Below are 72089 nucleotides of genomic sequence, written 5' to 3'. Positions count from 1 at the left end.
AAATTGTTCTAACAATGCACTATTCAGAGGTAATTAGAAAATGCTGCTGATCTAAGGGCCTGAACAGACAGGCCAAAATAAAGCTGCTTTGAGTCACTTGGGAGGTATGCTTGTTAATTGGCACACACATCTTAAGAGGCCAGAAGCTGCACCAAAGCTGCACTCTAGTCCTTAGGACAGGAGCGTGGCTTTGGAGCGGCTTCCAGCCTCTTAGGATGCATGCAGCATTTAAACAGCATACCTCCCAAGTGACCCAAAGCAGCTTTATTTTGGTCTGTCTGTTCAGCCCTATACACACATTTTGTGAGCACCTTAGAATAACTGAATCACAAATCATAGAATCATAGAGTTCAAAGAGAACACAAGGGCCATCCAGTCCAACCCCCTGTCACCTTTGAAATGTGACTTTCCTTACTACTGAGGAAAGTAACTCAGTAGGGTTTCTCCACCTTACTTTTAAGTTATTGCTTTCAAGATCCTGTTCTTCTTGCTCGCATTCTCATAATACATTGTTCTGTATGCAATACCTATGGAAGATACGTGAGTTCTGGAATCCTCTGAGATGAGATGGAAAAGGGACTTAAATGCTCTTTCCTCTTCTTTCTAACTCTCTTTTTTTAATTTGGCTTCTTAAATTACACATTCATACAGAAAAATGATAATAAAATGATAAAAAATATATCTTTGTACTCTTTATGCTGACTTTCTATCCTAGTTTGTAATCTGAGAAAGTGCTTCTTTATGACAGCAGGTGGCACCAACACATAAGATTAATCTTTGGCATTAGAGGTGAAAACTGGTGGGTTGGATTTGGATTCAGTTAAATAAACTGAACTGAAATTATTGTAAAGAGTAAATCATGACTTACATTCAACAATAACCCCTAAGTCCTTTAGCATGTAGTACTGCTGAGCCATGTGTCTCCTATTCTATACCTATATATTTGGTTTATGTGACTTAAATGTAGAATTTTGCAATTAATTTATGCCCAGTTTTCTAGTTTATCTATGCCCTTTTGAATTCTGTTCCTATCTTCCCATGTGTTAACTACCCCTACCAGTATTGTGTCATCTTCAAATTTTATAAGGATTCCCTCCACTTCTCACATCAGCAGTGGCGTCACTAAATTTGGTATCACCTAAATTTGGTATCACACACACACCCCATTGTCCTCCTCCCATACTACACCCATACAGGATTCTTAATGTTTTGTACTAATTTATTCAGAAACCATTATTCCCATATATCACTGAATCTAATGGTAATAATTGTGACATAAATAACTGGCAAAATTAAAATTACCTTTAAATTACAATATCATATAAACAGAATAAACATATGTAAGTATACAGCCGGCCCTTCTTATCCGCGGATTTTTTTATACACGGATTCAAGCATCCATGGTTTGAAAAGGTTCAAAAAAGTATAAATTTCAAATATCAAACCTTGATTTTCTATTTTATATAAGGGACACCATTTTGCTATGTCATTATATTTAATGAGAGTTGAGCATCCACGGATTTTGTTATCCACGGGGGATCTTGGAACCAAACCCCAGCGTATAACAAGTGTCCACTGTACATATTGTCATGTGATTGAAGTGAAAATTTGGTAAAATGTGATGTTTTTAAAGAATTTTTGAAAAATTAAAAATTTAATTATTTTTTAAATTAAATTTTGAAATTTGAAATCTTATTTTATCTTATATATATAAAAAACTGGAGCCTCTTCTTTCTCCTTCCACTGACCATCACATAACTCACACCATCTTTTCAGCATTTTAAAGAGATACTTGCAAATGCCACAGCCTGTTTCTGCCTAAATACAAATGTTTGAGGAGCAGTGGTGTCACCCCCTCCCCCTTTTAGGGTGTCACCTGGTGTGGTCCACATTCCCCTAGCAATGCCACTTCATCTAAGGACTTTAGAACATGAGCAAAAAAGACAGGAGCATAGTGGGGAAATCCAGTCAATAAAAAGTGGCACTAGAATGCCTCTTTATTCATGGAATAATCACACGATAATGATAACATCGTGTGACATCATGTGATAATCTTTGTGTTATTGCACGATATTGACGCTATGCTCCTGCCTTTTTTGTTTGTGTGATAAAGTCCAAAGTCATTTATAAAAACGTTGAAGAGTAATGGCCTCTAGGACAGAACCCCGAGGCATTCCACTGGAGACCTTCCAGTCTGAACCTCAGCCATTGATGATAACTATTTGAACATGGTCATCCAACCAATTATGTATCAAATGTTTTACTGAAATGCAGATAAATGACATTCATAGCATTCCCACCATCTACTAAATTAGTGAAACTAATTTAAACTAGTAAACTAGCAACTAGAAGAGACAGATTCTTACTACAGTAAATTCTCATTAAACCCCCCCCCCCCAAAAAAAAACCCCTCCTACTTATGTTATAGCTCATGGTTCTTTCTGGGCAGTAGCATCCTGTCCCACACATGGTGACACCTGGTGCAGGGGGCGGGCTTCCAGGGGTAGGGCTTCTGGCCACGGATTTCTGCTGGGGTTTCCAGGGCTGGGGGGACACCAAGGAGCTGCCCGCACCAGGCTGAGGAGGCCAAAAAAAAAAAAAAACCCCTGCACTGGTACCAGGAACCTCTGAAAGCCCCCCCCCCCCGCCCCGGTCCCAGGAGGCCTTGAAAAACCCCATGCTGGACCCAGGAGGACCCCAAAGCCCCCATGCTGGGCCCAAGAGGACCTGAAAACCCCTGCCCTGGTCCCAGGAGTGACTCAATGAGCTAAAACACCACTTGTGAGGGACAGGGATCAAAGCTGGTATCGCCCCCCCTTCTTGGGTGTCACCCACCTTCTGGGGTGTCATGCAGTGCAATCTGCGCCCCCTGCGCCCGCCCAGTGATGCTACTACTGCCGAACATAAGCTGTTGCAAATTCTGGTGAGCACTAATTGATTCTCACTTCCCAGGCTGTGGATTGAAAGGCAGTTGTTCTTTGGAAAACCCATTTCTAATGTCTAGGTGCAGTCCATCTCTCTCAAAAAAATATGCGAAACTATATTTTTAAAATGTCTTTTAGGATAAAATGTATTTGGAACGGCTGTTCTTAATTTCCCTCCATTAGTTTCTAGAAAAAGATGCATTTTAAAAATAAAGGATAGTATTATGCTTGAATGCCATCTCTGAATCACCTCTATGGGAAATACGCAGAATAGTGTAGAGTTTTAGGAGAGAAAAATCACTGCTTGATATTTGAAACATCCAATGGGTTTCACTGTTGTGCCTTAGCAGCAAATCAAGAGACGGGCTGTAAAGTGTGCCATTCTATTGCATAGGATACAGAACCACAGGTTGTATAGCAACTATAGTCACCAACAAAGATAATAGCGATTGGTGGTTACTGTTACCCAGCAGTATCGATCACCTGAAGAGGTCATCTCACTCTGACTAGTGTTAGGGCTTGGCCTTCGAATTATCCATCCCTAGACTTTACCAATAATGCTTAGTAAAGTGGGATACGACAGGAAAAGAGAAAGACTACATTACAGATTGATGGATTCAAGCAAGGAAGTCAGGGTCCTGGGTTTTCAAGACCTGAGCAGGACTGTCCATGACTCTGAGGCCTTCTATTTATACGGTCACTTTAAGTGTAAAGCTGACTTGACTGCAAATAACAACGAATTCAGCTAATGTAGGCTGGATTCAGCCTAACTGAATGTAATCACTTTTCCAAGAATGAATCACTGGAGCTGCTATGGTCTCGCTTCCACTCACCAAAGATTCTCATTGAGGAAGGAAACAGCATTCATTGGCTAGAAGTTTGTTGTGAGGGAAAAGCCTTCTTTCTGTGCCTTCCCATTACTTACAAGGAATCAAGCTCTTGTGCCGAAAAGACCACTGTCACCTTTACTTAAAACAAGTATTGTTTGGGTCTCTTATAATCCATCTACAAGCTCACACCCTTTTTACTTGGGACACACACTCCATATGCCATAGTTTGTTACGCCAGAAAACAAATGTTTATTAAGAATTAACCAGGGAATTTTCCATGTATCCCATCGTTCATGAAAATGGCAGGGAAGGGGGACACTACCACACCACCAGCACCACCTTGATAGCAGAACATGTTTAATTTGACAATGGCTCCTAAACATAGGATAGGAGCACAATTACTTGTTTTCTCTCTTACTCTCTGTCTTTTCCACTCACTTCAGGTTCCAGTCCCAGTCTATTCCTTGCTGCCCTTTAATTTTAAGCCTGCTGGGCACTGGGATTTCACATGCGGCATATCTTGGTGTTGATTCGTGGACTGGGTGGGCACGGGCCACAAGGTGGCTGGCAGACTGGGCCACATGGGCCACGTGGACCACATGGGCCATGTGGACCACAGGGAGGGGGTGCAAAGGGTGGGGGCCCACAAGGGGCAAAAACTGGACCACTGGGTTTGATACAAGATGGGGCTAGGTTGGGTTCAACCATGTGCACAGATGGCTTGCAGTCTGGAGGGCAGGTTGGAGTGCAGACTGGCTCTGGGGCACGGACGGGACGGCAAACAGATGAACGGATGGCGGTTGAGCACTCAGCATCACAAGGACGATTGGGAAGCCTGGATAAAGAACAAACATTTTTTTAAAGGTGAGGCTATTGTATCCTTAGGAGAAAGCAGTAGAGCCCTAACTCAAAATAGCAGGGCCTAGGGATAAAGACATTCTCTTATGCACATGGCTCTTCACAAACTGGTGACTTAGTGGTCTGCCAACAGAATGGCTTTGCTGGCAGAAGACACAAAATGGAGCAGAAAAGAAAAGGCCTAAGATATTAATGCAATTTCCCAAGACCCAGTCCTCTTTCAGCTCAGAAACAACATGACAATGTCAGCACAAAGGGGACAGAGGAGAAAGAGAATGCAACAAAATTCCCAACATCCCTATGCTGAGAGGGGTTTGGATTCCATACAACTTCAGCTGATTTAGGCCCTGTCTGTACCACCACGGGGCAGCCCATATTATTGTAGCCCCAGAACTGCCCCAACCCTACTTTACTGTAAAACCCTTCATTCTGAAGCTGGGTGGCTGGTGCATGCATGTCCAGTTGAGCCGTTCAGTTTCTCTGGTGCTGCCACATGTCCCTTCACAATGAGATCAGAACGAGGTGCCCAGTGATGAGCATATGGATGGGTGCCTCATTCTGACCTCAGAGTGAGTGACTGGCAGCAGTGAATGGCTCAGGGGGACATGTTTCAAACAACCACTTCAAAATGGAGGGCTCTGGATCTTCCAGAAAGAGCAAGTGCGGACTTATTAAAAGTAAAAGTGGGAAAACCTGGTTCTGGTGCTGAGCAGGCCATGCATCATCTTGTCTGTTCGCACCACAACCACGCTTTGAGCTATGTGTCATCTGTATGTCTCCCTGCCAAGGGAATGGAGAGAGTCCGTTGTATTTGGCCTGTGCAGACAGGACGTTAATATCAGTTGGCCTTTGCTCATATTGGCCAGTTAGTTTGAGAATATCAGATTATTTTTTGAACGCAGTGCAAGCAAATGTCATGAGTCTAAAGCCAAAGGGTTCACATTCATTTATCAGTTCTCAAAACAATCTTCTGGGGCTTTTTCCTTGGAGTACCTCTGGACATTTCAGCCCTATGCACATTACCTGGAAGACATTTGCTCCAATTGTCCATTAGGGGCAGTGTCAAGTACAGTTTTCTCCACGCCTAGGGTAACCAGGCACTACTTGACTAGAACTCCCAGTATCTCCAGCTAGCATGGCTGATGATCTGTGATGATGGGAGTTATTGTCCCACAAGTTAAGGGTGGGAAAGACTGCATCCTATTAACAGAGAACATCCACCTAGTAAAATGCCAGTTTCTTTTACCTTCTGGGGTGATGGGAAAGATTCCTTAAAAACTTGTACTGTGCTACAGTTTTGCAGATTTCAGCTCCATCCCTTCCAAATGGGTCTGCTTAATGGAGTGAGGCTAACAAGTTAACAAACCTAAAACCAAACACTGTGCATATTATGTTGGCTGTGCCATGCTAGCATCTATGAGTTTGCCTACATACGTGCAGTCTTCCCCTTCCAACATGTTGCGGTAAGTGGCAATCTCACAGTCCAAGCGGGCTTTTTCGTCAAGGAGGGTCTTGTATTCGCAGTTTTGACGCTCAATGTCACAGCGGATTTCAATGAGCTGGGCCTCTACATTGCTGATCATGGACTGGAGCTGGGCCAGCTGGGTGCAGTAGCGCGATTCTGTTTCTTGCAAAGTGTTCTCCAGGGCATTTTTCTAATAGCAAGGAAAGGCAACACATTTTTGTCAAGCAAGGAGGTACTGCTGTCTGTACATATGACAAGTTTAATAGGACTATAAAATTCAGAGACGTGGCCATGTTAGTCTGGAATATCAGTATGCAAAGGGATCTTGTAGCACCTTCAAGACTAGCTGAGCAAAACACATTGTAGCATAATCTTTTGTAGACTTGTCTGTTTTCTCAGATGCTTGGACTGAACTGGTGTCTAAGATATCCCCCCCCCCCCCGCCACCTCTTCCTCCGCCTCCTCCTCATTGCAAGTATTACTATTATTAATCACTCTCTCACTTTCCTGATTTGTACTCCATCCTTCTTCATAATTGTTCAAGGTGGCCAACTAACCATAAAAACACCATCAGAATTAAACATTTAAAATATCTAATATTACAATCAACACAAAACTTACATTACAAATAATAAAACCACAGAGTAAAAATATCTGCTAAAACAGAGTAAAAGAAATACAAACAAAGAGGAAAGACAAACACTAGCTTTTCCTCTTATATGTGTACAAATAGTGAAGAATGATGCAGAGGGCCAGCAGTTGCCCACCTTGATGTTGGTCTTGCACTTGGAATGCAAAAAATCAAGTAACTGATAGGATAGTCCAGTCAATAGGATAGATGTAAAATGCAAAAATAGCAGGTTTTCCCCCCTCCTTCACAGAATGTTTAATTATGTGTCTAACATCAGACACCAAAGCTGTGTAGGAAGTTTATAGAGTTATGTAACATTCCTGGTCCTAATGATCTGCTACTAGATAATCAGTCACAGTCAGTCTGTCAGTTTTACTTTCTCCCACATTCATTTTTTTTAAAAAAATCTTGTTTTTTCTGTTTCATTTATGAATAAATGAATACATTTCCTCATTAAAAGCAAACCAAATGAAATGTTCAGCCATCTGCACTGGTCAAATGCAGTAGGTATCTGTGTTCTTAGAATGGAGAAGACTATGTTGCACCTGCTTACCACATTGCCCTTAAAGATAAGGAACCTGTTAGGAAAGTAAAAGCTGGCAACCTTACTTCAGGACCACAAACATGGCTAAACATGTTAAGACTTAAACACTAAAAACCTTCAGCTTGAATGGACAAACCTGTCAGTTTTCCTTTCACTTACATCTGAATTTCTGAAAACACTGGTCTTGTAATTCCATATATATATATATATATATATATATATATATATTTGGCAAATGTTGGTAAACTAAACCAAATGAAATTCTTACTGTTCATGTCTTTTATACATGCACAGGTTTTTTGCTTGTTTGTTTGTTTGGTATGTGAGCAGTCGTCATAACTCCTAGTTTAGGATATACAATAGGTCTGCCACATCTGATCCATCATTTTGACTGCCTGTAGATCACCATGGCCTATATTATTCAATAGCAGCAATGTAAATACACACAGGCTGAACCATGCATGTTCATGTCACTTCCACTGATTAATATGAGATGCAATGGTCTGTGTTTTTTTGGCATCTGTGGTGGGTGGGGATGGAACCAAACCCACACGAATACAGAGGCCCTACAGGGTAATTTTTCAGTTGATTAGTCTTATCATTCAGAAAGTAGCCCAGCAGTCCAGTTTTTAATATGTTTTTGCAGAAGGTTTATGAATGTTGCAATATTTAGATTTGCTTTTAGCCTGTAGATCTTAGAGCTCTTTTAAGAATACGATGTGCTAAGGAAGCAGTATCTAATTTCTGATTCAATTGATAGGATAGATTGGGATGAGCAAAATGTAGTGTCTGGGCTGCATGTGACTCCCAGGGCCAGGGCTGCCAGAGTAAAAATCTAAGAGTGTTTAATGGTTGTACAGAATTTCAGCTGGTGTTGTTTGTAACCTGGTTGCATGAGAAGTAACACCTATTGACATTCCCCTTCTTGCAGGAGTAGTCTCCAGTTTTAAGTTTGGCAATATTACTCACTACTGCTTTTGTGCGTTCTAAGTATATGCCCATGCCAACAGCTGAGTGTGTGTCTGTGTAATTTTTTTTCACCCCTAAATTACTAATACATGCTCAAGCTTTTGAGAAGGGTGTGTTTGGCTATCCCACCATGTTTTGGGGCATGTTTGACTCCCTCTTTTTTTCCAGCCCATACAGGATTTTTCCCCCTTTGGCCAAAGCAGGAAATTATTAGAGAAGGAAATCTTGTCATTTCCTAGTTTGAAAAAAGACCTGTGTAAGTCAAACAAAAAAAGGTAGGGAGACAGTCTGGATATATTAGAAAGTGTGGTGTGTTTTGAAAAATCTGAGGAGTTTTTACTGACCACTTTGGTGGCAAAAAGCTAATATCCCCTGGCCACAATGTGATTGGTAGGATAGTGGTGTGGGAGGGTGACAATGGGAGAGTGCAGCAGTCTTGGGTCCTGTACTGTGCCACTGTGGCTATCAATCCATAGACGTTGTCCATTTCTGTCCTAGGGTACCAAATGAAGTGTTGACACGTGTTTTCAGGAACATACTCCAATGAAAGGATAACTACAGTGGGCCCTTGGTATCTGCTGAGATTTTATTCCAAGAAAATCCCTTTCCCCCCATGGTTACCAAAATCCATGGACACTCAAGTTCCATTAAATATGCTAGCATATTACAATGGTGTCCATTATATAAAATGGCAAAATCAAGCATTGCTTTTTGGAATTTATATATTTTAAAAACATTTTCAATCTGTGGATGGTTGAATTTGTGGATGAAGAATGTGTGGATATGGAGGATCAACTGTACAGTCTGCTAGACTAGGGAGCTTATCCCATGGGCAAATAAGCTGGTTTACCTCTTCTGGCTTCAATTCTTTATCGAAAATGCCCCTGGATGTTATAATAACTAAATTGCCATTGATCTAGCCGTGATGCCGTCACCCGGATGCATCCCAGGTCGAAGCCTCACTCAGCCCATCCTTTTTCAAAGTCAGGGAACTTCTGACATCAAAAAATGGTTGGCTGAGTGAGGCTTCAACCCAGGATGCATCCAGTTGGCAGCATTGTGGTTAGTTATGATAACATCCGAGGGCTTCCCAAATACCGAATTGAAGCCGGAAGAGGTAAACCAGATTATTTGTCCATGAGATAAGCTCCTAGACTAGACTTGGAGTTTTCTCTCCCTGTGTCTTTTGGAAGAGCTGTTCAGGAGCAAGATAGTGTAAGACAGTATACACACAAAAGCACTTACATATCTCAACCAGTGAATGCTGGGCTCTCCTGAGTCATACTCACCATGCTCTGCTGAGCCTGTAGATCAATCTCAAGGGTCTGAATGCAACGCTTGGTCTCAATTATCTCACTCTGGCAGCACTGCAGCTGTTCTCCACTTGATACTACTTCCTTGTTCAGTTCATCCATCTGGTGAAAGAAGTGTAAATATAAAAGTGGGAAAGAAACAGGTTGCATTATTCTGCTGCAAAAGTTTGTTGACGAGAAACCTATATATGTGTGTGCATGTGCAGGGAATTGAGGGGGAAAGTCCTTGCCCCCCCACCCCCAAGAAGGACATACCTGGGCACAGTACCAGTCTTCCACTTCCTGGCGATTTTTTTCAAGATCAGCCTCATATTGGCATCTCATCTCATCCAGGACCTTGTTGAGGTTACAAGATGGGGCAGCATCCACCTCCACATCGATGCGGTCACCCAGCTGAGAGCGAAGGGCACAGGACTCCTGGAGAAAGAAGGCAAGAATGAAGACAAGGAAAGTTTATGTGAGGATGTCTATACTCACAGAGCATGCTGATCAAAAGATGTTGCTGAATATGCTTCAATCTTTTCATAAATGATGAAGAGATTAAAGTTCTTAATTTATTTGGGACTTAGGCCCTGGTAAAACATTGACCTATGGGCCTTCAGTGGATGGGCCCAGGGTCTGATGGGCATCTCTGGGATTGAATAGGGAGGGAAATATCCTAGAGGATGGTAATTAGTTCAGGCATAGAAAAGTCAGTTTCTGATCTCTGGACTAGTATGTCCAGGAGAGATTCGCCAGCTGGTCCGCAGAAGCCTGTGGCTGATGCCTGTGTCCCTTGCAGGCTTTTCTCACTCTTTCACATAGAAGAGGGCAGATGCATGATAGTTCTTGATTGGGGCCCAAGGCTGAAGCTTTGGCCAGGAGCCTGAGGTGATACTGTGCATCTGCTGTCATCCAGCCCATGGTGGGCTTCAGGGTGGGTAAATTTCCCCCTCCAATTCAGTTGTACTTTCCTATCCCTGCTCTAAGGTTTTTGTGTATAGCCAGCCTAAATACCTTAAATGTACCATAGCCCATCTGATCTTGGAAGCTAAGCAGTGTCAGCAGTGGTTTGTACTTGGATGGGAGACTGCCAATGAATACCAAGTGCTGTAGGTTATATTTCAGAAGAAGGAATTGGCAAACCACCTCTGACTATTCCTTGCCTAAGAAAATCCCTGAAATTCATGGAGTCGTCGTAAGTCAACAGATAATTTGAAGACACATACAAACACATCGCTTCTGTTGGCTACACAATGCTGCCCAAAGCTTTTCCCCCTTTTTGTGCACTACTTCCTCAATGCTCATCTCCTTGTCATCTAGCTGCAGCCTGCAAATCTCTAGGACTACAGCTTTCATTGTCTCATCATTCCCAATGAACACACTGCAGGAAGACAAATGAAAGGGAATGTTGTTTAAGGCATCTGAATGACATCAAGTTGTAGAAGGCCCACCTAGATTGTTGGAACGTATCTGTAGGGAATTGTTGGATTGATAGCACTCCTGACTTTGGGTAGAGATTGGTGTAGAGGTTCTCAGTATAGTGTCAGTTGTTTTAGAATGTGTTCTGACCTTGGTACAAGTTATGTGTTGGCTATACCTCCTCATGATTTTTCTTCAGGCACATCATTTCCTCAGTCAAGGACTCAAGTTGGGCTTCCAGGTCAGCTCTGCACAAAGTGAGGTTATCCAGACATTTACGGAGGCCACCAATGTCACACTCGTCCCGCTGGCGCATATTCAGTTCATACTCATACCTTTAAAGGGATGAATGACAGTTCATTATACCATGGCTGAGAGGTCACAGATCTGGGTTTTAGACTGGAAACACAAAGCGTAATCCCGAACACAGGTGTAGGTGGATAAGAACAGCTTTTGCTGTTGAGTGAGGAGCATTGGTGAATACATGTCAATACTTTATGGGAACTCTGGGATTTTCTGCTCTTCATTTGCCACATTTAGCAGAATACTGTGCCTCAGTTATGGGAGTTTATTGCATGCACTTTTCAGCCCAATCTGGGCAAGGGATGGGATCAGGCCTGAATGGAGGGAAATGGGTTTATTGCATACAAAATTGCTGCTGTGCTGCTATCAGACCATCACCTGTTCCCTAGCCATGCTTCTCCTGGTGATTTTGCTACCACAGAAGCTTTCTGTAGTACAAAAATCAGCCAGCAGAGCATGTCTGAGGAACAGGTGATGGTTGGGAGACAGTGCAGCAGCAATTTCATGTGCATTAAAACCCATTTTCCCCTGTTCCAGCCCGATCTTGTCCTGTGCCCAGATCAGGTTGAAAAGGGCATGCGATAAACTCTTTGGTCTCTCTCAGTTGTCCACTAACAGACATGATCTGTTTTATGACAATGTCACAAAGAGGAATGAGATAAAGAGACTTTGTCACTTGTGTAAAACTTTATGAATAACATCCGGCACAAAATACTTCCATCATAATATGAGTATGAAACATATTTCATCTAAAGAATACACAGAAGCCTTAGTGTGTCATACAGTTTGCCTGAATTTTTACATGCATTTTTTACTTAGAAATAGGTCTCACGAATTCTTTACCCATTTGTATTCTTAGTGTGAACTAGGGATTTAAGAAATAAGCCCATATTTTCCTATGCTTGATACTAAAAAAGTAAAACACTGCAAGACAGTATGTTTGGTCCTTAATGATTTTTTGCCCTCAGAAATTACATAAATACATACATAAATAAATACACAAACACACAACACAATTCAGCGCACAGAGAGATTTCATTTGCACAGAACCCAGTATTTTTGGTGCACTGTTTACGTTTAAACTAGTTTTTTTTTTAAAATGGTACAAAAAGTCAGACATAATAGCCACATGCAGGAAAAAAATATATTTAAATAAGAAGACTGCCACGTGAAATTTTAATTGGCATGCACTTTTAAGAGCCATCTTTTTGTGTGCAATGTGACATCTACTTTTTGACAGTTCCAGATATCTCTCAACAGAATAGCTCACATTTCAGAATGTACTGGAGATTACTAGAACAAATAACAACATTTCCTAAGAGTCGTTTATTTTGGAAATGTTGGGTGACTGGAGGCCAGTACTACCAACATCCAGTTACTATAACACTCCTGCTGGTGAAACCCTGCTCTTAACCTGACAACCACAGAGGAAGTTATCTACAAGATGGAACTGTCTGAAAAATGAGAAAGTTTGCTATACATAAAAACAATCTTACTTAGTAGAGTAGTCATCAGAAGCCATTTTGAGGTTGTCGATATCCAGGCACAATTTTGCATTGTCAGCCTTAGTACAGCAAATCTGAAAAACAAAATATCAAAATCTCATTTTAACCCACACATGTGGATGAAGTTGGAGAAGACACAGATGAAATGGAATGCTATAAATCAGATATCTGATTGCCCATTGAGAGTGTGAACTTTGGAAGCACACTCACACTTTTTAGTTGAATGTATCATCTTCTCCTCTAAGGTACATTTAGTTGAATAGGCTATGCTCAGTACTGATTTGTCAGAACCAACAATGTAATTCTTTCTTTTCTTGCCCCTCAGATACATTTTTAACATTTCAATGTAGCTTTCTGTATCCTCAGAGCAGTTCTTCAAAATTTAAAAATGGGTTCTGCTTGATTATTTTTTGAAGGGGAAAAGCAAATATTTAAATAGGTAAACATGCAGGTAGTATTTCAAAAGGTAAAACAAAGAAACCAGAAACCTTCCCAAACATGGGATGGCCTGCATGAAACATGGGAAGAAGTGCAAGTGTGTGTGTGTGTGTGTGAGAGAGAGAGAGACAGTATATGTGTTTGCTCTTTTTATGGCAATGGAAAGTGAGACCTGGGCTCAGTTTAGAGAAGAATAATGCAGCAAGTTTCATATTTATGAAACCACTGTAGCATTTCTTAGCTTTATACCACCACAAATTGAATATGTGAAAAATATCTTCAACTTATGTGTATATAAGAGAGAGAAGGGGGGGGGGAGTATGGGAGGGAAAGTTGCAATGAATAATGACAAGTTCATTTGTAGTCAATGTTAATTCAGAGGGTTGCAGAACTTTGCAACTTTACTGAAGCCCAATAAAAACATATCCTTTGATTTGCTTTACTATAGACCTGTTCAAATGGCCATTAAAAAGAGTGCAAAGTATAAATAATTTTTTCAGCCTTGTATAAACAGCAGGTACATCACCAAATGAAGGGGGGAAAGCTATTCTCAGTTCCAAATTGCCTTTTCATGTGTGCAATATGATTAAGAATGAAAATACAAAATTGAAAACAAAAATCAAATATTAAAATGCCCAAGGAGTGAAAATGCCATACACTAAGGAGCTTCTTGCTCAGCATTTTAAACCGACTCCAGCCTCCCACGGGATAGGGATGAAGGTGGGGATTATCACACACTAAATTGTCACTGAAGCACCCACTTGCCATCAGCCCAGGTCCAAGCTAGGTCCCAGCCACGCTCCGCCTTCTAAAAAGTGCTGGTGGAGCACGGTTGGCCCCACGCTGATGGCGGCAGGCAATTCAGCAGTGATTTAGTGTACAATAATCCCTGCATCCATCCTGCATCCCAGCTCCAGCCCAGGAGGCTGGAGCCGGTTTAAAATGCTGAGCAATATATGGGATACAAAACATATAGAAACAGATAATAACATTCAAGCACTACCCTCTTTTAGGCATTTAGAACCTTATGTCACAAATGCACATTTGGGACAGACACCTGGAACCTTACTTTACAGAATCATGGTTTTGTTTTTTCCTAGGGATTTAATATTACACCATTTTTATGAATCTTTATGTAAAAAACCTTTAAACAAAATGACCTTGAATAATTTTTTGTCTAACCACCATACTAATTATTATATTAGTATATATGATATGAACCCAAGGCTATGCCTTGGAAGACTCAGTTCAATAACAATCTGAATAAATATTCTTCATTTTTTCTTGTATTTCCCAAAACTCCCCTCTTTTCCTTCCTCATCTGGACAAATAACAAAAAAACTCAGAATTTTTCCATGTTTTTGTTGGACATGCAGATTATGGAAGATCACATAAGAACATCCAGTTATGTTGGATCTGACTGATGGCCACTCTAGTCTAGCATCTTCTTCCCACAATGTCCAAGATATCTGAGGGAAGGTCACAGACAGGGTGTGGATTCAGTAGCACTATTCCACCCATCGTCCCTTGCAACTAGTGTTCACAAGAAGCATTCCTCTTAAACAGGAGATGACATATAGGTGAAATGACTAGTAGCTCCTTGATTTTTTTTCTAATTCCCATTTAAAACCATCCAACTTGGTGGTCATCACCACATCCTGGCCACAGTTTAAATGTGGTATACATCCTCTTGCTTGTGCTAAATCCCCCATTTTTCATCTTTAGGAGAAATTGTTTATCTTAATGAGAGATGGAGGAGAGTGTCTCTCTATCAGCTTTGTCTAGATCACAACTCATTAATTACCTGCTGCTGGAGCTCATCGATGGTGCAGTAGAATGGCTTGAAGTCAGTGCATACGTAAGAATTCTCACACTCATACCATTCTCGGATCTTGGCATCCAGCTCAGCATTCTCCTGTTCCAGGCAGCGCACTCTGTCCAGGTAGTTGCTCAAGCGGTTGTTCAGGAACCCCATGGTTTCTTTTTCATTGCAGTTGAGGATCCCTTCCTCATGGCCTCCAGCAAAGCAGTGCAGAGGGCGGGCTGGAGGTGGGATGCAGGGTGGTGGGACACAAGTGGAACCCAAGCTAGGAGAAGGAAGGCATGTAGAAGGCATATATCCCCCATTTCTGCAGCTGTTGGGGTGTGATGAGGTGGTATGACCCAGGGCAGGTAGGCAAATGCTAGAGCGACGAGGAAGGGTGCTTCCGGGTCGGCTGTTGGCAGAAATAGTGCTGTTGGGACGGCAGGTGGAAGCAGCCCTGTAAGAGCCCCTGAGAGACCCACAAGTGCGAGAAGAAGTAGCAGCCATAGTGGAAAGGAAAAGCTAGATTGCAGAACAAGCCCGAAAACCAAAAGCACCCAAGTCTGAAAGATGATCTCCTTCCTGGTGCTTTTTTTATACCAGGAGTGTTGGGTGTTAGCTCCTTTACAAGGCTTGATCCTTGTGACATTTCATCTCTCTGTTGCTCATTAGCCTGTTCATAACTCACTTAGAAAGCATTTCTTGGCTTATAAAATATCTTTTTGCTTCATACTTCACTTGCAAGTTCAGGACTCTTCTTGATGGCTGTCCCTGGAGTAATTGTTTTATGGGACAACATCAAAGGAACATGTCATCTTCAAACACCAGGCTTCAATAACAGGGTGTGGGTCATTTGAGCAACATTATGAGCTTGATGCTTCCCAGTGGGATTGCCCCCTCCCTCTCTCCCTCTCCTTGCACTACCTTGACCATCCAAAATATGAGAGAGGCCAACAAGTTATATTTCTTGTGTTTGTTTCCAATGTGTGAAGGAGGTTGGATCCAGGGGACTGAACTTTTCCTAAGTGCTCCAGTTTCAATTAAACTTATAAAAAAGAAAAGGAGAAAGAAAGAAAGAAATATCTGATTATTCAGGCCATAGTTGGGAAAGTTTCTTCCAGAATCCTCTGTACTAGATAGGGGCTGGAAGCTATATTTCCTGCCCCCCTCCAAAACCCTCTTCCAACTTCTAGTTCAGGTTATGGTTCACTTGAATCAAAAATTTTCCTTGGGCATCATGGGGATAAAATGGGCATATTCCCCCTCTTACTACTTTGGAAAGATTTTGTGTTGGTTTTTGATTTGCACTTAGGATGTATCTGATTGCCATGTTTGAGGAAAGGACCTGTCTTTCTCTTAGTGTTTTGCTCCATCGATACTTCTGATGACGGTTAATCCTGTCCCTGTGGCCTTCCTTCTGGGAGTTGTAGTTTAGAAACTTCTGAGCTACAAACAATATCTTCAGTTGCTCCTTGCCTGTCTCTGCCCTTTCTGTGCAGGATGCTTTTGCCCCAGTTAACTTTCTCTCAGGACTAGGCCAACAGCTGTTGGGAATGGCTCAGAATTTCATGGCCTCCATGATAGCCACAGGTCTGTCCCATAGTGCTGGGCACACTCTGGACCTTGTTTTCTGTGCTGGGTGTGGTGGTGATGATCTTGGTGTGGAGGAACTTCTACAATTCCGGCTTCAAGGGCAGATCATTAACTCGTCAGATTTAGATGCACTGGGACACATAACCTCTTCAGGGGTATGATTAGGATAGTCTGTTCCAGGAGGCTGATGGATTTGAATGAATTCCTGATGATTCTTGAAAATTTTCCTTTGCAAGTGATTCTGTTAAAGCTCTGACTGACCTTTGGAAATGGGAAATGAAGGTGCTGTGGGACTCAACAGTTCAAACCCTCAGGGCTCTATTGTGTCCCCTGTGTTATTTAAAGTATTCATGAAACTGCTGGGAGAGGTCATCTGCCGTTTTGGGGTGTAGTGCCATTAATATACAGATTTTCATTTCCTAAATGAAACTGAGAATTACCCAAAATTACCATTCCTGTCCACTTTAGCTTGCTCATTCCAGATATTCCAAAGTTCATAAGGTTCATTTCTTCATCCTTATTTACAACATCTAGCTTCCCCTGATTCATGCTTCACACATTCCATGTTCCTATAATATATGTTGTGCAGCTTTGGACTTTTCTTTCACCCCTGAGCACATCAAAAGTTGAATGTCCTTTTGGCTTGGGTCCAGTTATATCATTAGCCACAGCGCTACTCATAGTTGACTTCTGCTCTACCCCAGTAACTTGTTGAGTGCCATCTGACCTGGGAGTTTTAAGGTCTGGTACTATCTCTTGTTCCACTTTGGATTGTCTCATTATAGGGTTTTTGTGGTAAAAGACATTCAAAAGAGGTTTACTATGCCTTCTTCTGTACAGTAGTAGCAAATGTTAACTATGGTGCCAGATCCTCTGCCTGTGTCACCCCCCACTACTTCTGCTGCCCACTAGCAGTTTGGCACATTTAGTCTGGATTCTAAACAAATGCGCGTCTGACATGGGGGACCCTACCAAGAGCAGTGCTGCCATCAGCATAGGCTCTTGCCTCATGAGATCATGCAGTTCCACAATAGCAGAAAGGTAATTTCATTGGTGGATGCATAATGATTAGGTGCCTCCATTTCCTTCGCTTGTTGGGCATCAGCATACAGCAGAACAGATTCTGTGAATAGTTTCTGGACAAAGTACTCTGTTTCCAAACATTTACTACTTTTTTCCTCTCTTTACCGACTCATTTTTGACCCCTCTGCTTTTTCTGGGTCAAAAATGTCAGGGTGGTGGTTCTATCCCACAGCTACCAAAAAGACTGCAAATTATGTCAGACTTTGAGATGTGATGGTAACAAATCTCCATTGAATATAGGAAGTGCTTTTCAACTAGAGAAGTGTAGTGGTTTGTGTATTGGACTACAACTCTGGACATCAGGGTTCTAATCCTGGCTCAGCCACAGAAACCCACTAGGTGACCTTGGGCATGTCTGTGGCCCATTACAAACGGGCCATATAGTACACGCGGAGCGCGTACTAGGGTTAGGAAGGGGCAGTGCTTCCGCACTCCCCTAACCCTAGTACGCACTCTGTGCGCACAAAATGGCGGCGGCCGTTCCACATGGCCGCCGCCATCAATACGTCACGACCGCGCTGCCTCCAAATGAGGCAGCGCGGTTGTGACGTATTGGGGCCGTGCCAGGGTGCCTATGGCACCCTTTGCACGACCCTGGAAGGAGCTCTGTTTCAGAGCTCCTTCCTGCTTTGCGTCGCTGGGTGCAGCCTTCAGACAGCTGCGCCCAGCAACGCAAGGGAGAAAGGGGCCAAGCGGCCCCTTTCTCCTCCTCCCTGCCGTTGCCGGGTGTCCTTGGGGCTTGAAGCCCCAAGGACACCCCTTTCCAGGCTGCGGGGAAGCGGCCTTTTGCCGCTTCCCCGCAGCCTGCAAATTGGCGGATCGGGGCCTCGGAGGCTGCCGGTCTGGCAGCTGAGGCCCCGATACACCGGGAAAGGGGCGGGTGGAGGCTGCCCCAAACAGGCGGTCTGTAACCCACCATAGTCTCTCAGCCTCAAAGGATGACAAAGGCAAGCACGCTCTGAAGAAATGTATTGCCAAGAAAACCCCATGATATGAGTCTTTATAAGTCAGAAACGACTTGGAGGCACACAACAGCAAATAATGTTACAAGTAAAGTAATCTATTATCCCCACCAACTCCGTTATTATTTAAGTAGATTATAAACTTTAGGTCATAAAGCAGGTAGAACAGTTGTTTCATTTTGGAAAGAAAATCTGGTGCCCTTTATCATCAATTAAGATGACACCAGATTTTCTGGATGACTATACACTGTCTATAATACTCCAGGCTACTCCCAGAGTATTCTGGCCTTAAGCTGCCTTGAATTCCTCCTGTTACCTGGACACTCCTGAGTGATGCTGGGAAACTGTCTACACACATGTTCTTGCTGTGCTGTCTGGTGCCGCCACCACTGTCATATGTTGCTCTTTCTAAGGTCAGAAACAAGGTTTCCAGTATTGATCTGATGGCTGGGTGCCTCATTTTGACCTCAGAGGGCCCCCTCATACCAGTGGCCAGGAACGTAGCCAGGATTTTACGAAGGAGGTGTTCAGACTAAGTGCCACCATTATAATGGGGTTTGGGCACGGTGGCACAGCAGCACACACCATTCATTGAATCTAAAGGAAGGGGGGTCTGGACCCCACAGACACCCCCTTGGCTACATCCCTGCAGTGGCACCAGTGCTTGGCAGCACAGCAGGATATGCATATAAACAGCTGCGTGGCATCCCTCCTGAGTGCTCTGGATTTTCCTGGAAATTCTGGATTAAGTGGTGCGTTTTCCAAAGCCGCTTTAAGGGAGGGATTGCCTGGATTTGATGTGGAACTGGCCTTCCCTCGTGAAGATAGTACACAGTAGAAACTGGGATTTTGGCTCTGCATCATGTGGGCAGTGTGATATGAGGGTGGAAGGAAACCAGTAGTAATGGCTCATGTAGATGTGCCCCCCTCATTCTGTAACAGCTTGCTACAGAAATAAATATATTTACCAATCCTCCCAAAAATAGAAGTCCAGACTCAGCAAGTCTCTAATAAAAGATGCAGATCATGTATAGCAGTGTAGAGGTAGGTAATGAGATTAAAGTAAAATTGGAAATGACAACATGAAAGTGAAATTTGATTGAACTGCTTCTTAGGAACTCAGGATTAAGTAAGATCAAGTAAGGTCGAGAAGAAGCATCAGAATGGAAATCAATACTCAACAAAACTCAGCACTTTAGTATGCAGTGCAAGTATGCTTTACAGTTAGAAAGAGAACCTGCAATACAGTTTTTCCTAACCCAGCAACTTTTAAATGTGCTGGACTACAGCCCCCATTATCACCAGCCCATATGAATGCTGTCTGCGATGAGCAGTGTAGTCCAACGTACTTGGAGAATTATGGGTTGGGAAAAACTGTTGTAAACAATAAAATATTAATTATTTTCTCTTCTATTCCCCCCCCCCCCCACTGAAATAGCTAAATGGCAATTTTGAATGACAGGCCATCTGTTGGAGATGTGCATTAGGAAAATGCAACATTTGATTTTAAAATGAAGATGTAATTTTGAGCAGCACTTGGAAAAAAATTAGGTTTTCCAAGTACTGCTCTTAATCACACCTCCATTTTTGAATTACAGCTTGCAGAATCCTGAAGCTGTAGTTCAAAATGTAACTTGTTTTCCAATCTCATCAAATGTCCCATGCACTGGGCTGGACTAAATCTATATTGCAAGCATATGCTCAGATTTAATTATTTAACACTGAGGAAAAAAAGACATGTGCATGGGCTGAAATGCATTTCTTTCCTTGTTATCATCTCACATGTTGTTACAAATCTGGAGGTGGGCTGGGAAGGCAAAAACAGATGATGAAGAGAAGCGCTTAAGGTAGCAGTTGTTCTGTGTAACACTGTGGGAAACATGCCAGAACAGGTTCAGACTTGGTTTTCCCTATTCAGTGGTCACCTGCGAGTCAGGAGTCTGAGGACCAATAGTTATACAGGGATTTTGCTTGACTTCTTTACAATCATCATCAGTCTTACTCTCAGGAGAGTGTATGCAGGTTTAAAGCCTGAAACTGTAATATTGCAAATAACATTCCTTCCTCAAGCTATGATTGTGGAAGATTTGCAATTGGCTTTCTAGGGGTCTTTTCACACAACACAGTTATAACATTGTGATTCCACTTTAACTGCCATGGCTGCATCCTACATAATCCTGGGACTGGTAGTTTGGTGAGGCACTAGGCCCCTCTGGCGGAGACATCTAAATACCCCCCCCCCCACCAAAAAAACCTACAAATCTCAAGATTCCAATAGATGAAGCCATGACAGTTAAAGTGGTAACCAAGTGCTATAACTGTTGGTGTGAAAGAAACTGACAATGGAGATTATCGCACTGCTCTTTAATAGCAGGATACAAGCACGATGTTTACTTTAATGGCAGGATCCTACTGCATTGCAGGAACTGCACAGCCCCAGGGCTGGACAATAGCTATCCTGTATCCATGCTTCTGCTGCAACTTTTAATGAATGAGAAAATCCTGTGAATAGCACCCTTGGCACCCTGTTAGACAATTATGTCACAAAATAGATTTACAACCTTATAACTGTTTCATTTTCACATTTATGATTGTGGCACCATTGCCATGTTTACTGAACAAAGGGGTTCTGTGGTGCTGGTTTGCAGGGGTGCTGAAGGATGACATGCCCAGCTCCTTCCCAAAAGTGAGCATTGTGCAATGGAGAATGGCAACAAGACTCTGCAGGGGTCCCTACTTTCGCTTATCACACTGTAGCTGACTGGCAGGAAAGGTCTGGGTATGCCAGCGCCACAACTGCCTGGCTTTTAAGATAGGTTTTCAGTGGTTGGATTGGGAGACAAAACACAGCTACAACATTGAAGGTACGTGTTTCATACAGGATTGTGGCCTTCATCTTTATCTAATCCCTGGTAAGTAGTTGATTACACCCATTGAAGAAATAAGAAGTGTGTGCCACCATCATAAGGCATCCATGCAAGGTAGTCCATTTGGTGCCCAGCTAGGCAGTATTTTCCATTTTGTGAAAACCTTAATACTGCATAGGCTGAGCTTCCAAAGTAGCTTTCAAAACTAATGAATTTCAGCATGTCATTATATTCATTCATCTTAAAAGTAACTTTCCAAGCTCTGGATGGTTTAACTGCTGTTCTGGGGGAGAGGCAGTGAAGTTATAAGCATTGCCAAGGGAGGAGATAGTTTAATAGTGCTACCCAGGGTGACTGAAGATTCCCCCACTTTTTCCTCTGTTTGCAACATGCTTGATTACAGCCACCATTCCAGCCAATTTTATGGTAGGTGGCAACTGGAAGGTTTCATGCCAATGAGACAGTGAACCCATTCTGAGTTTTATTCCAGGTGCTATTTGAGGAATAACTCCCTAACTTTGAATGTTGGAAACCGCTGTGATCTATATTGGAATAGCGGTATACAACTAAAAAAATTATTTTATTTATTATTTATTAAAGTTCAGACTAAAATCTAGGCATATTCACCACCTCACTTTCATGGAAGCCATGACTTCCCACTGCCTGTGGCTGGGCCAGAAATCCATGTAAGACCTTGTAGCCATTTGTTCATCTGAACCCTCAGGAAATATATCTCTATGCTGGAAAGAGCCATCATGACATGTAGTCTTCATGTGCCTTTTTAACAAACTGAAAGTGGTGGAAAGGTAAGAACAAAGTAAGCCTACCTCAACGCTTGCTGAAAATTGTTTGACTATATTTATACTCCACCTTTCTCCTGAGATGGGAGCTAAGATCTATTGGAACATCACTGCTAACATTTGGGAATTTCTCCCACCATTTCTCTCCCCCTTTCCCCAATGGCCACATCTAGGTTGAAAGATTTGGCCCACCTTTAATTTGGTGCTGTAGTTTGCAAGAATGCTCCTGTTGCTGGTGGTTGTTTTTATGTGTCTTCACATCAATGTTGATTTATGGCATCCCTATCTGAGGGTTTTCTTGGGAATATTTGTTCAGAGAAGGTTTGCCACTGCTTTCTTCTAAAGCTGAGAGAGTATGACTAGTCCAAATTCACCCAGTGGGTTTCTATGGTTGAGTGGGAATTCAGACCCTGGTCTCCTGGAGTTGTTGTCCAACATACAAACCACTATCACAATGGCTGAGTTAAAAAACAGAACAAAACACCAGTGGCAGGGGATTTTGAAGTTAGAAATGATGAAATGAACCACAGCAAAATTCAATGCTCCATGCAGTAGAAGGAAAACCAAGCCAAGCATTTATTCAGGATGCTGACATTTCATCCCAGAGGCTAAGAATAACTACTGAAAGGAAGCCACGCTGTTTTATTTGAAAAGGTTAGTATTTATGTATCAAAGTATGGAAGAATTAAATCAATCAGAAGGAAAGAGAATATTAGCAGCCAAGCTCCATTTATATTTGCCACTGCGTGATTGAATGCGGAGTTCTTCTTTATGCCATGCTGGATCAGTTTCATATGGATATCTTGCTGTTCTAGAGCGCTACGTGTTGGACTTGTTCTCGAGAAGATATAACCTTCCCATCCTTAATCTCCTCTGTAATAGTACGGATTTTTTTAGTGATGTGAGGAGCAGGAGCAGGGACTGGTGGGGGACACTCTGGCATACTTGGACCTCTGGAAAACCTGAAAGTAAAGAAGATGTGGGTGATTAGTGGCCAAGAGGAAAAGAAACACAGTGAAATATGTTTTTAACGTGGATTAGTCTGCCAAAGTTGGTTCTTGCTTCCTCTCTTGAAGATGACTTTCTTGTTTTTCAGAACAGTGGCAAATGTGCAATGTACAAACTGGTGACTAAGACAGGAGCCATCTTGAGATGTCTCTCTGCTGCATAACATTTTATTTACCATTTTATGAGGCTACTGAGAAAGGCTATCATAAATCATGACATACAAACAGGCCCCAAGACTTTGGCCAGGTGACCCTGGCAAGCCAGAAACCATATTTTGGCTTATATGTATGTATATAGACATACATTCAAAAAGTACTGTAATTTGAATAGCAACATCATATCTCTCACCATGGTAATGAACATTCTGACCAAGGGACCTGTGTGCTAGAGATGTAAATCTACATACATTTCAATTTCATAGGCAATAAGAGGTAATTTCAGCACTTTTCTACATGTAAAAAACAACAACAACCCTGTATTGTTTTCTATTCACTTATTTTGGTCAAAGAAATGCACTTTGTAATATTTTATCTACAGAAAATGTGTTTTCTATGGCAATTTCTGCACCAACTGTCCCCTCTGCTATACTCTTTCCCTCCCTACTGCATGCCTTCTGACTCTGCTGAGAAAAATCCTTATTTTGGACTACAGCTCCCAGAATCCTCTAGCCAGAACAGCCACTGATCAATGGTGGCTGCTGGCTTCCACATCAGTGGATTGATTAATCCAGGTTTTAGTCTGATATTTAAAGAAAGGAGGCCAACATATTTTATGGTTAAGGTTCAGCACAGTAGTTCAGGCTAAAATCCAACAGTGATACACCACTCCACTGACATGGCAGCAAGCAGCTCTTGCTTTTGGTGCTGGCCATGATGGCTTGCAATTTCTAGGAATCATAATCCAAAGAAGGAATTTTTCTAAGCTCTGCCCCTCAGTGAGAATTCAGCAAATGTTCACAACCTGTAAGCTCAACTCTGTGTCCTTTACACTTTAGCTATACGTACTTGTGGTCTTCTCCCTCCAACAGACGCCGATATGTTGAAATCTCTGCTTCCAGGCGAGTCTTGAGATCCAGGAGAATCTTGTACTCATGGCTTTGCCGTTCCATATCACACCGGAGGTCACCCAATTGACCTTCTATGGTGCTGATCACACCCTGGAGCTGCGCTAGTTGGGTGCTGTAGCGCGCTTCAGTTTCATGCAGGGTGCATTCAAGAGCATTTTTCTGAGAGGGAAAGAAAAGAGAACTGAACAGTTTCCAGAATGGGAGCGAAATGTCAGTGTGTCACAGAAGAGGAAAAAAACCCCATAGTGCCTCAAAGTGAAATAGCTGGAATTCAATTCATTGAGAACTTCACTCTTATAACTTTCAGGCAGAGGCCCATTCACGCTACACAATTATAGCAGTATTATTCCACCTTAAGTCCCATGGTTCCATTCTATGGAATCCTGGGAGCTGTAATTTGGGGAGGGACATTTAGAATTCTCAACCAGAAATCTCTAGTGCCTCACCAGACTACAAGCTAAAGGTTAAAAGGTTTTTTTTTTTTTGGATACACAGAACTGGAATAGGTGTATCTTGTTTAATCCTATAAAACAATTCTTAATTCTTATCATATGTTGCTATGGAGTAGACTAAAGCAGTTTGCAGGCATCGTGTAGCTTTGGGCATGCTTGTGAAACCCATTTGTCACCATACCAGGCAGGGAGCAGAAATGGGTGGGAACTATGGGCAGGATACCATGGGGTTGGTCTATGTTATCTTGCCTATGTGTATAGGCCATTATTATGTACATATGTAACTATGTAGCTGATGTGGAACATTATTAATTGTTTTTATACAGTGTTTCAGTGTGTCAAGACACTCTTTGGAGGGAAAAAAAAAAGACAAATTCTCTTTATACCCATATCTGCACCTACAAATTACTCTGTTGACCTACCATATTCTGTTGGGCATCCAGATCAATCTCAAGAGTTTGGATGGTGTGTCTCAGCTCAATTATTTCCGACTGGCAACTCTGCAACTCTTCACCACTGGAGGCCACCTGCTGGTTCAACTCTTCCATCTAAATTCAAAACCAAAAAAACCCAAAAAACATTGCTTTCCTCCAACATCTGCTTAGAGAACTCCTTTCAAGAAAGAGCCAGTGTGTAGTAGTCATGGTGTTGGACTGGGACTTGGAAGGCCCAGGTTGTACCATACCCTGCAGCATTTTTCAGATGAAAACTGGGCCAAATAACATCAGCAAGTGAGTGGTCAAATTGGCAAAACTTAATAAGGAAGAAAGCACCAGCTAGGAATGGCTGCAGCCATTTGTTTTTTCTGTCTGGGTCTACACAAAAGAGCAAGGTTCTGCACCTTCTCCTCTTTCTCCATTGCGTTAATTGAGTTCATCCTACTGTTGCATTTGAACTCAGTCTGCAGCAATTGAAGTAAGTTGAAGACAAAATTAAAGTGTGAGAGACAAACCAGAACATTTTAAAAGCAACTGAAAAAGAGGCAGGACGGTGGACTGACAAAGTATTAATTGCAATTGTCCTTGCCAAACTTGCCAAATTCTTGGGAAACCTTGGGCCAGTCACTCTCAGTCTGTCCTACTTCACAGGGCTTTTGTGAGGAGGCACACATGCTCCTTTGAGTTCATTGGAGGAAACATAGAATATAAATATAATTTTAAAAGAATAAGGAAATAGAACGGAAGAGAAATGAAAAATCCCACCTTGGAAGAGAACCAAGTCTCAACATCCCTGCGGTTTTTTTCAGCCAGGCATTCATACTGATTCCTTATTTCATCCAGCATCTTGTTCAGGTCACATGATGGCGCAGCATCCACCTCCACATTAACTCTGGCCCCAAGTTTTGAACGCAGGGCATTAGCTTCCTGCAGGAAGGAAAAACCTGCATCACATCACCCATTATGTAGTGAATATGGTTTGGTTTCAGTTAGACATAGATCTCTCTCCTAAGGGCTGAGTACAGATCCCCATAACACAGGGCTTGATTTGAGCCATGGCAGTATAGAAGCTACTCCAAAACTGACTGTGCTGGAAGCAAATTTTGGGAAGTAGTCCAAAAGGTCACAGTTGCTTTTCTCCAACAACCACCTTGGTCCTGCTGGTTTTCCTGTATTGATGTGATTAAGTTGAAATGATAAATTCAGACTGGGAGCATCATGGCAGCATCCAGTGCAGCTCTCCTTGTAACTTATTATACTATTTTGAAAAAGGGTCCCAGTTTTGTTAAAACCAGACATACAAGTTTACCACACGGAAGTACACAAATCCCATGCAGAAAAGAGATTTAAAACCCAGAAAAAACCCATGAGATTTTCTGAAAGTGAAAAGCAGTGCTTTTTGTCACCTTTCTGTCTGGGTTAATATTGTGTTAATGCTTATTAACCTTGATGTCATCTGAAAAACAACCCACTTTTGTGGGGGTTTTCCACTTTCTGTCCTGTTTAATATCAGATGTCTGAAAATCAATCTGCCTTTGCAGGTTTTTTCTAGTTTAAATCCTGTTTTTGCACGGGATCCTGCCCGTGTGATAAACTCCATAGGGGGAAATGTGTATTCCTTGTAACCAACACATTACATAATTCAACAACAAGACCTGAAAATCATGCCTGTGTTTCCCTTCCAATGACTATCCACAAAACAAACCACAAAAATGCAGATGAAGAAAATCACATTGCCTTGAGGGAACTCCACTTCTGAGTTCATGTTAAGCATATATTTGATGTTATCTCATGTCTACTTTGAGCCTAGGTCAAATGGAGTTTCATAAACATCGAGCACCTGAGAGTATCTCTCCAAATGCCCTTATGGTTCAGGTTTGGTAAACTGTTGTTATTACAGTGGTATAATCAGAGGATATTCAACATCATTATGAAGGAGAGTGCCCCCAGAACATGGGACAACCCTGTCCTCACATAAGATGTTTCAGTTGCAAACTTATTTCCCATTATGCTTTACTGTTAATTAATCAATAGCATAATACAGTTGGCTCTTCCCTTACACAGGGATCTGTTCCAGACCCCACCACATAAGGGAAATACCGTGTAAAGTCAAGCCCCATTAGAAACAATGAGGCTTGTTCCTGCGGTGCGCACCCAGCGTGCCCCATTGTTTTTTGGGGGGCACAAGAGAAGCCTTTCCAGTGTGGCTCCCAGTGTATGCTGGAAGCTGCGTATAGCGCCCACTGTAATAGCATATTAATAATTAACTAACAATAAAGCACAATTGGAAAAAGGTTGCAACTAATAATTCTATTAACAAACTAACTGATTAATTTAGCAAAACATATTAATCCTGCCTTTCTCTGAAGACAGGTGGCTACTTCTCTTACCTCCTCATGGTTCTTCTTGAGACAAAGGTGTTCCTCCCTGAGAGATTCAAGCTGAGCTTCCAGGTCAGCCCGGCACAAGGTCATTTCATCCAGAATTTTGCGCAGTCCATGGATGTCTGACTCAACACACTGGCGAAGAGCCACTTCAGTCTCATACCTTTTGAACAGGAAAAGATAAAACAAAACAAACTCAACATTTCTCTGTGTTCCTTATTAAAACACGAAATCACCTTCTGTAGGAAGGGAGGTTGTTAGCGGAGGACTTTTAATACTGAAGCCCCCTCTCGAGAGGCAGTTCTTCCTCTGAATAAGATTAACTTACTTGGTCCTGAAGTCATCAGCAGCTAGGCGAGCGTTGTCAATTTCCAAAATCAGCCTGGCATTGTCATTCTTGGCACACAGGATCTACACAAATAAAGCTGGACTGTGAATTTTTCTTAATATTTTAGAGAAAGCATGAGAGCACAGTGATAGAGAGCTACATTATTGTTTCAGAGGGTCATCTGGAAAGGTGTAAAGCAGTTAGATTCATACAATTGGGAATAGATTGATGGAAGTATTGTGGATGCTGTAAGAATTATTCTCCAAATTAAGGGATAACTCTTGGTCTTAGCAGACCATACTGCTTAACTTGTCAAAGGACACTCAGTAGATTTAATGATGAGACAGGAGAAAACTGCTCTGTGGGCTGAATATGGATCCCAAGGTTGTTTTTCAATCCCCAAAGGCCCCTCACTTCTCCTTTTTTGAATTTCGATTTCCTTTTTTAAAACCCCCCTCAATATATCCCCACAATCACTATAAGAGGTACTAAAGGCAATTTCTCCATGTTTTTGTTCCCCACCCAAGTTGCTTTAGAGCTAGCTTTTATAAGCAGGATGTAAATTAGAAGTGACATCTGGTTTATTTCTTGGTTGAAAAAGGGCCCCTTCTAGGCTTAAAATAGCCTTGGGTGTGTGTGGATGCAGTGAAATTGTTGACTACAGGGGACATTTGCAGTAATCTTTCAAAAAGTGTTTATAAAATAAAAAAAAATCCAGGGGATGGTGTGGCAGGGAGCATGTGGTGTTCTGAGGTTCAGTGAGGGCTGGATCTAGTCTCCGGACCTCAGGTAGTTGCCTACCTCTAGTTAACGTAGTGATATATTCATGGAAAGCTCTGAGGAAGGAAGCCAAAGATGCCCTTCAGGCAAATGAGCAGGAAAACTTCTAAATAGTACAGCAGGGCTGCCTCGCCACCTTGAAATACGGTATATACTCATCTATAAGTCTAAAAATGTATGCCCCAAAATTGACCCCAAATTCCCAGATCGACTTATTTAAGGGTCAGTATGGTAATGTGATAGCAGCTCTTTCAGATTTTCCCATGCAGTTGGAGGAGCAGTTTATTTCTCTCTTGTACAAAACAGAAAGAGTCATGAGTGATTAATTGCTGTTAAACAAACAGAGTCCCTCTCTTATCCCCACTGGCTGCCACTATCTGGGTGAAGACTGAAACCAAAGTTGAAACGCTGAAGCAAAAAGCCTCAATTAGAGTCTCTCTTGCTGTATGCACACATACACACACTGAAGGAGCCTCCAAGTTTTACTCTCAACTTATCCACGGGTCATGGCAATATCCATAATTTTGGCCCCAAAACCTGCCTTCGACTTATACAAGTGTTGACTTATAGTCGAGTGTATATGTTAAGTCAAGCACTTACCTTACTTGTACAGTACAGTACAGTATGTGCCTTCAAGATATTTGTTAATTTACTGTGACCCAATGAATTTCATAGGGTTTTTTTAGGCAAGGAATACTCAGAGGTGGGTTTGCCAGTTCCTTCCTCTGAAATATAGCCCACAGCACCTGATAGTCATTGGCAGTCTCTATCCAAGTACTAAGCAAGGCTAACCCTGCTTAGCTTCCAAGTTCAAACAGGATCTGGTGCCTTTAGGGTATTTAGACCTTATGTACAATAGCTCTAAAGAGACTTCCCCTGCCAATAAGTCCAGAATCTAAAAGTCTAGAGTCTAAACATGCCCAGCTGAGCTACTGAGTGCATCTGTCGGGGATGCTTTGATTTGGATTTCCTGCATGGCAGGGGGTTGGACTGGATGGCCCATGTGGTCTCTTCCAACTCTATGATTCTATGATTATATAGCTCAATAGGTTGTTTAAGCTCCAGTCCAGTACTAAATCAGACCAGGTCAGCAAGGATCTCCCTATATGAAGAGTTATCAGGCCTAAAAATAATTTAGAAAGTGTTGCATGGTTTGGAAGGAAGAGATGACAGTTGATATTATGAATAGAAAAAGGTAACTTGTGCAGAGAGTGTAAGTATATGGCAAAGATAAACACATTACATTTATACAATTAGTCTTTTTCCTTTTTGGGGGGTGGGTGGGAAGTGAGATGATGCAGTGATCAGAATTGGGATCAATTGGGATAATGGGCATTTTTGTTTGTTGTTGTGTGCCTTCAAATAGTTTCTGACTCGTGAAGACCCTATCATGGGGTTTTCTTGGCAAGTTTTTTGAGACAAGGTTTGCCATTGCCATCCTCTGAGACTGAGAGTGTGTGCACAGGAATGGAACAATCAGCTGCTTTCACATTCTTTATTGTAATTTTAAAAAACTTTAACTCATTTATTTCCCAAATATGTGACTAGCAAATGTAGTAAATTCTTCAAATATGAACTAAAAGTCCTTCTCCTTCTGCATCAATAAAATTAACTAGGCAGTTATGCTGTGGCTGCCAGCATATTGGTATTCCAGAAAAAAGAGATGCAAACCAACTCAGGATGAATGGGTAAATATGAAGGGATTCCAACCCCTGATTTTTAAGAGCTATTATTTCAAAAATTGTTCTAAGCAACACTCAAAATGTCTTTCAATTAATATAAAAATCATAAACAGTAAAACAATATGAATGCAATGTGAGACATGATATAATACATTATAGGGATAATCAATTGGCATAATGATGAAAGGACCATTACCTGGTGCTTGAGTTCCTCAATAATCTTGTAATATGAATGAAAATCAGTGCTTTCATAGGGGGCTTGACTTTCATGCCATTCCTTGATCTTGCATTCCAGATGAGCATTTTCCTGCTCCAAGCATCTTACTCTTTCCAGGTAGCTTGCAAGCCGGTCATTCAAGGATTGCATCAGCTCTTTTTCATTGCAGTTGAGGATTCCTTCATCGTGCCAGCCATAGCTTCCAGAAAAAGACGGGGTGAAAGAAGCATTTGGTGGGCAAATGCTGGGCCCATAGCTACCACATCCCAGCTTCATGGAAGAGGAGGAAGCACTCCTGGTGCCAAAAGCAAGGCTTGGCACTCTGCATGAGCCACCAGAACGGACAGAAGCTACCCGAGTGAGACCCCCACCCTTAACGGAACCAGCAGTGATGGTCTGAGCATAGTACCTAGAAGCCATAATAGTAGTGAATAAATGAAGCTAGGTAGCGTTTGTTAGTTATGTTAGCAGATTTACAGATTAGCTCAAAAGCCCAAGTCACCCAAGAGTGGACCTGTCATACCCCACTGGTGCAATTTTATACTCAACATTTTGGGTGTTGGCAAATTACATAGGCTGTTTCTCTAGGGAAAGTTTGTGCCAGGTTTCCTATGAGCATTGCATGGCCTGTTGCTTTAATTGCCCATCAGAAGCAAGTTTCCTCGTTAAAAAAAATCAGAGTGAATGAGAGAGAGAGAAAAGCAGCTCAGATAAGTCAGCACACATCACTAGTGATTCTTCACTATTTATGATGTTCATTTTATAGCATCATCAAAGAGACCTTTCATCATAACTAGGCAGATGATTTTGTTAGTGGAGCATGGTGATACTACTGGCAACTGGTGCTGGGATTTGAGTTAGATTTTCCAGTTCATGACTTGATCATTACGCTAATAGTGGGATTGTAAGCATGTGTGTTAAGTCCCATTGAACTTAGCTGATTATATCCTAAACTACATTTGTAAATAGAAATTGCAAACTGATTAAATGTAGAATAAATGAACACACCATGGCCCGGTACAGACTGCCAGAAAGCGGCAGTGTGGGGCTGATTTTAGGACTAGGGATTGCGGAGCAACCACATGGTCCCAAGCCCTAGTGCATGGTGGTGGTGCCATCATGGCGGCCTCTGCCATGATGATGCAAGTACCGCACAGCGTCCGTGGCTTGCATCTTCTTTTTTAGTCTCAATTATAGTAGACATATTCAATTAGTGGTTGAATGACGAGTCAACACCAGGGAAATCCCATTGATAGATTCCGGTCACAGAACTAACATAGTCTAGTCCAGTGATGGTGAACCTTTTTGAGGCCAGTGCCCAAACTGCAACCCAAAACCCACTTATTTATTGCAAAGTGCCATGTCCCTCTGGCTTTCTAGTAACAAACTCTGGCAAACTCTGTGCTGGGGCGATGGCACATGTGCCCACAGAGAGGGCTCTGAGTGCCACCTCTGGCACACATGCCATAGGTTCACCACCACTGGTCTAGTCTAATCTAGTCAGACTAATCTAGACAATGCATTTTGCTAAACCTTTTAGGTACTAATAGATTCCCCCCCCCAAAGTCCTGAAATGTGAACAATCATTAACATGCATGGTAGGGAGAGACCTTTTGAATGAAATAAAATTTAAATCTGTAATGCCAGTTCCCAGCATCAAGAAAGTCTGCTTTCAAATGAAGATAGTGGGGAAAGGCAACCAGATGATGCTAGCAAAACTCTGCCTTTATAGAAAAGTTTATATGCGTCTCACATGAAGATTGCAGAAACCTCTTAAATCTTTATAAGCTTCTCTTTTGAAATGCACAGGTGCACATTCATTTCTCAAGTGGCAGTTTGGAAAATCAGTATGCAAACCAATCTTGTAGCACCTTTGAGACTAATTGAAAGAAAGAAGCTGGTAGCATGAGCTTTCCAAGACTCAAGTCTATGAAAATTCATACATCTAGGTTCCCCCCCCCCCCAAAAAAAAAATTAGGGCCAAAACAGACTGCAGATATAATCCAGCTTGAGACCGCTTTAACTACCCTGGCTCAATGCTACGGAATGCTGGGAACTGTAGTTTTGTGAGACATTGAGCCTTCTCTGTCAGAGAGCTGTGGTGCCACAATAAACTACAATTCCCAGGATTCCAAGCACTGAGCCAGGGCGGGTAAAGCGGTTTCAAAATGGATTATTTCTGCAGTCTATCACAGCCCTGTGTCTCAAAGGTGCTACAAGATCCCTTGCATACATTGGTTATAAGTGATATTGAAATTTTAGATGTTCAGATTGGGTAAACTATTGCTTAACCAGCTAAAATCATTCTGTTAATGGACAGGTGGAAGACATCAGCTGGTACAGTGAAGCCTTGAGTTTTACAGAATTACAGAAACATTTTACAAAAACGTCTCCTTTCCCATATGAAATCCTTTAGTCTTAAATCTGCAATACACAATTATAGCATTTTGATACTACAAACTATTATGATTCCATCCTATGAAATGTTGGGATTTGTAGTTTGGTGAGCTACTTAGGATTTTTCTTTCTAAAGAACCCTCATGCTATTGATATGGGAAGAGAATAAGAGCTTACTGGTGAGAAATCTAGGTACATGACCATACTACAAACCCCAGAATGCTTTAGAATGGAGCAATGACAATTCAAGTGATATCACTCTGCCATTATTTTGTAGTGTGTATATACGCTTGATATACTGTTTTAGGCTATGGTAAGCTGACTGACTTTTGGGCCAAGATGTGCAAGGCATCTTGAGTCTCTCCTCCCCCCCTCAATTACAGTTCATAGAACCCCAATAACCAGCATGGTTATTGATTGTGCTGGCTGGGGGATTCTGGGAGATGTAGTCCAATAAAACAGTGTTTCCAAGTTCTGCAAATTACTCTGCTGAGAGCCAAACCACGTATGATGTTAAACATATTAAGGCTATAATTTCTTTCATATTAAATAACACATTTGTAAGAAGACAGGTTTCCAGTAGGACAACAGCATGGGGTTGGGAGCAATGAATCACCTTCCTTGTCAAGTTACTTTTTTATATGGGATGCGAGTGAAAATGGAGAAGGCGTTTAATGATATGCTTAATGTCATGTTTGGGCTCACTCCCAACACCTCTATTTTGGCAGTACTACTACCAGACCTATAGGTCACAATAATATTTTCAAGTAGAGGGTGCTTATTCCATCTACACATCCAGTGTCATGCATTTGTTTACTTCTGAACACTCCCTATCTCTATGTAAGAGAATGAAGGCTCTTATTGTTTATAGAAGGGATGCAACACTATACACAAATTAATGGGGGACAATCCCTGTTCTCATTCTGTGCCTGATATGATACTTGAATGAAACTTTCTAAATGTCTACAAAACTGCATTCATTAATAAACCTGACATTATTTCTCTAACAACCAAGAATTCGGAAATATAGATGGTTCTTTCATAACAAAAAGTACTTGTACCTTGTTTGCTATTGTCCAGTTGTTCCATTATTTATGCTTCCAAAAGTACAGATGATGTCTAGATGATGTGGTTCTTTTCATATCTCCCACTGCTTCTGCCAGAGTGCGTTCTTTGCCTTCTTCATTTTCACTGCATATACTCTAGTTCTTTTTGAAGCTCAGTATATGATATATCTTTGAAACGTTCCAGCGATTGGCATCTGTCAGTGCTGGTCTCCCAGATCTGAAGAACATATTCAGCATGTGGAGGTCTACTCACACAATTTCCTTGTTCAACTATTTGATCACTTTTGTGGTTACTTCTTATTGGGAAGCCTTGTACATTCCATTCAATAGACAATCCAGATGGATATCAATTTGCTCCAGTCCTACAAGCTTCCAAAAATGAAATCTTGGCCACACTGTGATCTGGATCCATTGATCTGATCAGCAAATTGATCTGATCAACCAATATAGAATATCCATGAGAAATTATCCTCCAAAATCACTCTGTGATCATACAAAATGAAAACAAAAACAGCCTAGTGATGGTTCCCAGTGTTCTCTTCCAGTTGTAACCACAGAATAGCCTACCAACATCTTGATGGTATTCCAGATAGTCAAACATGTTCCACATCTGTGAGAGCAGCAGTATCGTCCAGTCAAAAATTTGTTTTCATCTTGGATGTGGCAGCCATTCACAACTTCTTCAAATGTTAATTCAACAAGTTACTTTGTAGGTGAGTTGCCATCACTCATCTTCTCTTGGGTGTAAAGAAAGGCAATTGTATCTACCTTAGAAAAGTGCCTGATCTTATGACACAGGAGGTCAACCCAAACCTACCTTCCATTGGTTGAAGTTCTTCCAGGACATTTTGTTCTTTGGTTATACCATTCTTTACTTTTCTGTTGTTGTTATCCTATAACAGTTACATCTCCATTTTTCTCTGCTTTGCATCTCCTTTCTCAACAATCTCTCTTGTATGAAGAAAATAATATGCATCTCTTCTCCCCTCGTCCTTTTTTTGGCCTCAGTTTTATTCTTCTGCCCCATCTACTGTTAATTATCGTTTGACCTGGTGACTGTATAATTTAGAATAGTAAAATGCTTTATTGCTATAAATGATGCTCCAAACTGGGAAGTGTGTGCTGAGTAGCCAAAAAAAACCCCTCTGATACAGGTAGCATTTAACAAGCTATAAAGATGAACCTCAGCAAGCCCCTCATTTGGTTTTATTTGCGGACCAGAATGCAAAAGAGATGAGAAGTTATCAGGTTTCATTAGCTTCCCAACAGCAATAATGAATATCTGGGGATGTGGCAAAGCTTTGTAATGGGTGTCAATATATGATTTTGTAGTATCTTCTTTTATAAAGTCTGAAGGATGTAAAAACCTAGATTTAGGTGGCTGAGGTCCTGAATCACTCCCCAAAACAGCCGCCTCTAGTTTTTGGTGATGTGTGTGATTTCTCCTTTGGAGGGCTGGCTTGGTGGTGCTGTCAAGCCAAGAGGAGACCGAGCCAGAGCCAGAGCCAACCATATTAGTTCCAAAGGAGGGAATGATTCTGGGCAGAAAAGGTGGTAAACATTATCAAGGGGAATGGGAGAAGGAGAGATCTACAGTTCTTCTCTTGCTGAGAACCTTTTCATGATACAGTACAGTACAAAGAGGTGATGTATTCACACATTAGCAACAGAAACTGTCACTATCCATTTCCTGACAGAATCTTTGGAAAATCGGTGCCATGAACAGAATAATGGTGAAGATTCTCCACAATTTGCACAGTCTTCTGGGGATTTTTTCTATATTGAAATCTGTGTGGCATTTCTGTGCAAAAACCATGTGGGTTTTCTGCACAGAAAATATCCTTTAGATACAAAAACTTCTTTTGGTGCAGAAAAAAAAAATTCCTATGCTTGGGGGACGATGACAGAATTTTGTGCCAAAAAAATACCAAACATATTTCTGTGCAGAATAACTCCTCCAAAGACATCACAAAGTGTGCATCACTCTTGAGAACGGCACAGAAATCATTTCCCCCCTCATGCTGGAGACAATGTTACAGAAACTAGAATGCAACCTCCTAGAAGTATATAAGTGTGTGACACCAGCAGTGTCTGAGAGCCCTGGATGTAATTTCCTCCAATTATATCACTGATAATCCAGCACTGAGGACATGACATCTTATTTCAAATACTCTAGTGGTCAAGAAAATCATTTAAGAAAAAAGAAAGAAAAGATTAGTATTGAAACTAATTTTTGGGTTGTTCCATGCTGCATGTGCAGTGATGAATGTGTGCGAAACATCCTATGCATATTTAAATTCTGAATTTTTCAACCCATGCATACAATTCACTCAGCCATTTTCAAATACCGTATTTTCCGGCATACAAGATGACTTTTTGACCCTCTAAAATGGGGTCAAAAGTTGGGTGCTGTCTTGTACACCGGTAACAAGAGAGCCCCAGGAACCCAGCGCGCTTACCGGGTTATCCTGCCAGCTTCCAAAGCCCTCCGGAGGCCTTTGGAAGCCGGCGCGGAGGTGCATCCCTGGCTGCCGGCTTCCAAAGCCCTCTGGAGGCCTGAGAAGCCAGCACGCACACACGCGCGCCTGACTGCTGGCTTCTCAGGCCACTGGAGGCCTTTTGAAGCCGGCATTTGTGGGCATCAGGCCCCCTAACTTGGCAAAGGCCTGGGGAGCTGGCTTACATAGCAGCTAGCCCCCCCTAGTGTTCAAAAAATAAAAATAATAAACGCATACCAGTAATTAAAAATAAAAATAAAAACAAAAAATAAGATAGAGAGGTAGATAAGTAAAAAATATAAATAAATAAATAAATAAATATAAAATAAAATAAAATAAAATAAAATAAAATAAAATAAGCCAAGCACATCACTTGCTGTGACTGGCTGGTTGTTGTACACTGGGTACCACATACAGTACAGCACCAGTACCTGTACCTGTTCATACAGTACAGCACCAGTACATACAGTACTGTATAGAAATATCCAACAGTCAAAATCCCATCATGGCTTCACCAGCAAGAAGAAAGTAATATGAAGCCAGTTTCAAACTTAAAGTTGTAAACTTTGCCATGGAACATAATAACTGCGCTGCTGCAAGACAATATGGAGTAACAGAAAAGATGGTTCGGGACTGGAAAGCAAATGAAAAAGCATTAAGGAGTATGCCAAGGGGTAAGTGTGCATTACAAAGAAGCACCCCACATTGGCCAGAACTCGAAAAACATGTAGCGGACATGGTGAATGAGCATCGCCAAAATGGTTATGTAGTGACAAGAAATCAAATATGTCTGTTTGCACTTCAGTGGGCCAAATCTAACCCAGATCACAGCAACAATTTTAAGGCCACTGTATCCTGGTGTACTAGATTCATGGAAAGGAATGATATAGTACTGAGGCAAAAGACGAAAACTGCTCAAAAATTACATGCAGATCTTGATAGCAAAGTAATTCGTTTCCATCGATACATAATACAACAGCGCACTAAACATGGCTATGCGTTAAGCAGTATTGGAAATATGGATGAAACTCCAATGAATTTTGATATGGTTGGAAATAAAACTGTCCATCAAAAAGGAGAAAAAAACAATTTTAATTAAAACAACAGGACATGAGAAATCCAGTTTTGCAGTGGTACTAGGATGCACAGCTGATGGCACCAAACTGAGACCAATGATTATTTTTAAAAGAAAAACAATGCCAAAACTCAATTTCCCTGTTGGTTGTTTGTACATGTGAATGAAAAAGGCTAGATGGATGAAGAAGGGGTAAAGCTATGGCTTGATAATGTATGGAGCAGGCGACCAGGTGGACTTATTCAAAAATGTAGTCTACTGGTGTGGGATATGTTCAGGGCTCATTTAACTCCCAGCACCAAGCAAAGGCTTGCAAGACTAAACACAGATGTGGCAGTTATTCCTGCAGGATTGACATCGTTGGTACAGCCACTGGATGTGTGTTAAACAAGCCATTTAAAGATCGCATTCGACAACAATGGAATGAATGGATGGGTAGCGGCGAAAAGTCATTCACAAAAGGAGGAAACATGCGTGCTCCACAGTTGGATGTTTTGTGCAAGTTCGTCATAAAAACCTGGAATGATATTGATGCAGAAACAGTAATCAAGTCTTTCAAGAAGTGTGGCATATCAAATTCATTAGATGGTATGGAGGATGACTATTTGTGGCAAGATGAAGAGGAAGCCGAAGCTGAGACTACACCATCTGATACTGAGTTCGATCCATATGATGACTGCCTTACAAGTGTTTCACAAGATCTCATTGATGTATTTATGGTATCAGATGATGAACAGGAGGATTTTGAAGGCTTTCCTGTAGAAACACCATAGCTTGCAGTTATGATGGGCATTGCTAACTCACCAGGGACTTGCCCAGCACTTGCTCTCTCTCTATTGTTTATTATCTTCCTCCTATCATCATCAGTTCTAGTTTGGTTGACAGCTTAGAAGACAAACAGCATGGCAGTGCTGTTTCTTTTCAGCTTTAGAGTGAATTAGGAAAAGTTTAATCCACTTGCACTGTTCTATGTTTACATGTTTGATGACCAACAGCCTTATGTTTATAAGTGACAGTTTTCCTGTCATAAGCATTAGAATTAAAATTACCATATTGAAAACAAATATGATGTTTTTTAAATTTTTATTTGGTGTGCATTGGAAGAGGGGTGGTCTTATGCGGCGAGTGTATGCCAAACTCTGTATTTTAACTGGAAAAGTTGGGGGTCGTCTTATACGCCCAGTCGTCTTATAGGCCGGAAAATACGGTAACTTTTAGATGTTTTGGTGATAGTGCAATGCTATCTGGATCTCATGTTGATTGTCATCAATAATGCCTGGAGATTCATCCAGTCCTACCCTATATTAGAAGAAACTGTTGCAGCTAATTCATATATTAGGGGAAACTACATTAGAAATGTTCATCCATGTGAAAATGTGCAGAAAATGCATATGGATTTTTGTGAGGATTTTTCTTTTAAAAATGAAAACTATAATGGAAGTGAAACATTGTGAACTTTTCTTTATAAATGGCAACATTTTAGAATGTGCATATATTGATTCACCATTTCCTAATCATAACCTGATATGCTATAAGCTTTGAATCTCTCCCTCTGTCTATCTCTCACGGTTGGGTAACATGCAGCCCAGGGACTGCTTAGATTCCTCCTCATCTATTTTTATGGCCCTATACCTCCAGACTCCCTTCTACTCTCCAACCCAAAATTGCATTTTTCCAGCAAAAAGGACAAATTGCTGCTTCTTGAAAACTTCAGGGGTTGGGATTAATCTCTTAAGTAGGTTGCAGACCCCCTTGTACCATTTTTTTTAAATACCCATTTTCGAAAGCAAATGTGTTGTTTTGTTTTTATTTTCTTGACATCTGTGTATCCATCAGAAATAAACCAAGTTATTCACCTTTAATATTTAATCTGTCAAGACAAAGTATTTCATATCGCTCTGGGGACATACCCTCCAACTATCCTGGTTTGGCAGAGATGCTTCTAATTAATTCTCTCCCATCCCACTTTTCAGATACTTTTAAAACATTCTAGTTTCTCTTTTCACTACTTATTTCCCCCCTTTCTCCTCAATTTACTTCCATTTCTGCAAACAGAGTTCAAAAGGCAAAATTAAGCTATACTCAATTAACTCAGCAGAGGGGTGGGAATCTTGCCCTTTCCAGTAGGTTCAGACAAAAGGAAGCTGCTGCAGCTTCTCCTAGCTTCTCCCTCCTTAATAACTTGATGGCACTCTGATGTTGCTTGGCCACATGTGCCCTTGTTTTCATCTATGAAATGTTGGAAGGTATGTAGGAAACCTAGCCATTAATGAGTGATATCCTCAAGATCTAGGTCTAAATCCAGTTGATAGTCCCAGCAAGCATAGACCCAATGAAACAATGCCATTCACTTAAGTTTTCGTTTACTCTTCAGCAACAGATGCAATGGCTCTAACTGGGACTTGCAAATTGGGGCTTAGGCCTTAGAGTTCAACACTACCATCTAGGGGCTGTTCTGGAATAATGTGTTGGACCATTCTTATATTGGTAAGAGAGGTTGTTGTGCAGACATCTTTCATCTTGCCTAGATTTATTAGCATGGCTGAGCCATAAAAAGACAGCCAAATGACAACCTTGGTGGGTTGTTGGTCTAATGCAGTATTATGCAATATGTGACCATGAAAAAGCTGCCTTGTTGTTGAATGTTTTCATCTATTTGTTCAAACAGACCTCCCATCTTTATTGACATTTGAACAAAGCACTTTCCTCCTTCAGGATAGTTTTATGCACAGTTTTCCTTTTTTATAGAAAACAAATAAGAACTCTCACTTGCCTGCCCTACCTTGCCAGGGGTGTTGGCCTTTATAGCTGGATTCTAGGATCATTGCCAAAGTACCAAGTAATGAAGCTAGTTTTGTTGTTCCTTTATTTTTCCTTTAAGAAAAGATATATTGTGAAGGAAATAGTGCATACCGGAACAGAAGATTCGAGATAGAGCTTGGAAAAGGCAACTTTAAAAAAAGGACTTCCATTGATCTTTATGGTGCTTAAAAAATAAGGCGTTGTTGCTGTTTACAGTGGTGGCTGCTGGCTTTCCATACCCTCCAACTGTCCTGATTTGGCACAAACATTCCCAGTTAATCCCTTGTTGTCCGACTTATTCAGCTGATAAGTGGGGCAAAATTTTTATCTCATTTTCCCAATTTCTCCCTATGTTCTCAGCTTACCTCGGTAAATTGAGCACAAAAGTCACTGACACTTAGTTGAGAGGGGGTAGATGAGAAGAGACGGCAGAATCTTGCCCTTCTCAGTAGGCTCAGGCAAAAGTAAACTACAGTGGATCCTTGATATCTGCTGGGGCTTGGTTCCAGGAACCCCCATGGATAACAAAATCTGTGGATGCTCAAGGCTCATTAAATACAATGACATAATGAAATGATGACCCTTATATAAAATGGAAAACCATGTTTTGTTATTTGGAATTTATACTTTTTTTAAAAAAAATCATTGATGCTTTAATCCATGGATAAAAAAATCCATGGATAAGGAGAGCCAACTGTGCTGCAACCACTCTTTGCTTGTGTGTTCTTCCTCCTTATTAACGGACACTGTCTGGAAGCATACTTGGCTGCTGTCTGGAAGCATACCAGTTTGGCATCATTACTTTTCACATTTGCCCCTGTGATAGCACTTTGTCTATTAAAAGTAATTTTGCTAACTAACTAGGTAGCATTAGTCTGTTTTGATAAAGTAACTTTGTTCATGTTGTATTACTTTTGAAATGCAGCTTTGTTGTGTACTCATTACCATGGAAGCCGAGAGAGAGAGAGAGAGAGAGACTGTTTATTACAGGTAATTAAATTATGTGTAATTTATTACTTTCAACCTGTGATTCTAGAAATTTGAAGGAGATGAAGGAGAAGGCCATGTAGGTTTGAAAATATTTCCTGAGTCATATAGGTTGCGTTCAGTTTCTCAGGGTTCAAATTTGGGCTTGCGGGGAAAAAAGATAGGGGAGAAAGTCAGCCCCACCTAAGGCTCCATTTTGAGTATGTACAAATTTGATACTATTCACACCTCTAGTTATTCATCTTAAGCATCAGGTCTGTACCAAGCTGTGAAACACAACTGTTTTAGACAGCAACACAATAAACCAACCAATATTTATTTGCAAAACCGTGCTGGAAGGCATTTTCTTTATTATCATTGAGAATGTTACAGATAGGTGTGCCTGCTGTGAGGCAAAGCTTGTAAGAAGATGCCATGAAGGGAGAGACCAAGCCGAGGGGTGCTTCTCTTAGCAAGCGTTGGACATCTTAAGGATGCTTTGTGTTTCTCTGGCAGGCAGAAAGCAGAGGAAGGCTCTTCTTGCCGATACATGTAGTTGTCAGAATCAGACCACCACTCCATGAGAGATTCAGTAGTTGCTGGAACGGACTTTGCTGGTGGTGCTGGTGGTGCTGCTGGTCATGCTGCCACTGCCGCCGCCGTAGCTGACGCCACCGCTGCCACTGCCGCTGCCGCCGCCGCTGCCACCACCACCACCACTGCTGCTTCCACCGTAGGTGACAGTGGTGCTACCTCCGCCATAGGATGCTGTGAAAAAGAGAGCAAAAATGTGTAAAGAGAGAACACTGTGAAGTCCATGCTTTACAGTGAAGGCTCACCACAAGAACATACGAGTCTCACATCTGGCATGAGACCAAACATCCTTCAGGAACTAGGTAAGGGATATGCTCCAATAAGACAAAAGGATGTATGCACATTGCTGAGTTATAGTTCCTTGACACCACCCTAACTCCTCTAGCTGATGAAATCCTGAGCTTTGTAGATTGCCGAGATGCTTGGGATTCTCCAGCACACACCCTAAACTACAGCATTAGAGCTTTCTAGCAGAGAATCCTAAGTCCCTCTTGAAACCACATATCCCAGAATTCCACAAGGTGGAGTTATAGTGGGATAAAAATGCTGCCATTCTGCAGTGTGGATACACCCTATAACAGTTCATATTCATATTGAATTTCTAATGCCATAAACAGCATAACATATTGACTTTTCTATTTCACTAAGTAACCATATAGTGCTGAATAACAGTGTGGTCCAATGCATGTCTGGACAGATGTAAGCTCCACTGAGCTCAGAAAAAGTATCTCCCAAGGAAATGTACTGTGTGTGCTGCAATGTTAAGCCTACATTCAATTGCTGGTCCCAAGTAAAACAGACCCATTGAATCAATGGGATTTACATGTGAGTCAACTGATCATATCTACCTTGAACTACAGATTGGATTTGCATCTTGGACCAGGATGGAAATCAAGGCGTATACCCTTCCCAGTAGCCCTACTAGTCAGTATAGCCAGTGGTGAGGACTGCTGGGTGTTGCAATGCAACAACATCTGGAGGGCTGCACATTTCTTATCCTTGCCTTAAACTCTCATTTTTATAGCCATCTCAGCTCTGCAGATCCTTAGGCTAGGTTAAAGTGCCTTCAAAGAAACATCCTGTTGGCACAGCACCCAAGAGTACCTGTTTATTCAGTTGTGCACATGTCTATTTAACTATTATGTGCTTGCCGCTAGAGTGCATTGGCTCTATCTCTGGTTTTCCCTGCCTGGCAATGAACAGACAGTGTTATTAAATTTAATAACAAGCAGTTTGCTGTGATTTAATACTGCATACATTACATGTGACATATCTGGCTGACTCTGGCTGCTGCCACACTGCAGAATTCATGCAGTTTGACACTGCTTTAACTGTCAGGAATCTTGGGATTTGTAGTTTGTTGTGGCACCAGAGCTCTCTGACAGAGAAGGCCAAATATCTCTCAAAACTACATATCCCCAAATTCCATACCACTGAGCCATGGCAGTTAAAGCAGTGCCAAACTGCATTAATTCTGCAGTGCAGATGCATCCTCTGCCTCCTGGTAGGGTTGGCCCTGTAATGCAGCTTGCTACCTGAAACGGCAAATTTGGGACAAAACAGGAGTCCAGTTATACTAGCAGATTAATTGCCAGGGAGGAAAAGGATGGTAAGTCTGTTAATTCGTGTAGCAAAGTTGCCTATATCACCTTTTGCAAGTAGGCTTGATGTCAAGATAAGGACAAACTTCAAAATATGTCACTAAAGTTTCTTTCTGGGGCAAAGAGCACCTTGGAAGGAAGAAAACTTTGTCTCAGGATTTCAGCATGATACTATTGGGAGTAACTCAGGGATATAGCTATAGGGACAATAAATTGAGGGTATTGCCCCCAAACAAAATTGTCCTCCTCCGTATGAAATGTTCTGTCACTTATTAGTATTACAGTAACTTAAAACTTCAGTTAAGTGTTTGAAATACATTTCAGGTATCCCAAAAAGGAGCAGGCAAAGTGATAAAGGAACCAGAATGCAGGGAATGTAAGAGTTCCAGATATGAATGATTTTCAATATTTCACTCTCTTCAATGCTAGAAATTTAAGACTTCCAAAAACAAAAGCCAACTTTGTAACTCATACTTTTGCCATAAAGATCATGGGTTGGACCTATATTTAGTCATACCTAGAACTGGACCTGTTGAAATAAATGGAACTTATGTTATTCATGTGGTCTTATAAATAATTTTTAAAAACTTCAAAAAGTAATTTGATTTCAGTGAACCTGTTCTAAATATTGAAATTAGGATTTAAGATAGCTATGATAAATGACTTAGGTACCCTTCATTTCAACATGTTTAGTCTAAATCCACAAGCACATTTCCCCAACAAATGTCATAGTTAGCAAGGCCCAATTAATGTGTAGTTTGAGAGATCAGCTGAAATCTTTCTTACCATCCTTTGGAGACCATGCCGACAACCTGAAAAGGAGAAAAAAGAAAAAGGAACAATGAGCAATGTTGGGATGGACTAATGTACATAACTGTCCTAGGAAACCTCTGTCATTAGGCATTTGTAGTTTAGAGGATACTTTAAGTTATAGGATACCTTTTAATAGGGCAGCCCATTGGGATAGCTGACCCTATGAAAGAATTTTCAATTCTGTATTTCTATGCAAATGTGTAAAAAATGCTACAGTTTGTCCACATAGGGGTGTGTGAGGGGAAAAGTGTATCCATGTGCACAATAACTTGGACATCTCTAGACTGTTTGCTTAGATCAGCCTAATGTGCACGTCAAAGTCAACCAGACTCATTATTAGAAGTGATTTCTCCACACCTTCTACCATAGTGGGACGGACCTTCAAGCTGTGGTGTTTACATAGTCATGCCAAAACCTTCAGTCTTGCGTGTGAAAATCAATGCACAAAATGAGTTGGTTGTAGGTTGAGGTTTTATAGGTGAATGAAATGTTATTCTGTGTAGCCAGTTATAATGTGAACTGGTTCAGTGGAGTCCCTACAGCTGATGTCACCTGGTGCAAGGGGACCAGTGGGGATTGTAGACTGCCGTGGCCTCCAGAGAGACATTTGGGATATGGCTGGAACCTAAATGGAAGTCACTAACCCCCCTCCCCCAGCAGCCTGGGTCATTTGCAGTTTGGTGCAACTGATGGGCAAGTGAGAAAGGGACACAATTCTTTTTTTCACTTGCCCAGCAGACACTCCAGTCCCGTAGGGTGTATCATCCCACCAGATGTGCACCACCCTCTCGGGTGTCACCCTGTGCAGTCCACACCCCCACATCTCCTAGTGACACCACTCAACTGGCCAAAGAGCCAACGTCAACTCCCTTTTTTTTTTCTACCAAATTATTTTTCTACTGAGAAAATATAATATGGAAGGTGATCCAGGAGGGAACCCAACATGGCCTTTGAAGGCTCCACAATTCCCATCCTCACTTTAGGACAACACTTTTTGTCCTTATGGATGGAAATAATATGAAATTTACATTCATCTAAACTGAGGCTGGGCAAGATGTAGCCCCAGGTTGTTTTTGCTGTTGCTGATCTCTCCTAGCTCTCTCAGGTAACCTTTCTTCTCACCATAAGCAAGACTAAATTGTTACTCTAGAAACAATACACCGGAGGCAGGGCTATGTATGTATATGTACCTTCACATTTCCTGTTGACTTATGGTGATCTCATAAATTTCATGAGTTTTTCTTAGGCAAGGAATACTCAGAGGTGCTTTTGCCAGTTCCTTCCTATCAAATATAGCTTACAGCACCTGAAACTTATTGGCAGTCTCCCATCCAAGTGCACTAATTTCTTTTTTTGTATACAAACTGACAAGTATTCCAGGACCTCTCCTTTCTTTTCTGTTTTTATTTCAATGGCCTAGTTACGTACTTGGAGTCCTGACTGTCCAGCAGGTTGCGATAGGTGGCAATCTCCTGTTCTAGACGTGTCTTGATGTCCATGAGCATTCTGTATTCCTGGTTCTGGCGCTCCATGTCACACCTCAGCTCTGCCAGTTGTTCTTCTACACCTGAAATCAAGTTCTGGATCTGAGCTAGCTGGGCACAATATCGTCCTTCTGTCTCTGCCAAGTTGGTTTCCAAGCCTGCTTTCTAGTGAGAGACCAAAATCAGAGGTCTTAGAATTTGAAAATCTCCTTACATGCGAATGATTAATTGTAATCTCATTCGTAACACAAATAATAATAATAATAATAATAATAATAATAATGTTTGTTTATACATCCTTTTCCACCAAATGATAGAACATCAAGCATATATAAACAAAACAGATGATAAAACACAGACAATAAGAATGCTAAATGCTTAAATATTAACATAATATGCTAATCTACTAAAACAACTCCCTATCAGTCACTACTCATCTTGGCAACCTTAGGCACAATCAGTAACTCAGCAGTCTGGCAAATCAAAGGGGAAGGTCTTCAACCCTTTGCAAAAGCGGGTAAGATCCTCCTCCAGTCAAAGGTGCAAAGGAAGATCCATAAGAACAGCTAAGAATCAATGTTCTAAAAAGAAAGTTGTAAGTCCTTGTGAATGACTGAATCTATCAATCATCTCCCTCCCTCCCTCCCTCCCTCCCTCCCTCCCTCCCATCTATCTATCTATCTATCTATCTATCTATCTATCTATCTATCTTCTATATGAAGTATTGATTTATTACCTTGCAGCCTGCTCTAGCTACTTAAAGAAAATACACAAACATAACCACACCTTAACAATAATTTAAAAACCACAGACACTTAAAGCAGCCCAAGAAACCAACCCTCGTTTTAAAGACTGGAGGTCATGCTAAATAATACAATTGGTAAGCTGGAATGGGGATGGAGCCAGCATGACTTCCCCTTTGGGGGAATTCTATGGTTGGGGTGTTGTTACCAAAAAGCCCTGTTATGTCTACCCAAAAACGCCTGGTGAGTGGGACATGCAACACTCCCAGGGAATTGGAGGGAGAGGACAAATTATTTTCCCCATCCCTTACCATCCAAACATGCTTAAATATGAAGATTTTTAGAAATACATTGTGCACACAGAAGTGGCCTCCGTGTGTTCAGTGGAGTTTATTCCCAAGAAAGTGTGCATAAAATAGATTGTAGACAGCCACAGTTACTCCTGGGAGGGCTCAATGACATGCGTCTTAATATTTGTTAGTGTTGATCATTTAGTGTATTTCTGACTGATAACTCCTGAAGAGGTTCAACAAGGGCCCAATTGTCCCAGGCTCAAACTCCCCCCCCCCCATTCTGAGGTCCAAGACTTCTGGTTGACCATGTTTGGTAGACAAAGATGTTAATTGGTTTTCCCCTCTGGGCTCGTATTTGTATATTAATTATTATGATTTTTCTTCCATTGATCTGATGTATGCAAGGGAATAACAGCATACCATGCTAAGCTGTGACTGCAGCTCAATTTCCAGACTCTGTATTGTGCGCCTGAGTTCTGAAATCTCACTCTTGCTGGTCTGTATCTGTTCCGTGTGGGTGGCAACTTCGCGATTTAGTTCTTCAGTCTGAAAAGAAGGGGATTGAAATACAATATATATATATTGGTAGAAAAATATCACACATCCTCAGCATGGGAGGAAAATAATAATGTCACAGAGATCTCATAGATTATGTATGCACCTAGGAGAAATTGATATACTACAGACTGGGTAACAAACCTTTGTGCAGGTGTTCAAATGTAAAACAAATTGAATTCTCTGTAAACCTAATTGACCAGATCTGGAAAGTAATGTATTAAATTCTATGATTCTACAACCAGATCTAGAAAGTAATGCATTATATGCAACAATGTAATCTGTAACATTATTCATTTGGGGATAATGAGGGCATAATAATGTCTGCTAGCATATTTCCACGTAACAAACAATGGCGGGATACAAACCGCCGCTTTGCGGCATTCCCCCGCCGGCGCCATTTGCTCCACGCGGGAGCTGCAGCAGCCAAACCGCGCGGCTCCCGCGCGGAGCAAAAAAGAAGCTCCATTTCGGAGCTTCTTTTTGCGGCGCCTCTATGATGTCGCGAGGCACCGCTGGCGCATTCGCGATGTCATAGGTGCCGCGACACGTCTGGACGCTATGCGTCCAGTACGTAAAGATGGCGGTGCCCATGTGGAAGGGGCGCCGCCATCTTGTACGTATTGTATACGTACTAGGGTTAGGGGGGTGCGGAAGCACCGCCCCTTCCTAGCCCTAGTACGTATACAATACGTACTATATGGCGGTTTGTATCCAGCCAATATTTACTCATTACTTAGAAGGGTGATATTTTTAGGGCATTTTGCAGGAACCTTTTCACATTTCAGGCCATTTAAATCTATTAATCAATCACTTTTGTTTACACACTGCCTTTCCACAAGACTAGGTAATTTTTCTTATGTTTTGGATTTCCCCCCCTTTTTCCTTGTAAAGGAACCAAAAAAATAACAAGTATCAAACCCATCAATGTAACAAATACTTATCTGTCAAATAGCATTAATAGTAATGAATTCTGTTGAAGAGAGTAATGAGTTACATAACTAAAAATAACTTCCAAGCTCTGAATGAGACTTTTTTCAACCACATTTGATTTATGGGAGAGGTGCTACAGCTTTCTAAAAAAGAATTTTCAGTTCTGATCAAAGAAAATATTCTTGATTCTTTGGAAAGATTCAAGACAATTTAAGTAGTATATACCTCATTATAAAACAGTAGACATGTTTTAAATAGAACGATCACAATCATTAGGGGGGGGAAAGAGTCTACCTTGCTGAAGAACCAGGCCTCAGCATCTCTGCGATTCTTATCAGCCAGATGTTCATATTGTTCTCTCATGTCCGCCAAAACTTTGGTGAGGTCGACTCCAGGTGCAGCATCCATCTCAACACTGACCTTTCCAGTCAACTGAGTGCTGTATTCTTTCATTAGCTTGGTGAGACAAGAATTGAGACAACACAATGAGGATCCACCAAATGGCAACATTTGCATCTTTTCATCATTCTGTAAGCAGTCATGGAATTGTTCAAAGCCTTAATGTTTAGGATGGGCAATCCCATCACTTTCCCATGGATAAGTGATATTGTGCACTAGGGGCCTGAACAGACAGGCCAAAATAAATCTTCTTTGGGTCACTTTGGAGGTATGCTGTTTAAATGACACATACATTTTAAGATGCCAGAAGCTGAGCCAAAGCTGCGCTTCAGTCCTTAGGACTGGAACATGGCTTTGGCGTGGCTTCCGGCCTCTTAGGGCGCATGTGTCATTTAAAAAGCACACTTCCAAAGTGGCCCAAAGCACCTTTATTTTGGCCTGTCTGATCGATCCCTAGGGGAAGGAGGTTTGTCTACAAATTTGTTTGAACATTGTAGTCTGCCATCCTTTCTGGTAGCCAATAAATCTATGATTCTATTATACTGTGAACTGAAGCAGTTGCTGTGCATGTATGTGCGCATGTAGCCACCCTCCCTGATAACACAATGCTGCTGCCTTATCTCATGGTAAGATTCATCCTGGCTCCATTTTGAAAGCGAGATTGTTTCACCAACAACTTTAAAAATGGTTAATGTGATGGAGTGTATTGGAGCATTTATTTGTTGGTAGCCAGAATCCCAGTTTGAGGTTGCCACCAGTGACCTAGCAACAGTTTGTGGACTTCTGGATAGGTATTTAAGAACACACATTATACAAGAGATCATGACAAAAGGAGAATATCTTTTCTTGGACTGTTTGTAAGAGGTAACCCAAAATGACTTTTTAGCTGGGGCTTTCCTCCTTTCCTTTTCCCTTCACTCACCTCTTCGTGGTTTTTCTTGAGGTAGGCCAAATCCTCATTCAGACCTTCAATCTGCATCTCTGAGTCAGATTTGGCCAGAGTGAGTTCATCCAGGACTCTGCGCAGGCCATTGATGTCTGCCTCAACACTTTGGCGGAGGTGCAGCTCATTCTCAAATCTGCGCATGTGTAAGGAAAAAAAAGTCAAGAATTTAGAATAAGTGGGAGAGGAATGGTTTTCCTTACATTCTTCTTCTAGGCATTCAGATGATGTTTTTAACACATCTCCCACCATACTGGTCAAACTTATATTGTCTGCCCCCTACTCTACTCCCTGTTCTACCTTTTCTACCTTCTTGTCCCTACAGAGAGACCTTGGGAAATGGAAGACAAAGGTGAAAAGATACTTACTTCAATCTGAAGTCATCAGCAGCCAGTCTAGCATTGTCAATCTCTAAGATGATCCTAGAATTGTCAATGGTGGTGGCAAAAATCTACGAGAGAGAGAAATAAGATAAGAGTGTCCATGAATATTGACAAAAAGAAGACCCGAGAATGCACTGGTAGAAATCTCACACATTTGGGACATCTCCAAGGAATCAAGGCAATACATTTTTGAAACGATGACTACAAAACTAGAGGGTAATAGATATCCTTCATGATAGATCAGAAAGTAAAATGTACAGTTATCTTAAATTCTCCAGGCTTCTTCTGAAGAGAAATTAGTCCAGCTGATTTCTTTCTGGATCTTGGATAAATTTTAGGATTTCAGGCTTATTCATTCTTTTGTCCTGGCGTGGCACCAAGGAAGCAATGGGAAGCCCCTACTTCCATTTTTGATAAGCCACAGTAGCCCAATAAAGTCTGGCCAATCTTCATGATGATTGCATGTGTGTATGTTTGGAAAGTGCCAACTTCTCTGACGATGGTTTAAAATAGGGTTGTTTCACTATATCAGAGCCAAGGTTGACCATCATTTCTCAGGTCTGCACCACACAGTAACCTAAACTAGAAATGAAAACTTCTATCACTGGAGACAGGGGGCATGGGAGCCTGAGGATCACCTAAGCTAATGCTCATAATATAAAATATAGCTTAGCAGTAAGATACTTTTTTCAGTTTTATTTTCTCCCAGTTTCTCATTTTTCTTGACTCACAGTTTGAGGAAATTTCCTCTCTTAAAATGGGTTTATCCTAAATATTTTCATGAAATATTTATTATATTTGTCTGCAGTCCTCCAGATATATACACAATTGTAAGCAATTTTGCCTGATATACATATTTTTGCAAACAGTTTTTGAATTGTAATGCATTTTTAGGTTGGAATCCTGTCAGCCAAGTACACTGTGCCAGCACAACTGTCTTCTGCACTAGTGGGTGCACTATTGACAAGCTTGTGTAAGAAGGTTTCTGAGACCTTTTCACATAAGCAACTCCCTAGATGGTGCAACTCCCTGCATCGCTCACAATTTAACAGCTCTGACCCACTGGACTAGTTTCCTTCATCCTCTCTCTCCTATGGAGTAGGGCCGGCAGATCTTAAACTTTCAACAATATTCCACTTTTACTGTTATTATCACTACTATATGCTTTTGGGCATGTTTCCCTAATACCTTCATTTCTCAGTGACAGACCTCCCTAGATGGCAGACCTCCCCAGTAACATTCAAGGAAGTATAAATTTTTTGAAGGACAGTGAGTTTTAGTTTGTGTGCTGATCCAAAGGTACACATATGAAGATTTCTGTCTGAAAATGTGAAGCAAATGAGTGTCTTTCCCATCCCTTCTTTAGTAATGTGTATGTTCCATCTGTCCCATTGAGTGGTCTGGTGCTATCCTGAAAAAGTTCAGTGTGATTTGAAATCAATGAGGTCAAGGCATTTAATGTGTATTTTAATTCCTCTGAAGTCAGTATGACTTAGGCACACATCCTTTTGTTCTTCTTGGAAGATGGGTTGCACTCTATACTGTAACTGCCTCAGTTCCCATTTTTATTTGGAAATAAAAAAGTCTACTTTCCATGGATGTTCATGAGGATGAATGAGAACATATGGAGAATAAATAGCAAGAGTCCCTCTTTTTATTTCAGAGTTGAACAGATCTTGGTGAATTTTGTGTGTGTGCCTTCTAGTCACCTGTCAATTTATGGCAACCTCATGAATTTCAGAGTTTTATTAGACAAGTAATAACCATTCTTTGCTTGGAAATATAGCCTACACCACCTGGTATTCATTGGTAGCCTCCCATCCAAGTACTAATCAGGGCTGATCCTGCTTAACTTCCAAGACCAGACAAGATCTGGTGCCTTTAATGTATTTAGGGAGTAAGGTTTGATCCCCAGGATAAGCATAGCGAACAGAAGCTACACTTCTTTGGCCATAAGGGAGAGCAGGTAGTATTAAAAAAGAGTGCCTGGATAGTTTAGTGGTCTATGAGGCCCCTTGCAACTCTATGATTCTATGAAAAACATCACTAATTGATATTTGTAAGGAATGGTTTGTCCATTTTCAGCAAGTCTGAACCAATATCCAAGAATCAAACTACTTAAAGGTGGTCTACTAAACCACATTATTTTAATCATGGATTGGATCTTAATTTATTAGTAATGGAAAACAAAACATTATAATAATGCATTCATTTATTGCTCATAATGGTCTTAATGAGCAATAAGTAATCCAAGGAATCCAATGATAGAGCATATTCTTTGTAGTGTTAAGCTGTTGGGTTTATCTCCTCTCCAGATAGGGAGAGACCACATGCTTGCTACCAGTGAGAGTAGCCCATATTGATCTAAGTGGATCAGATGTCTGGTTTCTCAGACAATGCGACTGAAACAAGTTTACACAATCAAGTTCATTACTACTGACTGACTTGCATGTTTGAAAGATCCATCACAGTTAAACATGGCAGTTTTTTCTTTTTACCTTATACACAACAGTTATACCCAAGTAGAAATGGAAGGCCTCTGAACCTGTACAGAATGCCTGTCTTGATTATGGAATAACCGCAGCCAGCCCCACCCAATCTGGAGCGGAAGCGAAACATTTCCTGGCTGAAGGCTTAATTCAAGGCAAAATATAGACACATAGGTCTAGGAAAGCCAGCATGATGATAGTGGTTTGAGTGTTGGACTAGAAGACTGGGAGGTCAGCCATGATGACCTTGAGCATGTTGCACACTGAGAAAAAGGCATGGGCCAAGCCTCTCTGAACAAATTCACCCCCTTCCTATCATATGTTCACCTTTGGGTTGCCATAAGTCATAAATAAACTGAAAACACACAACATCAATAGGGACACTCTTTCTAATTTATGATCTCGAAAGCTGAATAAGTCTCAGACTATACAGATGCACAGTCATTGCTTGCCTACACTTTTACTGCTACTCCTGTTCTTTTAACATTAACCGACAGACACAACTTAAGGAGATGAAGCTTCCCAGGCCTGAGGAGATGGTTTCCCCAGTACTTAACTTTAGGGTGGGTAAAAAATGGTTGGGCCAAACACAATGAATCAGTATTTGCAAAATTATCTGGGGCTTGTGGGGGGAGATATCTTTTGGACTGCCATTTTTCCTCCCCTTCTAAAGCTTCTCAGCTGTTGCATGAATGTGTAGACAAATGTAGACAGCAAGCATAATTCCCATATTTGAATCAGGAGCCAGAGGAGGTGATAGTGAGGGGTGGAGGCAGAGAGAAGAGCTTCAACCCTTTGACAATGACTGGCTTTAAAAACATTTCACACTTCGTCCTTGTGTGCCTTCAAGTTGTTTCTTACTTATAGTGACCTATCATTGGGTTTTCTTGACAAGAATTTTTTCAGAGGAAGCTTACCATTACCTGCCTTTGAGGCTGAGAAAGTGTGACTTGCGCAAAGTCACCTAGTGGGTTTTCATAGGCAAGTGGATATTAGGCCCTTAATCTCCCAGAGCCACCACTCAAGCAACTATGCCCCACAGGCTCTATTCACAATATTTGCTTTCAAAAAGATGTTTACCTGCCATTTACTTCTTTAAAGCTATTCCCATAACTCCTAACAGCATGCATCCCATCTTATCCAGTTTCTCTCTTAGCAACCCAACCAATTTTATAGCTCTGTTGCAATCAATGAAGCAGCATGCTTCACATTTCTTATTAGTTCGCATTCCTGCACCACAAACTGATTAAAGTTTTGTATTGTTTGTAACCACTCCTGATCACTTCTTGATGCTGGCTTTTGTTATCTCTTAGTGCCATCAGGCTGATATATATATATATATATATATATATATATATATATATATATATATATTCCTTTTTTAAATAGAGAGACAAGTCAAACAAATTTGTTTTCCGCTTGGCTTGATTGAAAAAAGAAAAATCATAGTACTGCAATTGGGATTATATTAGATAAAATTCTCCCCATAGAACAATGGAATAAGACCATCAGATCATAGACATACATCATGTCCCCATTACACTCACAATTTAAAATGATGGAGATGGAGGTTGCAGCAAGCAATCCCCCTCCATCCTATACATATTCCCTTCTAGATGACCCTACCTTGTCACGGAGGTCCTCGATAATCTTGTAATAATTACTGTAGTCCCTGCTTGGGCTAGTGGGTGCCTGCTTCTGATGCCAATCTCGGATCTTGACCTCCAGATCAGAGTTTGCCTCCTCCAGAGCCCGCACCTTCTCCAGGTAATTGGCCAAGCGATCATTCAGATTCTGCATGGTGATCTTCTCATTTCCACTGAGGAGACCTCCATCACCACCGCCAACCGCAAAGTCAAAGCCGCTACCAAAGCCACAGCCTCCGCCGAAGCCACTACCGTAGCCTCCACCGTAACCTCCGCCAGCTCCTCCACCAAAGCCGCTAGCCAAGCCAACACCTCCACCAGACATGAATCCAGCACCATAGCCACCTCCTAAGCTGCCTCCATAACCACCTCCGAGTCCTCCTCCAGAAGAGACATATCTAACAGAAGAAGTGGAGGCACGGCCACCGCCTCCACCCCCGTGGATGCTGGCTGATCCCAGGCGGGAAGAGGACATACGAGTGGAGCCACCGCCACCCCCAAATCCCATACCACCACCATAAGAAGAAGAGGAACTCTGATAGTAGGTAGACATTCTGGAAGTGATGGATGAAGGCTCAGATGCAAGACTGTTACTCGGCTTGGTTGAGCATGAAAGAGCTAGGTTTTCCAACTTTGCCGGGCTCCATTTATAGTTGTCACTGTGGGGCGTGTTCTATTCTACTACCAGAAAGCACACATGCTGCCAAAACACACCCTGATGGGTGAGGCTAGCTCAAAGCATGTGCTTGCATGGAAAAATAGCCACTCATCCCAAAGGGAGCGGTGTTTTCTACATGTATTTTTCTTTAGGTTCAATAAGACAAAAGGTATTGTAAGATAGATTGACATATTTTTCTCCCTGATGCAAGAGACATGTCACAGAGATTGGACTGTTCCTTTCTCAGTTTCTCTCTCTCCATCCTTTCCCCCTCTTTCCTCCCCCTCCTTCCAACATGTGAAAAAAGTGAAGGGAATCCACACTGAAACTCAACTTCATCTCACTTCTGCATTAACAGAGAAGTCATCCATATCAACACCCACTATAGCGTGCAAAAAAAGTTTCTTTCTTTTAAAAATTCCCTTTCATTTAACTTCCCAACATCCCACGCCTCCTCCTCCCCCATATCATTTAGCCACCAATTCATGATTCATTTGTTTTGACATTTTTCTTTCAACTTTCTCCTTCCCAGCTATTAATATCAATCAGGATTTTGAACACACACATATTCTTATTTAGAAATAAAAGCACAGGGTTTTAAGAACATCTCTTTGCATTTCCTTGATTGTTTGTTATATTTCTATCCTACTTTGGGAACAGCAAGCCCAAGGCACATACAAGACTCCTCTTTTCCATATCCTATTCCTATTCCAGCTCTGTGATGTAGGTCAGGCTGAGAGACAATTGGTCCAATGTAACTCAGTTAGTTATGTGGTTCTGTAGGAAGTAGAACATGGAAGTCCCAGACTAACACCATAGCCTCACATAGGCTCTTTCATTAATGAATAGAAACTGTGCAAGATTTCACCATGTGCTATGTTATCACTTTCATTTCAATTCAGGCTTGGGCAAGAGATTTTCCAGGCAGATTAGGTCCTTCATCAGCCCTGTATTTCTTCTTCCAGAAATATAATTCAGTGTTTTACACAAGCCACATGTGAATTTCCATATGAAAAAATGTGAACCATTGCAGATAAAATGTACTCCATACCTGTGGGAAGCAGGTTTTTTTTAAAGGATGGGAATCAGAACACTGTGAGGGTGCATCTACACTGGAAAAATAAAACAGCTGGACACCACTTTAACTACCATGGCTCAATCCTAGAAAATGCTGGGATTTGTAGATTTTCTGAGGTACAAGAACAGTTAGTCGAAGGCTAAAAACCTTGGAATCCCAGGATTCCATATGATGGAGCTACAACGCTTAATGTGGTGTCAAACGGCATTGTTTTTACAGTGTAGATGCATCCTAAGACACTACATGCAGCAGCATTTCTCCAACTTTGGGAGCTTCTCTTTTAACTTATTCTATCTTCACTCCCCTCTAGTACCACACATTGACACACTCTCTCCCATTGGGTGTCTACACAAAGGATCTTATGTGCAATTGGATGCTTGACATTTTATGTTGAGAACCTATAGATCAAGATGAAGATGATGGACACTAAAGTAGCAGAAGATTATTTGCCTCCTTTCCTTTCTCTTTGTCATTGCCATGCTCTTCCCATCTAGCTCTGATTTCACATACATCCCCACCACACCCAAACTAGGACCTAGTGAGCAGACAGGCTGGGACCTTATGTCAAGTGATGATTTAGTTCTCTTCATTTTGAAGGTCTTTTCTTAGCTGTGGTGGCTGGTTTCCATGTCAGTGCAGTAGTCCATCCACTCTAGATTTCAGTCAGACCTTTAAACGCACAATCCAAGGTGCTAATCATATCTGAAAAATAAGGTCAACAATGTGAACAAGGGTCAGAATCCTCTGTCATGATGTATGTTACATAACTCTATAATGCTAAACAACAGAGGCACTAACAAACCCTGTTAGGGGCTGTTTACATGGGCCAAAAGGCCTGTGTCCCCCCCCCCCGCCCCTGTTTGGATGATGTGAGCCATTAACTCCAGGCTAGGATCAGGCTGGGATTGGGCAGACCAGATGTGGATCAGGCCCAATCCCAGGTCAAAGGGGCCTTAGCACAGGTTAAAATAACCTGCCGTTTCCAAAGGAGTTTTGTGTAAACTCTGTGGCAAACCCTGAGCAGTGGAGGAGCCTTGAAGTCGTTCCACATCCTTGCAGGCCACCTAAAATCCTTTAATGGACCACATGCACCCCCGGGCCATATGTTGTGCAGGCCTGCTCTAATAGGAAGACCCCTATCACTGCATCTGACATGGAAACAAGGCAGTTGGCCAGAAGGATGCAGCCAGGCAACCTATTTCCACATCACGTGCAGCAACAGGGGTCTTCTTACTAGTGGCAATGGTGGAGGGCAGTGTGGTCATAGGAGATCCAGGGTGCAGCAGTGGGTGTACCAGCCTGGGGACCAATCTGGGTTGGGACCTGGGCCAGGATAACATGGGGTCAGCCATTACTATCTTAGCCTGTCTGCTCAAGGCCATACTAAATAACAAAGATGCATAAAGAAACACTTGCAAGAATATCCTCATGTGTGCTGATACTTCCTAACTGGTATCCCAATGCATGAAGGGACCAATACACAAGAGGACTGATGTTCATTGGTCTTGATGCACATTGGTCCCTGATGCACATTGATCCTGTTGTTCCTCAGTCCCAATACATGTCAGCAATGGCATCATTAGAGGGTGCAGTGGGTGCCAACCACAACAGGTGACACCCTAAAGGGGGGGGGGTGACACCACTTCTCCTCAAATACCTATCTTTTGTCAGAACTGGGCTGTGGCACTTATCGGCTTCCCTTTAAAATGCTTTAAGAGATGGTGGGAATGGGGTGAAGCTCAGTCAGAGGAGAAAGAAGAGGCCCCAGAATTTCAAAATTTTACATTTTTATAATATATATATATATATATATATATATATATATATATATTATAAAAATGTAAAATTTTTATATATTCTTTTAAATTTTTTAACAAAGCATCACTTTTTAAACAAACCTTCACTATGTATATGTAAATACCCTTAGGTTGTGCATGTGATATTGTAGTTTGAAGGTACAATTATAATTTTGCTGGTTCTTTATGTCAGAACTGTTAGCATTATATTCAGTGGTATACGGGAATTACAATTTATGAGTAACATTAATGCAAAAAAGCATTCCTAAGGATTCTGTATGGTGTGAAATAGGAGGAGGTCAATGGGGTGGGAGTGTCACCATGAGTTACCACACCGAATAACACCAACTCTAGTGACACTACTGTATGTCAGCCACTTTGCAAGCTCTCCTATGTATTAGTAATGTAATAACTGCCCATTACTGGATACATATATTATGAAATTGCCCAATTCTAATTCCCACAGACATAAGTCTATACGTTCAGACAGTATACCAGCAAATATCTGTAAAATCTGGGATAAAACATAGAGCAGATTTATTGCCCCAATGCCACATAAACTACCAGTCACAACTACTTGGCACCAGAGGAAGAAATAACGTGGAAAGAATGGGGATAGGCTCCTACAGCACAAAATGAAAAAGAAAAAGAAAAAACCCTAGCAGTTCCACGTGCAAACTTCTTATTCAAAACTAACACCATGTATTTGTGAAATGAAATAACCAAGTTAGGTAAGCCTTGCATAAGTAAACAAAAACATTCTGACTCCTCTAGAGTCTGCCAAATAATTACAAAAATAACTTTTTTTCTTTCAACAGCCTCCACTTTTTAAAAAATGATTTCCATTTTGGTGGAGAAAATGTTAGATCTCTGCTTTTTCAGTAGCTGATAAAGCAGGCTAGTCTGCTTCCCCCCTTTTTTCTGTTTGCTCTTCATATATACTCAGTAAGTGATTCTGGGAGCAACTGTTTACCTTGCCTGTTGTATGTAAGCACATATCTACAGTAGGATCAGAATAATAGAATCACAGAGTTGGAAGTGACCACAAGGGTCATCCAGTCCAACCTCCTGCCATGCAGTAAAATACAATCAACGCGCTCTTGACAGATGGCCATTCAACCTCTGTTTAAAAACCTCCAAAGAAGGAGACTCCAACATACTCCAAGGCAGCGTATTCCACTGCCAAACTACTATAGGTAAAATCCCATTCTTTCCCAGGTCAAGCTTTATTGCATTGTTTACTGCAGACCCTCTGCTGCAATCCAACAGTCTGTCTTTCTCCATCCCACCTTCACCACCCTCCCAATGCCAATGATACCAAACTACCACCAAACCGAAAACTTCCAGATAGACATGAGACAAGAAAGGGACCAAAGAACTTTGCTGACTTTGGCTTTAATCTTTAAGTGTGCAGCTGAAGTTACACCCCGAAGAAAGAAAAGATGGAACTTTGGTGTGTTTGGTGGTGAAATTTATACAAACTCTCCTCAGTGGTATCACTGGGTGGGCACAGTGGTGCAACCCACACCGGGTGCCACTCCAGAAGACAGGTGACACCTAATCGAGCCATCCTCCCACTGTGTATGTGTGAGTGCACCTGGCCCTGCTTCTTTGTGGCAGTGGTTGCTTATGAGGAGACACCACCATTGTGAAGAAGGACAAGGCTGAGCTCTCCATTACTGTTTACCCATGGTGGTGGTGGTTCCTCATGAGGAGTCACCACCACTGTGAGGAAGGACAAGGCTGAGCACCCCCAGTCCTGTTTCCCATGGCTCTGGTTCCTCATGAGGAACTGTCACCATCATGGAGAAAGACAAGGCTGAGCACCCTCAGCCCTGTTTATCCATGGTGGTGGCGGTTCCTCATGAGGAGCCATCACCATCGTGGGGAAGGACAATGCTGAGCACTCCTAGCCCTGTTTCCCTGTGACTCTGGTTTCTCATGAGGAACTGCCACCATCATGGAGAAGGACTAGTCTGAGCACCCTTAACCCTATTTCCCTGCAGTGGCAGCAGTTCCTCATGAGGAGCCCACCACCATGGGGAAAGGCAAGGTTGAGGCCATCAAGCCCTGCTTTCCCATGGTGGCAGTTGTCTCCTTGTGAGGAGGCCACTACCACCATAGGGAAGAAGAAGGAGTGAGTGTGGCCCTTTGCCCATACCCCTCATCAGCCCTGTCCCCTGACACCAGGTGACACTGGGGCTGGCAATGCTACTGACTCTCCTATTGGATCCACATGTTCAGAATCAGGCACAACCACCACCTCTTAGCACTGAGGGAAACAATTCCTCCTCTCCTCTCTAAAAACTGTATTTCCTGAAGAAGGAGAAGAAGAAAAAACTCAAGAGGAACATGGCTTTCATCCAGGGAGTAACAGCAGACATGTCAAGGAAATGATTGATATTCCCTAACCTCTTGCCACATCTGTATACCATGGAGGATTTGTTACTTTAATCAGCAAGTTTAGGCAAATCCTTGCTAATTATGAAATTTTCCCCCAACATGTATATTTAATAGGAATAAAATTAACCCTTAACTCAGGCTGATTGTTATCTGATTCTTGGAAAAAAATATGACTAGTTTGTTTTTCCCTCCTTGCTGTGGATCAGAGCAAAGGAAGGGAGATTGCTTCTCAGGCAGGCTGATTTGGAGCATTTCCACACTGCAGAAATAAAGCAGTTCAATACTACTTTAACTCTCTTGGCCCCATCCTGTGGAATTTGTAGTTTGGTCAGGGATGTCTGGTTCCTCACCAAATTACAAATCCCAGGATTGTGTGTGATAGAGTCATGCCAGTTAAAATGGTGTCAAACTGCTTTATTTCTGCAGTGTGGACACATCATTGATAACATCTGAATTGAGCAAATGTAGAGGAGAGGCTGCCAAGTAATTGGACTGTGGGCAGCTGAGGAAGGAAGTCTTCAGCTCTGTAGGCTTGGATGCCTATGAGGAAGAACCAAGAAGGCTTTGTGCTTGCTCAGATCAAACTGCACATGCCATGCAGGCATCTTTGCATTAATGGTGCAGATTTTTAAAAGAAATTAAATATGAAAATAATAACTGGCATGGTGGCAGGGGAGAAGGACTGATACATCAGCACATCATACCAGATATGAAAGTATAATTTAGATATTTCTTTCTTCACTGGGATCTGAGCTGGCATTTGAAAAGAAACATTTTTGTTCTCTTAGTCAGCATGGTGTAGTGGTTTGAGCATTAGCCTAGGTCTCTGGAAACTACGGTTCAAATCTATGCACAGCTATGGAAACTCATTTGGTCACCTTGGAAAAGTCGCACTCTCTGAGCCTCAGAGGAAGGCAAAGGGAAACTCCTCTGAACAAACCCTGCCAAGAAAACCCTTTGATAGGTTTGCCTTAGGTTTGCCATAATTTGGAAATGACTTGAAGGTACACAACAACTAAGTGAATACCAGCTCAGAAGAAGAATATTCTTCAGGATCACAGCAGGAAAACAAATAAGGATTCCTTTACTCCCTCCATTTCTGCTGGCCTCCAGAGGTTGAAAAAAAGATTATTATTTTTTGATTGCAGCTCCCAGAATCCTCTAGCCATAACTGCTATGGCTGTGCTAGGTGCAGTATTCACAGAGTTACAGTCCTCTTCTGCTCTGCTCTTGCAAATTATCAATCTTCCTAGCTGATGCAATATGCATTTTGAAAAATACACCCTAAATATACAGATGAGTTTAACATCATGTCTAGTTTTCCTGATTTAAGATAACGGCAGGTAATAATGTTGTGTAAACTGGCATGTCAAAGTTGAAAACAAATGCTGATCCGTTTGGCTGGTTTCTTTTGTATCAGCAATGTATTTAATATTAGTATGCATTAATATTGTTTCTTGGCCCCTAGTGACTATATTAATTGTGCTGAGTACAGTGGCAGCTGGCAACAATGTCAGTACTGTGGTGATTCCACCCTGGGTTTCAGTCAGACAAAGATATAAAATTGAAGAATAAAATTAGGATTGTCCAAGCCATCATATTCCTTATCACTATGTATGGATGCAAGAGCTGGACAGTGAAGAAAGCAGACAGAAAGAAAAGCAACTCATGGTTGGCCAAAAAGACAAATAAATGGGACCTCAAACATATCAAACCTGAACTCTCACTGAAAGTCATGATGACTAAACTGAGGAGGTTGTACTTTGGACTTATCATGCGAATACATGATTCACTAGGAAATACAGTAATGCTTTGAAAGTTGGAGGGTAGTAGAAAAAGAGAAAGACCACATGCTAGATGGATAGACTTAGTGTAGGAGGCCATGGCACTAAGCCTGTAGGATCTCAACAGAATGAATGATGATGGGGGACTTGGAAGTGTCTCATTCACAGGGTCACCGTGAAGGCAATTAGCAACAATTAATATTGTTTTATGGGTCCTAGTGACTATATGAAATGTATAGGCTGAGTACAGTGGCAGATGGCTCCAATGTCAGTGTGGTGATGAATCTGCACTAGGTTCCAATATAAACTTGAAGTGCTCTAGCCAAAGTACTGAATCTAGGTGTGGGACAGGTGACCCAAGACCAGGCTGATCCAAGACCGAAGTAAAAACTAAGATATAACCTAATCCCAATGTCAGAAGACCAGCAGTTAAACCTTTCTGCAAGAGGGGCAACAAGACTATGCCGCTTTCTTGACTTGAGGCAGACAGGTTAGCTTGAGAGCTTAAGGCAGGCCATATGGCAGATGTAACCCTGTCCTCCAACACATCTTGGCATCTGCTAAGTGGAATGACCACTACACTTTATTAATGGGTGGGGAAAGTGGCTAACTGAGTTGCAACTAATAAATCAAACAGTGCAATAACAAGTAGTTCCTTTAAGAATATTTTCCCTCACAGGGAAAAAAAAAAACCCTATGAGAAATTGCTTAGTCAGATGGCAGCATAAATTCTGAGCCAGACCTATGACAAGTTATTAGCTGGCTTTGTCTTGAAACATTTAATTTTGGATAGTAGGGTATGTAAGGTACCTCCCATTAGTGACCTGACATTAGGCAGGGCAAGGCTGTTGCCTCAGGCAGCAAATGCTGTAGGCTCATGGAAAGCTGTAGCAACATCCCTCGTCCTTCATGCCATGGAACCTATTCTGTGACTCCTAACATACTATTTTGCCTTGAGGTACATGTTCCCAGCATAATAGTCAGCTGCTAACCCTGTTCTGTATATGAATGTGGTGAGTGGAATCTTATTTTTTGTTTCAGGCAGCAAATAGCTTGAATCGATCTACTACTGCAGGACTGTCATCCAGTCTGTTTGCATGTGCATCATTCATGTAAACATGTTTCAATGTGGGAAACTATTTTCCATACCTAGGATTCCTGAGATTAGCATTGCCGGTTTGGCAGTATCCCATTTGCATCTCAGGGCCAAAACCTAAAACCAGTGGTTGAGTTGTTATGATATATGGGGGCATGCCAGGAGTGGGATTGGTTAGGATTGGAAGGCGAGCTGAAACTGTTTCGGATTGTGGGATGGGCATGAGGGCTGCTCCCCTTTGGTAGTTGCACTTCTCCAAATTTTTGCAAAGAAGCAAAAACAAACAAACAAACAAAAGCTGGGGGGGGGGTACAGATTAGATGATATTTATTTATTTAATTAAACCTCCCCATCTCCCATTGGTGCTCCCACACCTCGTGCCACCCAATTCAGGAGGTGGGACTTCTGGGGGGTGGCACATGCTCCCTTCCTCCATACTTTCTCATCCTTTTCCTCATGAAGAAAAGGATGGGATGAGGAATGCATACAGGGATGGCATGGGGAGGGTTTTTGGGGCGTCACCTGGTGCATGCTGCACTACTGCACCCCCCCCCCCCCCGTGATAAATTGGAGACAAACATATGCTGAAAGAAATCAATTAGTCTGAAAGGTGTTCCTTGTATTCTTCTCCTCTCCCTTTTCCATTCTTCTAAATTGGACCCAACGCAACTCACAAAAGATGCTTTTAAAGAAGTGCAGTTTTTAAAATACAATTAAAAAACATCACATCAATATAACAAGTTAAAAATACAAAACCACTGAAACCATACAAAAACAAACAAGCCAATGAGAATCCTCCCTGGGCGCAGTTATGTATTAAAAGCCTGCTTGAAAAGAAATGGGTTTGCCTGGTTGTGCAAGGAAAGCAGGGAGAGGGGCCAGCCTCCTGTGGCAGGGAGACCCAGAGAAGACATACAGTATTTCAGATTGTCTAGACCTAAGACATATAGAGCTTTATAACCAGTCCACAGGATACTCTGAACAAAGCCATGATCATGAAATAAATGTTTTAAAAGGCATTATACAAAACAGAAAAATATATAAAGAAGCATCTGTATCATGTCAAAGTTCATATAAACACATACATGTGGCAAAATTCTCAGAGCACTTTCAAAGAACTGCATATATCAAGAGAAATAGATTTTGAAAAGGAAATCATGAAAAGGAAAATGAGTGGGAGAAGGAATCTAATAGCTGAAAGAAATCAATTACTCTTAAAGTTGTTCCTTGTTTCCGTCTCCTCTCCCTTTTTCTTTTCAGGCTGTGACAGACTAAAATGGCTATCTCTTTGAAAACTGTAAAAAAAATCATATTAATTTTTGGTTAGAGTTGTTTTTAAAACTTATTATTGATATGGAAATGGGGGGGGGGGGGGGGATGAACCAAAGGCTAGAAAAACAGAGAAATGGAGAGAAGCCCAAATTGACAGATGTGCCAACCTGTGCCCAGTTAGAGTAGTAAAGATGGAAATCTTCAAAAAGCCCAGAGCAATTGAGGGAAACAGCCCTTGAGAGTTGAATAGGCATTTCCTAAAACGTTGACAACCCTTGCTGAGGTTTGCTAAGCCATTTAACCAGTCCTTTCCTGTGAGTCTTTTCTTAGCATCTTCACAGTTATGCTACATTTCCCCTTTGCCATTACATGTTCGCTTAAATCAAGGAAGGCTGGGACACAGCTATGACCATATTTCTCTGGCATGCCATTCTTCTTGATAGGTGAATGTGCCACAGCATGTTTCCATAGATATGCTTTGCGAAACTTGGCAACAACTTTGTTAATGGGTTTCAATAGAATAGCATTGATTTAGTTTGTTCTCTCCAGCAGCCAGAAGGGATCATTCACGATTTTATTGAGGACACTTGGACCTGTCCAAGTTTTTGTTCAACCAACTTGTATATCCTAAACCATCCTTTCACTGGTAGATTTTTACAAGGAACACACAGCAGTGCTGATTTAACTTGCTGCTGAGTCTTGAAAATTATGTCTCAGTACCAAGGTTCAACCCTGGAATATCATCAACCTGCTTCAATGCATGCAGAAGGCCCCAGGGTCAGCCCCTGGCTTGCCCAGGTAGAAGGCTGAAGCAATGGGTTATTTTTCCTGGATTTGAAAATATCAAATTTTGCCACAACAAGAAAAACTTGAACAAGACAGAGCAATGGACTGCGATTTGTATGAGGCTTTTGCTCCCAACAAGGGTGAAACTCTTTCATTGGACTACCATTGGCAAATTTTATCCATGCAGCAAATTTTATCTATCTGCAATTGAAAATCTAAGTTTTTTCCAGACACAACAGTACAGAGTCTCTTTGAGAAATTGAGTGTTCACTGTCTAAGAAAGAAACAGTTAGTTTCACACAGGACAAGGACAACTGGATCTCACGGGAAGTTACTTTTCTATCGCTAATGGAGTTGATATTTTATTACCTGTGTTTTATTGGCCTTTGACCCTGGCCAAGAACAAGTGGCTTCTGACTGCACTGAAATCCCTCAATAGCATCTTAACTGACAACAGAGTAACATCTGAGACAGAATGTAGGCCTATGACTCTAACATCTTTAGTTTTCCCCTCTTGTGTGATTTTAAATTTATTTACCTAATGAAGAAGCCAGTGAAGCTTTGAAAGCATATGATACATTTTCTCCATTTTGGTTGACCAATAATGGTAGTGCTTTTTTGTGGGTTTTGTTGTATAGAACACACTTGTGTGTCAAAATCGACATTTTTCAGAATGTTGTGATTCTCCTTCCATCTCGAGAAGATATATTCTCTGTTCTGGATCTCCCTGTGGATAGCAAAATCTGAGGATGCTCAAGTCCCATTATCTTCAATGGTGGCATGGCCATTCGGCCACACTGCCATTGGGGACAATGGGACTTTGCTGCCCTCCCCCCTCAAAGCCAGCCTTTCTGCTCTCACTGTAGCAGGTGGCAGGAGGCTGCCTGTTCTTCCCTCCTACTGCTGCAGATGCCACCTCCTTCTTCCTCCTCCTCCTCCTCCCCTTCCTTCCTTCCTTCCTTCCTTCCTTCCTTCCTTCCTTCCTCCCTTCCTTCCTTCCCCTTCCCCTTCTCCTTCTCCTCTTCCCTGCCACCACTGCCGCCACTGCCGCCTCCTTCCTCCTCTTCCTCCTTTTCCTTCCTCCTCCTCCTCTCCCCCACCACCTTCTGCCACTGCCTTCTTCTTCCCCCTCGTCCTCTTCCTTCCTCCCTCTCCTCTTTCTCCTCTGCCCCCCCCCCCCCCAATGTGGGCTTGCTGTCTGCAGATGCTGGAATCTGCAGATGGCAAGTCTGTGGATACAGAGGGACTACTGTATGTGCAAAACAAGCATAGAGTTATATAGGGGAGTGCTTTCCAAACTGCACACACTTGAGAAAATACAGACACTGTAATGTGAATGTGGATTTAAGTGAGCTTGCAGTCAGACAAGGAATAATTGGTGTGCTTTGCAGATTTGCCCATCCCTGCACAGAATGGAAGGGAGAGAGGACGGGTACCCCTTTCTTGCTGTTTCTTTTTTGTTTTTCCCTCTCCTTCTCTTTTGCAATTTCCCTCTCACTCGCTGCAATGGGAGGAAAATTATGTACACCTGGAGGCTCCAAGGAGTTTGTTTATGAGACATCTAACGGTAGCCATGGAGACATGAGTCAGTCAACAAAGCTTCCTTGGGGCCACCAAGGAAGGCTGACTGCTCCTGCTTCAGTTTGTCTGAAGCCTTAGTCTACATGGTCTTCATGGGCCATTTACTCTGAATTCCCCCTGGATTTGCTGCATCCTGTTTACAAAATCCCAAATTGTGCATGCAGTGTCTTCATGATGTCCACACCCACTTTGGCATCTCCTCCCCTTAACCTCAATTTAAAAACATTATCCTTTGCTCTGAGTTTTGGGTTTTCCCTGCAGTGACAATGGGTGGCTACCTTCCTATGAGGCCCCTATGAGCCACCTGGTGTCACCATTGTGACCATGCATCACTCTGAGATGCCCGGCATCAGTAGCATGGCTGGGCACCTCGCTGTGACCTCAGTAGTTGTGCTGAGTGGATCATGTGGCAAGACTGTTGTCACTATGGAGAGACCATGGGTATCAGGGGGAATTTGGGGCCAGAATACACTGGGGCCGTCTGGAGTATTCCAGCCAGTGAATACAAACTCTTAGTTGCCCTATTATGTTTGCAGCCATTCCAGTAACTCATGTAATGCTACTAAATTTGTGTGCTAATTCACTTGATAGTCCCAACTAGAACCAGACCCTTAGAAAAAATTGCTGATAGGCAGATCAAAATGTAAAAAGCCCCACTGATTCAATGGGTATACTTTAGTTCAGGTTGACAACTTGATTTATTTGACAGTCTTTTAAATGGGAGACTTCTTACTCAGTTTATCTGTCTGTACCATGCTGTGAGCTGGGGTGGGGAAGGGGGGCAAATGGGGGCATTGCCCCTCTCCAATAAGAATTCTTTCCCTAAATTCTGCTCCAATTTCTAGCATTGCAGTAATGTGTAACTTCAGCTGTGCATTTCGAATGACATTTTCAGGATCCAAAGAAAAGAAGTATTAAAAATTACCAAGGAGATGGGAACCCAGCAAATGTAAGAGTTCTAGGTTAAAACAATTTTCAGTGTCTCACTCTCTGCACTGTTAGAAATTTTTAGGCACTGAAGGGAAATTTCACTTTGGGGAAGAATTTGTATTTCAAGAGGCAATGCCCCTCTTTCCCCACCTCTGTAGCTATAACTCTGGCTGTCTGCAAGAATTATAGGAGATCTTTAGAGTTCAGTTATTTCAAACTCTTAAGAGAAGAGCAATCCAATTTTTTGTGTCCTGCTAGAAGAGATTCACCTTTAGAGACTTTTATAGTCTTCTTGTTTACTTTTCTTTTAATCTACCGGAAAGGAATTTTCAAATAAGCACTCAACTTAAAGTAGTGGCACTCCGGAAGGTTTGCTGGAAACCAAGTCAGCAGCTTTTAAAAAGTGATACAAAAATCCTCTTTGATTTCATATGTGTGTGTCTCCAGCAATACTGCCAACCCAAAATAAAGGTGCATTGTTTAAAGGAAATCTGCTTCGCTGATGCTGCATTCCTCATCTGCCAGAGTCCCACCCCTCCCTATTCTTAATACTTCTTCAACCATGTCTGGGCAACTCTTTCGAATATTCTTTCCAGACTTATGCTCTGGCTCAGGCGTCACCTCCAAGGTAGAATTCCACAGCAAAAAAAACCCCAACCACTTTGATGAGCTTATCTGTGCTATTGTTCAGTCATGTTTAGACATTGCATCTTTTACACTGATCTCTTAAACAATAGGCTGAACTTCAAGGCCGTTCTTGGAAAAGTTACGGTAAATTTTGTTTTGGGGATTTACATAGAAGGAATGGTTACCATGAATAACTGCTACTTAAAATGTTTTGCTGCCTAAGGGGGAAAACAAGATGGTGCTTCCATTTGCTGTGCCAAAGTCAACTGAATCTGTCAACAATGCTGCTGATGGGAAATTATTTTCTACTACATTTAAGACAATAGGCAAGCTTAACGGACACAGATCATGCTCCAAGCCACACAACCCTTTCCCTCAATGTCCTTTTACTGCCTTCCAACATCTGTCGCCTGATGGTAGGGCTGATCCTGTGAATAGCTATGACTAGATTGTGATTCACCAGATCTTGAAACTCCTTTCAAAAGTGGGGTGAATCATTCCACTGTGATTTGCTATCTTGACAATTTTTTTAAAATTTCAAATGAAAATTTAAGATCAGTCTTGTATTTGGAAGTTTTGTACATGGGTGTGCATATGTGAGGGGGGACTTTGAAGAAAATGTCTCTAGCAAAGGAATAAGCAGCTGAAACCCGGCCACATGCAGAACTGTTTCTAAGGCAGCCATGTTCTCTAGGGTATGTGGTACCTTAACATCCATCACCTCCATCTTCTAAGTACAGACTTACATTGATTTCTGCTTAAAATTATTGCAGAGTATTGGCCATAAATTTGCCATATTGACAACTGGAAATTTCAGTTTTCTACATAACCATTAACAGTAAGGAGCTCTTTCCTGTTTTCACTCTGACAACCCTAACTGGCCACTATCTTGGACCACATGGAATGGGATGCAATGCTTTGTGGATGCATACCTTATCAGGTATTGGGTTCTTGGGCATACGTGCCTACTTGAAAAAAACAGGCACACTCTCTCACACCCATTTAGTGGCTGCAGATGGGGTAATGTGCTACTTTCAGGAACCATCCACCTGCTTTTTGCAGCCTCACAGCTGGAGCGAGTGTGGTGTAGTGGTTAGAGTATTGGGCTAGGACTGCAGGACAGCAGGTGCTAAATCCCTATTCATCCATGGAAAGCCACTGGGTGACCTTGAGTTAGTCCCACTCTCTTAGCCTAAGGGAGAAGACTGATATTGCAATGGCAAACCTCCTCTGAGAAAATCTTGCGAACAAATCCCTACAATAGGGTTGCCATAAGTCAAAATTGATTTGAAGACACATGGCAAGAACAAAGTGAGAGATACACTATATATGTTTGTTCTGAGTATAGCATATGGGACAACCTCAGTGATGAGGAAGCAAGAAACACTTACTGAGTAAGGGCCTGAACAGACAGGCCAAAATAAAGCTGCTTCAGGTCACTTTGGAGGTATGCTGTTTAAATGACACATGCATCTTAAGAGCCCAGAAGCCTTAGGACGTGGCTTCTGGCCTCTTAGGATGCACACATCATTTAAACAGCATACCTCCATAGTGACCCGAAGCAGCTTTATTTTAGCCTGTCTGTTTGGGCCCTAAGTTCACATTTTCTATACTTTTATACAATCTAGTCTGTCTACCATCTACTTATGTTATCCTTGTTACCTTTAGGATTTGTAATTGCTATGGTGAGTTCTTAATTCATGGGAAGTGGATAAGCTTTTGCACACACCTAGTTAATTACAGATCCCTGAACAGTACTCTGAAATTTCTCCCAATAGGATCTTGTGTGACCAGTTTGGCATTTTGAATTCTTGTTTGTATTTGTTTTGTAATCTTGCTCTGAAGTTCCAGTTTTGGAGAAAAGGTGGGACAAGAATGAGATAAATAAACAGATTAATAAATGCCACAGGAATCACCTATTTATTTTTTTGCTTATGAAGGGGGTGTTTCACTATGTCTCAAGAATGAGAGAACTGATGAGCCTTCTTCGTGTCCATATTTGCTGAGACATTCACATCAGTATCATTTGAAAGGCAGCAAGCCTTCCACCACTGCTGAAGTCAGGGAAGGTTGATAATCCTCCTTCAAGATCTTTATTCAAGGTCCATCCTCTGGCTTAACATTGTTGTAGTACTGGGAACATAACTGAATAGTTTGCTGTTTCAACTAAAGAACATGATTGCAGTCCATTCTTTCCATTTACAATTGTTCACGGGACTAGAAATTGTAGAGGATTACTGTAGAAGATTACATAGAAGATTGGAGTTGTGATCCTGGTAGTGAATTATGATAGTCAAAGTTGGGCTTAGGCCATCTCAACTCAAATTTGATTGTTGCAGAAGTAGGAATTCTGTCCCAACCATGCAATGACCTCTGCCGGGAAAACCTTTGTTGTATGTAGTAAAGCTCCCACCCCAGACATGGCCTTTTCTGTCTTGTTGGAGAATGTGAGGGGAACGTTAATGGGAACACATCCAGACACTTTGCTGTAACTAGATGTGCTCCAAGGGTGTCATATGCAGAGACCTCTCAAGGGCTCCTAGAAGATTCTTCACATATCTGTCATATATCCAGCTAAAGAGAAATAGCTGGATTCATCCTCACTCATTTTCCCACCATCCAGCAACACAGAAATGGCCATGATTATGGGGGCAGGTTGTGCTCCTTAGGAGTAGGTTTTCAGATATTTTCCATACATCAGAATGGAGACTTCAGTCAAGAAAGCACAAGAGAACTAGGACTCAGAAGGGCAACTTTTAAGATCCTGAAGTGTAAAGATATATTGTTCAATACTAAAGTTAGAACTGTCCATGGCACCATATTTCCCTTTTATATGTATGGTTGTGAAAGCTGGACAGGAAAAAAAGCAGATAGGAAGAGAATCAACTCATCTGAGATGTAGTTCTGGAGAAGAGTTCTGCAAATACTGTGGACTACTAAAAAGAGAAATAAATGGTCCTGGAGCAAATCAAGCCTGAACTCTCGCTGGAAGCCAAGATGAGTAAGCTGAGGCTGTTGTACTTTGGCCGTATCATGAGAGGACACCTCACTGGAAAAGACAATAGTGCTTGGTAAGGTAGAAGGCAGTAGGAAAAGAGAAGGACCACATTCCAGATGGATAGACTCAAGGAAGCCATGGCCCTGAGCCTGCAAGACCTGAGCACGGAGTTTTCATTCATAGGATCACCATAAGTTGAAGTTAACTTGGCAGCAGTTAACAACAACAAAAACAATGTAATGGTGAGATGTAACTATGAAGCCATAACATGTACATAGCCATGGATATACAGTAGTACATATACAAGTTCTGGTGCAGGATCTCAGCTTATATCCTGGAAAACATGATACATGACTAGGAGATTTTCTTTTTCCTTCATTTGTTTTTTTCATTTTACCATTTCCCACTTTTTATGAGATCACATTCTGCCAGTTCACACACACTCTGAGGTGAAAATGGCTAGCAGATCTTGGTGAATACCAAGAACACAGAATTTCAATTGGAGCAGACCCACAGAATTATGTGGAATTTAGTGAGTCATTATGTCTGTGAATTCTATCAGTTGAATAGGCCTGTTCTTGTTGGGATTTACAGTTGGATTCAGGCCTGACTGAGCATGCTGTGAACATTCCCTCATTAAGTCCCAGCAGTAATTTCAGAAGTGATACATTCATTTGACCTATGGCACACCAGAACACTCCTATCCAACTGTAGGAACATCATGCCATTGTCAACTGTCCCAACGCAGGAGTTAT

At 41.7% G+C, this 72089-nt stretch overlaps 3 protein-coding genes across 4 annotated transcripts; all 3 read right to left on the bottom strand.

Moving 5' to 3' along the window:
- Positions 1-4258: 4258 nt before the first annotated feature.
- Positions 4259-15492, bottom strand: LOC149309144 (keratin, type I cuticular Ha4-like). The gene is made up of 7 exons (XM_089531177.1): positions 14986-15492; positions 12735-12817; positions 11114-11270; positions 9790-9951; positions 9511-9636; positions 6047-6267; positions 4259-4589 (listed from the first exon to the last, which is right to left on the bottom strand). The coding sequence occupies exons 1-7, from the start codon at positions 15490-15492 to the stop codon at positions 4259-4261; spliced, it is 1587 nt and encodes a 528-aa protein (XP_089387303.1).
- A 7609-nt stretch (positions 15493-23101) lies between these two features.
- KRT36 (keratin 36) lies at positions 23102-31064 on the bottom strand. 2 transcript variants are annotated; one of them, XM_089531861.1, is made up of 7 exons: positions 30624-31064; positions 27966-28048; positions 27644-27800; positions 26019-26180; positions 25239-25364; positions 24303-24523; positions 23102-23252 (listed from the first exon to the last, which is right to left on the bottom strand). In XM_089531861.1, the coding sequence occupies exons 1-7, from the start codon at positions 31062-31064 to the stop codon at positions 23102-23104; spliced, it is 1341 nt and encodes a 446-aa protein (XP_089387987.1). The 2 variants fall into 2 exon arrangements, with proteins under 2 accessions (XP_089387987.1, XP_089387988.1); XM_089531862.1 differs by having other exon boundaries at positions 23102-23234.
- Positions 31065-41841: 10777 nt separating this feature from the next.
- On the bottom strand, positions 41842-54917 carry LOC149309142 (keratin, type I cytoskeletal 19-like). Its single transcript, XM_089531856.1, has 8 exons — positions 54306-54917; positions 50176-50258; positions 49787-49943; positions 48760-48921; positions 47398-47523; positions 45886-46106; positions 44431-44456; positions 41842-42217 (listed from the first exon to the last, which is right to left on the bottom strand). The coding sequence occupies exons 1-8, from the start codon at positions 54876-54878 to the stop codon at positions 42039-42041; spliced, it is 1527 nt and encodes a 508-aa protein (XP_089387982.1). The 5' UTR covers positions 54879-54917; the 3' UTR covers positions 41842-42038.
- Between the last annotated feature and the right edge of the window lie 17172 nt (positions 54918-72089).

The sequence above is a fragment of the Sceloporus occidentalis genome, unplaced genomic scaffold, assembly GCF_023333645.1.
Source record: "Sceloporus occidentalis isolate IW3139 unplaced genomic scaffold, rSceOcc1.0.p SCAF_7, whole genome shotgun sequence".
NCBI classification, from domain to species: Eukaryota; Metazoa; Chordata; class Lepidosauria; order Squamata; family Phrynosomatidae; genus Sceloporus; species Sceloporus occidentalis.
The sequence above is the reverse complement of the archived record's forward strand: the minus strand, read 5'-3'. Positions and strand labels throughout refer to the sequence as shown.

Coding starts and splice junctions, on each gene's coding strand:
- LOC149309144 (XM_089531177.1), bottom strand. CDS start 15,492: ATGGCTGCTACTTCTTCTCGCACTTGTGGGTCTCTCAGGGGCTCTTAC. Junction 9,952..11,113: donor TGAAGAAAAATCATGAGGAG/GTATAGCCAACA, acceptor TTCTTTCTCCAG/GAGTCCTGTGCCCTTCGCTC. Junction 9,637..9,789: donor AAGACTGGTACTGTGCCCAG/GTATGTCCTTCT, acceptor TTCTTTCACCAG/ATGGATGAACTGAACAAGGA.
- KRT36 (XM_089531861.1), bottom strand. CDS start 31,064: ATGGCTTCTAGGTACTATGCTCAGACCATCACTGCTGGTTCCGTTAAG. Junction 28,049..30,623: donor TTGAGGAACTCAAGCACCAG/GTAATGGTCCTT, acceptor TTATTTGTGTAG/ATCCTGTGTGCCAAGAATGA. Junction 24,524..25,238: donor TGGATGCCCAACAGAATATG/GTAGGTCAACAG, acceptor TTTCCCTCTCAG/AAAAATGCTCTTGAATGCAC.
- LOC149309142 (XM_089531856.1), bottom strand. CDS start 54,878: ATGTCTACCTACTATCAGAGTTCCTCTTCTTCTTATGGTGGTGGTATG. Junction 48,922..49,786: donor TCAAGAAAAACCACGAAGAG/GTGAGTGAAGGG, acceptor TGTCTCACCAAG/CTAATGAAAGAATACAGCAC. Junction 42,218..44,430: donor GGCATGGTCTCCAAAGGATG/GTAAGAAAGATT, acceptor TCTTTTTCACAG/CATCCTATGGCGGAGGTAGC.